Raw genomic sequence first — 68157 nt, forward strand, 5'->3', positions numbered from 1 at the left:
TAATGAGTGTCTGTTAAAGCAAACCTAAATGGGAACCAAAAGCCAGCCTCCTGTTTTCATGAAAACATGTTTTCTACCAAAATGCAATTATTGCTGGTAAATGGGCAACTTTCCACCTTCACAGAAACACTGCATGGAGCAGGCAGGAAAAGAAGGATGTGCTGCTCTTCCAGGTTTGCAAAGAGGCAGGATCACCAAGAGGGACAGGGGTGAGGCACATCAAATCCACCTCCTGCTCTGACCAATTGGAATTTGCTGGTAGTTACTGTAGAGAGAATTTAAGATTATAAACCAAAGGACAAGTTTCCATTTCTGCTCATCAGATTAGACAGACAAGCCCAGCAAAGAACAGGCGTTTATCAGCAGGACTGGGAGCGGCATTAACCAGCCTTGGCCTCTCATTCACCTGCTCTCTGCATCGCATCATCCTTCTCATCCCAAATGCTCGTTTCATAAAGCTGGGACAATCAATCAGAACATTTAAACTAAACTGTAAAGCCTTGCTTAGGCCTCTAGGTGGAAGGCTGAGAAAGCAAATCTGATTCTTAGGAAAGGGGTAGTTGTCCCAAAGAGCAAAACAAAAGTGCAATCACTTCTTTGCCCCCTTTACTTGATGTCATCTGTGAATCAGGTGTGTGGGCTTGGGAGGATGTTAAGACTGGCGAGTCTTAACTGAAACTGTCTGACAAACAGACCTCAGATCCCACATACTGAATATTGTGTCTCTTGAGTCTCCACTCCAGAAGCTGTTTTGCAATAAATGCATCATTTCTGCACACGGTTGTGTAAAAGCGGAAAGACAGGCTGGGGCCGGGCTGGGCTCTCCCACCGTGGCACAGCAGCAAGGATCAGGACTGGGGCTGGGGGTGGCAGTGGTCCAAGCCGCCGGCCATAGCATCCTGAGTGCAGTGCAGTGCCAGGGGAGCTCCCCCTGCCGCGGACACCACACGAATCCACATCTCCCCAGCAGCAGGCAGGGTCCAGCTCTGCTTCAGCCCCACACCAGCACGGCACGCCCGCGCCGGGGAAATCCCCAGCCGAAGGGAGCGAAAGCACGGTCTTGCCTCACTTTGCTGGGTTGTTCCCACAGCAGTGCGAGCGGAGGGAGAGGCCGGTCCTGTTTGCTCGGCTGCAGCGTGAGCGTTGCACAACTGCTGCGAGGGGTGCGAACGCGGCGCTCCCCTCCGGTACCGCACAGCTCAGCGCTCGTGTCCGCGCTCGTGGCCATGCCAGGCATTGGGAACGACCTTTCCCCTGCTTCGTGGGCCAGTTAACACCTTCTCCAGGTGTAGCCTGAGCAGGTAGGAACCACCTCCTGGCCCCTGCCCGCCACCACGCTGACACCTCCTGAGTCATGTCAGATGGGCCGCCGGCGCTGACATCACGGGAGCCGCGAGCGGAGCTGCGGCTGTTTGTCTCGCTGCCCCGCTGACACACATCCGTCCCGTGGGAGGGCCGGGGCGGCCGGCGCTGCCCCACATTGCGCAGGCCGGCGGGCAGCGGCACGGCCCCCGTGGCCACACGGCCCCGTGTCTGGGGTCCGCGCTGACCCCGCCGGCCCGGCCCGGAGAAGGAGGAAATGAATTTCCTGACAGGCAATGTGCGATCAGAGCCAGGACCTCTCATTCCTAACAAAAGCGTTGGGGAAACCCAGCCTGTGTCCCGAGAGATTCACGATGAGCCCACTCAGCAGAGAAGGTCCCAAAGTTGTCCAGGAATTAAACGCTGGGTTTGGGACTTCAGCGGGGCTGCCACGTCCTTCCCTGACTTCCTGGGTGCCCAGAGCAGACACTCCTGGTCTGCCTTCAGTTCCTTAGAACAAAAACCACTTCCCAGATGGATGTGACTTCTTAGGAGGTATTTGCTTAGCAGTAGGCGTAAACCTTCTGCTCTTCACATTGCTCTGGGTGGGATAAAATAGTCTTTGACTGTCTATTTAAATATCTTATGTTAATACCATGAAGTGTTTGTTCAACTTCTATTATTCTTTTAGTTCTGAAGTAGTGACTGCTCCCAGGCATGTCAGAGAACAGCAAATCCAGAGCTGCGGACACTGCATCCAAACTAAACTGGGGCTGAGATACTGGGATATTTCTGGATAAGGGGACCACTGACATTTTCTGGCAGAGACACCGCATCTGGGAAGAGCTTAGCAAAACAGTAAATGCTGCTGTCACAAGCACTTGCGCAATTGCTTGGTTTTCCTCAGCATTATTTATTACTTGAATTTGTTGCTTCTCTCTGCTCTTGACCTAGCTGCTGGAAACCTGAGGTTGCCTGGTGAGCCAGGGGTGCTGCTTCAGAACAGAGAGGGTGCTGGTGGAGTGTGGATGCTCTGGGTACTGCTGCTAGACATGATGCTGGGGCGAGGTGACCACAGAGGGGAGGAATCATCAGATATTGAATCCCTGATGCATCCTGGGCAGGGACAGTGGGACTGTTTCCCCCTGGCTTTGGCACAGGGATGTGGAGGAGCTGCTTTCCTAGGCTCAGCTGAGACCCTGCACAGCCCTGGAGACAGCCAAGGTGATGGTGAGGCTTCTGCTGCTTCTGTCACTTCAGCCCTCAACAATAACAGATTTATAGTCCAAAAGCCCCTCAAAGCCTGGCTCTTTTCCTTGACAAAAGCGCATGAGAAAAAAATTGTCAGGGTGTGCCCAATCCATCTGTCATTGAGGAAATAAGCTCGTCCTATAACTTAATGCCATCAATCACTAAGACCAAAGGTAGAGATCAAGGCTGCTTACTTGGAGGAGTACCTAAGGCCATGTCTAGTCAGGCACACAGTGACAGCCAAATAAATTTCCTTGGTATGGTCCCTTGAAAGCATGCGCTCTCCTCCAGAGCTCAGAAACCTGCCTGCTCGGCAAGGAGCCCTTGGGCTACTCAGAGAGTCGTTACTCTGCAGACTGCTTATGAGGATCTCCTTAAAAGCCATGGAATAAGTTCAAAATAGAATGTTTCAGAGAAAAATCCATCTACTTGTCTGCAGCTGTGTAGGAATCCCATACTCATGGGTGAAGGCAGCACTGGGAGGACCTCAAGCAGTGTGACAAGGACTGCAGGTATACAGGCTCCAAACGTGAGTTCTGCACATTCTTGATAAGCTTCTCCTCTAGTCCTCCCTTGCTACATGTTCCTTTTTGCTGAAAAGACCTAAGCTCCATTTCTCCTCTGGAATCACTACAGCACACAGCACCAGGGTCTGGAGGCCAGGAGATCTTGCCCAACATACGAGTGGGGGTAACCTTTCCCCAGTGCCTCCACTGGGCATGTGTCCAAACCAAGGCTTTGCTCAGCTGGTGGGCTTTCACTCCAGCAACCCACAATGGTGCTGCTATCAGAGACTTCTTTATCAAGGCCAGCCAGAGCAGCAGATGGTCTCTCAGGTAGCATCTCCATGAACCTGAGTGGCTGCACTGTAAAAGCAAACTACCATAAAGGGATGTTGCTCAGCTTTGCTTCCAGCATTACTGCTCAGCTTTCCTCATGAGGCATGGTGACCCTTTTCAAAAGAAAGGGCATAAATCATTATTTGCTTTTCCTTTAATTCCAGAATGTTCTGAGTCCTCTGTTATAAATCATACTGCTCACTGTAAAAGAAAATCCAGAGGCAGCTCTGCAAGCCTGTTGAGTCCCTGAGCTGCAGGTGATAGGAGAATTCAGTTCATCACCAGAAGCACATGTAGGCGAGTGCAGTGAGATGAGCCATCAGGTCACTCCACAGATGAGCAAGGCATTTAGGACACCAAAGCTGTCAGAAACACATAGATCCCAAGGCAGCCAGCCCCAGCCCTATCAGCTCCCAGAGAAGCTGAAGAATGAGCTCAGCTTGGAGCAGGTACCTTAGTAGGTACCTCATTGCTCAGTGTATGTCTATACAGGATTCTTAAGAAAATTAAATTGAATTAACTAAATCTAAAGTAGAACATTAAAATTCTGCATTAAATTCTCATCCAGAATTAAAGGGGCCTTAATTCAGTTTAATTTACTCCCAAATGCTACTAAATAAGGCCATTTAAATTGTCTTTAATTAACATAGTGGTCCCATATAGGCTTTTATAAATGAGGTTTAATTAGTCCTTTTTTAGAAGTGAGCTAGCTGCCTTGAGCTTCCATAGGTAAGCAGCCAGGTACAGGGCCACTTTGCTGACAGGGCTCCTGGTTGCAGCTGGATAGCAGGAGTTGCAAAGTGCTGGCATCTCTTCCCAAGGAACTGGCACGAAGCCAGCTTCTTCTCACCAGCAGATAATAGGATCCTTGAATATCACTTGTTTTGACTGTGTTAAATGTATGAGTGGGAGATGAAAGGCTCTGCCAGAGGACAAGCTCTTCCTTTAAAATGTGGGACATGGGGGTGGTAATCCCTAGAAAAATGTGACATCAGGATTCTACGAGACTTGTTCATGAACAAGGAACCAGGCTGGAGGAAAGCTTACACAGAGTCAGCAGAGAAGTGGATGGAGGTGGAGGACTGGGAGGGACTGAGCCCATCCATGGGATAGGGCTCCTGCTGTCATAGAGCACCTTGGGGTCCCTGCTGCCCCTGGATGCTTTAGTTCCTTTTTTGCATACTAGAATTCCCAACTCGGCAGGATGAGATGCTGCTGGATGCTCTTAATGACCATCCTGAGGGCATCTGGCCTTGCTTGCCCCTGTCCTCCCCTTGGTCTCACAGGCTCTTCCTTGGAACAGCCCAGTGCTCTCTTGTGCTATGATGGGGACTTCCACCTCTTTCCTGTGGCCACGGATGTGTCGCAGATGGACGGAGACGCGAGCCCTGCTTGGCAGCCCAGCAGTGCCAGCTGGCAGCCTGCCCCACCACAGAAAGGGGATGATGCAGCTGCCCGGCTGTGAGCACAGCAGAAGAAGCAGTCTCTTGCCTTGTACATGGTGGTCAAGGGCCTCAGTGTGTCTGTGATCCCAGCAAAGGCTTTGTTCTGTGAATCTTCATATCCTCAGAAGCTGCAGCCTCCACCATAGCCCTTGCAGTACCAAAAATAAGAAGTACTGTTTAAAGCAGTTTGCAAATGTGAAAAAGAAAAAGAAAATAGTCAAAATCACCCATGAGGAGCTTTGAGGTGTAACCAGCATGTGACTCCTCTGACTTTTCAGGTGGAGAAGCTAATAGCCTCCCTCTCTCCTGGCTTCTCTTTCACCAAATTAGAGCCATGCAGCTGCTGTCACTGCTTTGCATAAATCAGGAGATTCAGCTTTGTGCATCTTCCTTGGGGTATTTCTTATAAGAAGTACGTCTGTGGCCATACTTTCTGGTGCAATAGACTTCGGTCTGGAAGAAAAAGCACACAAACAGGGCTTAAATTCATGCCAACTGGAGTAGATTCCAAGGGAAAGAAGTGTTGGGAAAGCACCTACTTAAGAACTGAGTAAGGATTATCTCTGATCTGAACCTCGCTCTGTGTGTGTCTTACTGTTGAGCACACAGTGCGGTTTCAGACATGGCCAGAGACAAGGAAAAATGATTGTTTCGGGGTAACCACAAGGAAGATGAATGCAAATGCATTCCTGTAACTGGGAGAGTTCCTCACTCCTGAGTTGGGCTCCAGTACATGGCCTCAGGGAAGCAAATTTGCAACTACCTTCATCAAATTGTTTAGGCATGATTAATCAGAAGTCAGAGATGTGAAGTTTTTGCACGTTTCACAATGTAGATTTTAACCCCTGCAGTTCCATACAGTCTGCACGTATGGTTTAGCCCGTGGCAAGGGACAGGTACTAGTGGGTGACAGATGCTTTCTGACAGCGCTTATCTCCTCTGCACGCCCGGGTTGATAAGCCACCACTGGCTGAATCACAGCCACCTGCATCACTGGGATCCAAGTGTTGCAAGGAACAAGTGTCGGGGAACCCATCCCCTCGCAGTGCCCCGGCCCCGCCTCGCCGGCCCGACTCAGCACGGGAGCGCCGGGGCCGGGCCGGGGCCGGGCCGGGCTGGGCGGGCCGGGGCCGGGCTGGGCGGGCCGGGGCCGGACCGGGAAGCGGTCGCCGCTCCGCCCCTCGCTCTGCCCTTCCGCCCTGCGCGGCGCTCCGGTATAAATTGGCGGCCGCCGCCCGTCTTACTCTGGCCCCATGGATAGGCAGCGGCAAGCCGGCAGTGGCAGCAGCCCGGTGAGCACGGGGGGATCGGGGCGGACGGCTCCAGGGCGGGGGTTGGGCTGGGCTGGGCTGGGCCGGGCCGGGAGGGGAGCGGGGGCCGGGGTGCGGGGTCGCTGCTAACGCCGCTGTCGCCCCGCAGGTCCGGGCGGTGAGCGGAGGCCGCGAGTCCCCCGCCGGGAGCCATGAGCGCGGGCAGCGTCGCCCCGGGCTGGCCTGAGGCGCTGCCGGCCGCGGCCCGGCCTGCAGCGGGGATGAGCGCCAGCGAGAGCCCCGAGGGGCCCGGGGACGGGCCCGAGCTGCAGCTAAAGGTGGATTTCTTCCGCAAGCTGGGCTACTCCTCGGAGGAGATCCGCGTCGTGCTGCAGAAGCTGGGCCTGGGCGCCGACACCAACACTGTGCTGGGGGAGCTGGTGAAGCACGGCCCGGCCGAGCGGGACGGCCCCGAGGCTCCGCCCGAGCCCAGCGAGGCCCCGCTGGTCCCTCGGGGCGGCGCCGGCAATAAGTCCCCGGCGCCCGGCCCCGAAGAAACGGAGAGCGACAACCTGAAGCCCATCGTCATCGATGGCAGCAACGTGGCCATGAGGTGCGTCCGGGGTGGGCGTGGGGCTGTCGGTGTGTGACCTCTGGGTACGAGCTCTACCAGGCGCACAGAGCTCGGAGATTGGTCGCTCTCTCAAAGCAGCCGCTTCTGGGTGCTTGGAAGGGGGCTGGTAATACTTTCTAAGGTGCCTCTCTAACACGCACGGCTCTCACGAGGACGAGCACCACGTTTGCCGGTGCGGGCCGGTCTTGGCACTGCTCTGCTTGCCCAGAGCCGCCAGTCACGGGGCAGTGATGAGAGCAGCAGTGCTTCCTTTGAAACAGACGTTTCCTCCTTTGCGCTAGCGCTGAGGGGATAACTGAAGAGACGTTGTCCTCTTAACTAGTGGCTTTGTCTAAGTTTCCGTAGCAGGAAGTTGCTCAATAAATAATTACAGGGTTAATTAGAGAAGGCTTTGTAATATGGAGCTCCATTGGAGACCTGTCTCCAAATTGTGCCTCTTGTATTTTGGTGAATTTCTGTACAAGGTAGAGAACGATTAGATGTCAAAGGTGTCACCAAGGCAGGGCTGTGGCTCATCGGCAGCATCTCCTGCGTCCCAGTGTTGCTGGAGCAGGTACTGTTGGACACTGTGACCAGAGGCCCCAATATACATGAAGCATCCAGAGTCTCAGGGCTGGACATTTATTGGTGTGATGTCCCAAATTTTCGCCCTGGGTTTTGCTCCCACAATGGTGAGCGTTGCGTGCCCTCACCCCACCCCCAGCAGTATGTGTTCCCCACCTCTGCACAGTGGGGGTTCTGGGCTCTTGAAATGTAAGGCACCAGGTTCTGAATTGGGTTCTGAAAGCTTTTTTCTGTTACAGCTCAGAAGCTGCCTCCTTTGTTGCTTATGTTTGTGTATGCAGATTTTATAAAAAATAACCTCTGGTGCGGGTGGAGCTGCCGTGTGGGTTGCAGTAGGTTTGTCTGAGGTGAAAGTGCTGCATGGAGGTTTGTTTGCAGGTGTCGTTTTCTCCCAGCCCTGGCTGACAGTTCTGAGAAAAGATGGGGCAAGGGCTACTGTGCCCATGAGTCCCAGGGCAAATGAAGAATGGTGATGGCAGTGGAACAGGGCTGGAGAGTGAAAGCCGTGCCTGGTGTCCCTTAAGAGAACCTGTTGTAGTTCCTACCCTCTCCACAGCTCTGGGAGCACTATGGAAAATGGCCTATTGTGAGCCCAGGCTGATAAGTGACTTCGGCAGCAAAGTTTACCTTGGATAAGTGCTTGGGCTTTAACAGGCTTAAAACACAGCAGGATTGGCTGTGTTTGTTAATGAGGAGCTTCTTACCGGTGAAAGTTACCCAAAAATGCAGAGGGGAAATCACAGCAGCTGTGAGTCAGGGCAGGCCAGAGCACAGGGTCTGACATGAGAGAAGCAGTCTGGCTTTTTTAAGCAATTTGCTAGAAGGGGAATTCCATTCTGAAACTTCCTGTATTGATGGTGTGATGTTCCCTGCTGATTCATTTGCAGTGTGTACTGTGGCCTCCCTCAACAGCTCTTGACAAACTTATGCAAATCATAGTGGAAATTAGCTTTTACTTCCTTCTAAGGGAATTTTTCCTTGGCTGCTGCCAAATCAGATCAGCCCAATTAGCTGCCTTCTGGAGATTTGGAGTTGGTAGCAGGGACTCAAAAAAATAAAAAACAACCAACAACCCAAAACAAAAAATAATCCACCAAAAAGCATTTGTTTTTCACATTTATCTCTTTAAAAATTGCAGTAACCTGTGCCTGGCTATTTATAGCTAAATCCATCTGATATTGGAGAAAACTTTTAGAGCATCTTCTGATGGTGATTGTCAGTCTTCTGTAATTTAGGATTCTTACTGGAGTTATGTTAGGTGTCTCTTTAGGTGTTAGTTCTGTTGCCAAGTGTTTAGTTCTTCTAGAATAAGTACTTCTGTACAGCTCTTCAACTTTCTTTGTAGTTTCAAGAAAGCATGAGGCTGGGAGGGGAAGTGAAATTTCTCTGTAGTGGTGCTGCAACACTGCCTCTGCAGGAATGGCTCGGGTGAGGGGCCTACTGGGCTGCCAAGGGGTGGTGGGAGCCAAAATGTTGTTCAGGTGCAGATGGAAGGAGTGCCCAGGTGAGGAAGATCTTCCTGAATTCTGAGAGCAGTTCCTTTTGGTGTAGGGCATCTTCCCAGAATGCTGTCACAGAACACAGGCATTGGATCCCCAGAGTGACATATCAGGCTGGAATAGAAGTGTTGAAAGTTTGCCAGAACCACTATCAGCAGAAGAGCTGATTGTACTGTAAATAGTACTGCTTGTAAACCAGGAGGGGTAGATTCCTCCTAGATGGTCTGGAAACTTATTGATATAACCTAATGAATAATTAAGAAGCTTTTTGCATCAGTCCGTGGCTTCTGACAAGGTTGTCAAACTTTGTTCTCCAAGTGCCATGAGCTGTTCACTCATCCAGCACTGATCACAGGAGATGTTACCGTTTTGTCCAAATAGTGCATTTGTAGATGAGGTTTTGAGCCGTCATGGTATGAATTGTCTTTCCTTGAGGTGAGAGTGCATAAAATATCTTGTTTTCCTGAAGTGATCAGAACAACTTTGCAAGCAAGCCCCCTGTAAGGGTACAGTGCACCCTGGCAGGAAACAGCCACTGGCATTAGCTGTCAGAGTAGCACAAAGGGTTTCAGATCACATTGTACTCTGGGCTAAAAATAACCTTCAGAAGCCCAGGGTTGAAGCAGAGGCTGTTTCAGAGCTGCTGCAACAGTTCCAGCTGCTGTCTCCCTCCCTCCCTCCCTCCCAGTGAATATTTGGGTGTTTACTGGTATCCTGAAATGAACAGGGATGCTGGGCAGGTCTGAGTGAGGATTTTGTTACACAAGGTAAGCACCTGTGTTTGCTGCCTGTGCTCCTCAACACTTTACTGAGGCTTGTCCTAGTTGCTGGCTGGCTTTGCTTTATGCGTTGCCTGACTAGCCTGTACTGAATCATGAAGGAATTAAAGTCTTAATTTTCTCCTTTGCAGCCATGGGAATAAAGAAGTGTTCTCCTGCCGAGGTATCCTTCTGGCTGTCCAGTGGTTCTGGGACAGGGGACACAAGGATATTACAGTCTTTGTGCCATCATGGAGGAAGGAGCAGCCCCGACCAGATGTACTCATAACAGGTATGAAAATATGAAAACCAAAAGTAGCTTTTTGGGCTGACTGCTCTGTCACTTAATGAGCTTGCAGAGTTCTGGCTAAGTCAGTAATTAACTTCAGAATGGAAAGTCTGAGCAGCAGCAATGAGCTGATCTGACCAGGGAGAATTAGTCATTAACCTCTCCCCTAAGCCAGCTTTTGCCTAAATCAGTTGAAATAATTCAGAAAACAAGGAATGTAATACTACTCTGCTTCCTAACTTCTTGTCTTTTATTTCTTGAATTTTTTCCTCTTGCAGGGACTCACTTAGTGCTTTGTATTTAACTGAAACATATTTAGGCAGAATGATTCAAATTGAGGGGAGTTTGCTCTGAACTTGCAAAGAGATTTCTGAGTAACTCAGGACAGTGTGAGCAGGGTTGAGTACAGTCTGGGTTGTGGAGAAATGGAATGACTTCACGTGAATTTTTTTGTTCATTTATAATGTTACTCTGTGCGAAGGCCTTTGGGCCGTGCAGTTGTGCTCACAGTTGTGTTTGCTCTAGACCAGTACATTCTGCGTGACCTTGAGAAGAAGAAGATCCTGGTGTTCACGCCATCGCGGCGGGTCGGGGGCAAGCGTGTGGTGTGCTACGATGACCGGTTCATTGTGAAGCTGGCGCACGAATCTGACGGCATCGTCGTGTCCAATGACACCTACCGGGATCTGCAGAACGAGCGTCCCGAGTGGAAGAAATTCATTGAAGAGCGTCTGTTGATGTATTCCTTTGTTAATGACAAGTATGCTCGTGTCTTCCTGGGCTTTTAAGAAAGATCTGTGTGAGCATGCTGGTTTGTTCTAATGAAGCAATAGCAAATAATGCATGAAAAGAGAAAAATGCTAGTAAAGAAATAAAGAAAAGCTGTAGGATACAAAGGCAAAAGAAGTTGGTGGCATCCCAGTAGTTGCTCCTAGTTTAGAGCTAGGAGCTCCAAGGAGAGCTTCAGGGTGCAATTCCTTCACAGGACAATTATTAGCAGGCTCAGCAGCAGGTACTAATTCTGGTCAACAACCAAGCATTGAACCTCTTCTGTGCCTGAAGGGAAGCATTTTGTGCTGGTGTGGACTGGGTGGCAGGAGGGTTATCTCTGTGGGAAATGGGAGAGCATTGTAGGGCTCACATAACTTTTGATCTTCAGTGAAATAGGAGGCTTTGAGAAGAAACCAAACCTCAGGTCGAAGAAGTGAACTGCTTCTGACTGAGATTTGTTTTTCTTTAGGTTTATGCCTCCAGATGATCCCTTAGGGCGTCATGGCCCCAGCCTGGATAACTTCCTCAGGAAGAAACCTGTAATTCCAGAACACAAGAAACAGCAGTGCCCTTATGGTAAGATGTGCCTTCTTTATGTGAAGAACAAGGTGTCTGTGCAAGTGTCATTCATAATCTAGTCAAATCCAGCTGGTCGCTCCATGCTCTGGCTTTCCTTACAGGGAAAAAATGCACCTACGGAATTAAATGTAAGTTCTACCATCCTGAAAGGATCAACCAGCCCCAGCGCTCGTTAGCTGATGAACTCCGTGCCAACGCAAGGCTGTCTCCAACCAGAAGTACCAGTGCCAAGGAGGAGAAAAAGGGCAAAAGGGGTTCCCAGGCAGAGCTCTTGTGCTCTGTGCCCACAGAGAGCGACAAAAGCTCTTTGCAGAAGGTCTCTGCAGAGAGGAAGAGCTTGGCCCACAAAGCCAAGGCCAGTGACATTCCGCTTCAGGCCAAAGGCTGTGTGTCAGGCAGTGTCTCCCCTGACAGGTACCAGCAGCCTCACATGGACTCTCTGTCTTACATCTCTCAGGAGCATCTCGACTCAGGCATTGGGTCTCTGGAGAACCAGCTGTCTGACATGTGGCCTCACAGATGTACCAGTCATTGTGACCATTCCCATGCAGAGCAGGTGGCCGTCTGCACCTGTGGTAGGCAGAGACCTGTCTACCCACATTCTCCCAGCTTAGAGCAGAATGGTCTGATCTCTTACAAGCATGGCTCCCATAAATCTTCTTCCTCTGGTGCTAGCTTCTTGCAGTATGGCCCTGAGATGTCTCACTCAGGAGCACCCCACTCTGTCTCAGGCTATGGAGTACCTGTGCACCCAGGTACCGCGGGGCAGTATAGTCTGCCCAGTGAGTTCAGTGCTGCCCTGCCCCGCTCTCGGGAGTTCTGGTCCGAGCCGTACGCACTGCCTCAGGTGAGATCCCCCGGTGTGCGTGACCCCCGTGTGGTGCAGAGGGCCCCAGGGCCGGCGTACGGGGACTCAGGGCCCTGGGCTGGCTCGGAGCAGTTTGCTGAGGAGCGGGCCAGCGTGCACGTCAAGCTCTGCGGCATCTTCCACCCACACCTGGTTGATGCTGTGATGAGCCGCTTCCCCCGGCTGCTGGACCCCCAGAGGTTGGCAGCAGAGATCCTCACCTACAAGGCCCAGAACCCAGGTATGTGAGGCAGGTGCCAAGGGCAGCTGGGCATGGGGAGAGCTTGAAGGGCTGTTTTTGCCTCTGCAGCTGCCACAGATGCCTTCTGAGTGCTCCTTCTTATTCCTTTGGAAGTACTGGACTCTAGCTGGAGGTTGGATGCCAAATGTGTGCTCACAGCAAATTCTGCTCCAGCTATGACTGCAGGCCTGTGGGAGAGGTGAGAGCACCCCAGGGTCCCACCTTCCCCAGGGGCTGCTAAGCAGGGAGGGAGGCTACAGTTCTATAGCAGGACTGTTCCTTTGGGGTTCATGGGAGACTGGCACACCCCAAATTCCTGCAGTTGTCCGTAACTGTATGTGAGAGAAGTGGGTGCTGCCTTTGTAGTGGCCTAAGGCTAGTTTTTGAGAACTCACATGCCTTGCCAATACTGTTGTTAGGTCCTGGCTAAGCCTCTTCACTAAATCCCACCATTCAGATCTGCGGTGAATGTTGGGTTATTAATGTAATCTGAAACTGGGTTTATCTGACTGGTTTTACTGGTGCACTTCTTGAATGATGTTTTCCACACCCCTCCCACCTCATCTTATCTTCCTGAGGTGGGGTAATTCTGCCACATGGACCACAAGTGCTTAGTGAGCTGCTCAGCTCCCAGGAGCCAGGGGCAGAGTCCTTGCTCCGGAGGAGTAGCCAGCCACTGCTCCAGAGCTGCATGTGAGTTGTGTGTTGGGCATGTGCTGAACACTGCAGTGTCAGAGCAGGTGGGTGAGCACAGCATGCTGTGAGCACTGCTCTGGAACTGTCACCTTGCTGGTGCCTGTTCCAGGCTGGCTCTGTACAGCATTGGCAAGGATTTGTCACGTGCCTTTTGCCTTCAGAGAGCAATAGAACAGCTGCATCACATCTGGACTGCTGCCAGGGCCCTTCCTGAGGAGTCTTTAATATTTTGCTCTGTAAAGCTGTTGCTTCATCTTCTTCCTCACCAATATATTCCCCTGTCCCCTTTGGCTGTGCCCAACTAGAGCAGCATCCAGAATTGTAGAGTAAGACTTATTTGGCAAGGCTGTTCCTGTTCACTTCCTCTTACTCTGTAAGATGTTTTCTATTGTAGGTACTGTAAGAGACTTTAAATATGCAGAACAAATTGCTGTAGTAATTGGTTCTGGTCCTGGAGTTTTGCTGTGCTTAGGATGCAGAAATGTTCCTGACACTTGAAGGCCAGAAGCAGTTGATTTGTTGATACACATTGTATCTCTGTGTGTTGTTGTTTTCTAAATACAATACGCCCTTCTGTGGTTAAACCAAGGTTATTGAGTGGCAAATTAGGAAGGGGAGAGTGGAATGCAGCTGAAACCCTCCTGGGAACAGTGTTGTCTATTCCTGCTCTTCCTCTGATGTCCGCGGAATGACCTGCCCAGACTGGCACCATGTGCCACGAAACCACAGGGACACAGAAACCTGTATACCTGGTTAATAATGATACATTACAAATTAGTAATGTTTCATGTTAGTAAGCAAAATGCTTCTTAATTTTAAGTAACCTGATACTTTACATATTTGTAAATGACAGAAAAAATGTTTTTTAATGTTACTGTTCAGCACCTTGCTGCTTGCAGTTTTAATCAGTGCTGTTCTCACCTCAGCCATGTTACTTGGCAAGGTGGGTTTGGGTTTCTGGTGAAATGCTGGTATCTGCTGCCTCTCTTGCAATGAGAAGATTAACATTTTATACTCCCCAGCTGACACTTGCTGAACTTTCTGTATCACTGTGCAGTATAGTCATGTACTGAATAGCCATGTGACAGCCACGGCAAAGGAAGAACTGTGTTATACAAATAAAAACTGCTGAGTTGACATATTTGGTCTCTGGTGGCTTTGTGGAGGAACAGTCAACATTTTGGCTGGCATTTCAGGAAAGTCAGAGAAATTATCCTTCCTCCCCAGGGTTCCTCTGACAGGCTTTGGATCTCTGTGCACAGTCTGAGGGCTGGTTATTGACAGGCTGTTAATCAATGCAGCAAGACCAAAACATCCATGTGCTGTGACAGATAAGGGCATGTGCAGTGTTTGCTGTTTATTTGGCTTTACTGGGGTTGCTCACTGCCTGGGGCAGGTGCTGGCAGGGGAGGTGGGACGAGAAGCAGCACTGGCTCTCAGCACCACAGTGTGGGTGTCTCAGGTGCTAAGGCACAGCACACTCCTGGGAATTTTGGAATCAGTGTGGACTGTTTGGCTTTATGGGGCAATTCTGCAGTACAGCCTGGAAATAAATACATATTTTATTCAGTTACAGTACATCTGTGTCAGATATGTGGAATATGTGAATGGTAACATGTCCAGACTTCACTCTGAAGATTTGTTATGGACTGGGAGGGAAGTGCAGCAGGAATATCGGCGCTCACATTGCGGTGTAAGGATCTTCCCTTCCCACCTGCTCCACTGCAGCACAGCATGTTCTTATCTCACTGGTTAAATAACTTTATGGTCTGTATTGAAACTTGTGCTCTTCATTTACCACAGGGCAGTGACTCTAGTTAATCAGAAACCAGGGGGGCAGGTGCTCCAGAGACCAGCTGCATTTCAAAACAAACCTGCAACCTCACAATCTGAAAGGTCTTTACTGACTGTGGGAGAGGAAGCCTCTGAGGATGTTACTGCAGTGACAGAGCTCACATGGCTCTGTGCGTGTATGGTGGGGGGGATGGAGTGGTGTGTCAGGCATTTGAGCACACCTTTAACCAGGTGAGCAGTTTGCTGCTGTCCATAATGGGATCTGTAATAGAAAAATGCTGCAGGATTTTAAGGCTTGTGTTCCTGTATAAGACAATAGGTAACTTTACGGGATGTGTAGAGGGGGTAAATGTTTATTTTTGCACCTCTCAAAGCTGCACTGAGACACAAGTAAAGCAATCAGTGTAGAGGTTCATTATCACAACCAGGAGAGGAAGAGCTGGAGCTGACTGACTTGGGTTGTGATGTTTCTATTACAGTGACAGTCCTGGGGGCACAGGGAGTAGTTTGGGAGGGTCAGGCCCTAGCACAGATCTGGTCAGTTATTCCCCCAAACTGCTGTGTGTGCTGCTGGGGCAGCCAGCCAGCCCAGCCACACTCCTACTGCTGTTCTCCGAATTTTCTCCTTCATTCACACAAGGTTCTGTGTCCCCATTTCCAAGCTCAGTGTGGTGCCAGAGATTTGGGAAATGGGAATTTTTTCCCCTATACACTCCTCAGTGCCAGGAGTGGTGGGGCTGCCTGTCTGCACACCTTGGCAAGCCTGCTGGGACTGTTAAAGTGGGGGTTTGGGGATGCATGCTTTGGCTCAGCACTTCCTGGGGCTTGCTGTGACTGCTGGGTGTTTGCTTTGTGTTCCTGGGCAAGCCAAAATGGGTCAGATCTGTGTGTCAGCTCACTGGGCTGTTGGAGGGAAGGAGGTCACACAAGGGCCTGTTGAAGGTTTCCTGTGCTCAGGGGCTTCCCAGCCCTCATCCTGTCAGCTGTGTGCTACTGAAGCCTCGTGCTGAGCTTCAGGAGAGGCTGGCTCCTCCAAGCAGGGCCCATCTGCTCTCCAGGGCTTGCTTGCCTCTCCCTGGCAGCACTGCCCTGTGCTGCCCTTGCTCCCTGAACTTCCATTTGAACTCAGCTGGTTCCCTCCCACTGGGGGCTTCCAGGGTGTGGCTAACTCAGTTCTAGCATTTTAAGGCATTTTCAGAGGCAGAAAGCTGAAAGGTTCCTGTGCAGGCTGTGGGAAAGGAGATGGTGTGTGTGGGCACCATCACAGGGGCTGTGGTGATGTATGTGCTGTACATGGGAGCAGATTCAGCATCAACCCCCTGTGTTCCCCCAGTGCTGCTGGGCTGTTGCTCTTCCCCACAAAGAGGAACAGAGGTCCTGAGCATGGCAGCAACTCTGCACCCTGTATCCCAAACTGCTTCTGCAGCACACCCTCCCTTTAAGACAGGACTGCAGGAAGAGAGTAACTGCAAAGTAAATATTGCATACAAGAGAACGGAAAGGTGCTGGGGAGGAGCTGGGTGCTGCCCCAGGGCAGTGGGGGGGGAGGCTGATGCTGGGATGGTGATGGTGGTGCTACCTGTGCAGATGCTGTCAGCACTTGCCCTCCACCCACAGGCTTTTCAGTTCTGTCACCTTTCCTAAGGGCCCTGAATCCCCCCTGGAAGCTAAAGCCCTGTCTGGGGCAGCAGCCACCTGCTCAGCCCTCTTGACAAATCCACTGAGGCTCCTGGCCAGGACTGAGGAGCAATGTTGCACAAATGTGTTGGAGTAAATACAGCTTCAGGTTAAGCAATAGGTCAGGAGGCCTTGGATGGTGTGGTGGCTGGGGAGAGGTTTACATGGCCTGTGCATGGCCTGTGCAGTGACTCTTGCCTTGCTGCAGGTGCTGTGGTGAGGGGCTGCTCCAGCAGGGGGTAGAGCTGGTGGCTGCAGCTAATGCTGCTTGATGCCACCCTCGACCTCCTGCACCCTGGCCCCTGAGGGCTGGCTGGCAATTTCTAGCCCAAGGATTGCCACAGGAGAGGTGGCTACAGCAGGAACATGACCTTGTCACATCACTGTCTGGTACTCCCCTGGTCTCTCAGCATGGATGCTGCTGTGATTCCTGTGGGAGTGGGGGGAGCAGCTTGGGACTGGGGTTTCACTGCAGCAGGGCCCCCAGAGCAGCTCATTTGCAGGAGTTGGTTTACTTTGGTATTTCTGAGCAGCACGGGGCTGTCCCACCTCTACCACACTGGGGCCAGGTGGGTGCAGGGTGAGTCAGGCCGCTGCTATTTGGGTTGCATCAGCTCCCTGCGTGTGGGAGCTGCACGGGCACGTTGGGAGGACAGATCCCTGCCGATCCTGCCTGCTGCAGGTGGGTGCTGGTCCCTGCTCTGCTTCAGCAAGAGCTCATCCTGTCCCTGTCCCCAGAGAGCTGGGGCCTGGGGGCGACTGCCAGGCGCTGGTGCAGCTGTCCTGGCTCTGCCGGACAAAGACCAGGCAGACACAACCGATGGAAAGTGGCTGCCTGTATTGAACAGTGGGAGCCTGGGCCAGGATGCAGCCCCCCTGTGCTGGGCCAGGCCTGGGCACCAGGCAGCCCCTCAGCCCTGCAGTGCTGGTGCTCCCGTGGCTCAGCATCCCGGGCCCAGTTGTTCTGGCCAATGAGGGGCCATCAGCCATGCCTGGGGAGCCGGTTGCCCTTGACCGCTGTCTCAAGGAGCTGGCCCAGGGTTGCGACATGTGCGGGAGTAGCTGACTGAGAGGATGGATCTGGCCGATCAGGAAGTCAGTTGGGTGAGTTTTGCAATCGTCACCCCAGAGCAAGGTGACTGAAGCCAGCGCTGACCAGACTCCTTGTTCCTGGAACCTCCCACCAAGCAGCAGAGCCGGAGGATGCTCCTCGGTGGACTTCACCAGAGCCAGCCCCCATGGGGCAGAGTCAGCCCGGGGCCGGCCCTGGGCAGAGAGGGCTGTCACATGTCCTGGGGCAGGCCCAGGGCCAGTGGCTCGTCCTGACCTGCTTCCCAGCTGGTTCCTGCTCCTGGGAAATGGCTGCAGTTCTGCTGGATGGGGCCAGGCCCAGCCAGCACCAAGGGATGGAGGCACATACAGGGATACAGCTGGGCCTGTGTCCTGCAGGGCCTGGGCAGGGAGGAATGTGTGGATCCTTCCTGGTTTGCTGAGGCCCTGCTCACATCTTCACTTACATTTTCTGCCTGTCAGGCTGGATGAAACTACGTGGTTTCTGTGGTGCCTCCGTCCACTGGCGTCCTGGAACAGAACAAAAGGGAGGGGACACCAGTGGGAGCACCCAGCCAGGCTCCTGGTGGGAACTGATGCAGAGAACTGGGAGCCTTTCCCAGCACCCTCCTCCCAAGTACCTCCCCAGGCTGCCCAGTGCCACCCAGGGCCCAGGTGCATTGCCCATACTGCCCATTAGCAGAAGTCAGCACATTGCCCCATCCCCAGCTCTGGTTGCAGGTCCCCCCTCCCCAGCTACTGGTTCCCTGGGCCCCCTGCAATTCCTGGCCCCTACCTTCTGGGCTCTCTCCCTCACTCCCACTGGCACTTTGGTCCTCTGCTTCGCCGAGCAGCTCGGGGCTGTCACCCCTGTTCCACTGCCATGGCAGCTCCTGCAGCTGGAATAGGGTGTGAGGGTCTGGAGTGCCAGAAGGGACTGTGGGGGCTGGACCCCACAGGGGACTCACCCGTTGGTGCAGGCTTTGCTGTTCCCGCAGCAGCTCCAGGAACCGGCTGCTCCACAGAAGCTTCTCAGCCCCCAGCTCCGTGCAGAGGAAGCGCACGTCGGCCTCCAGTGCCTCCAGCCTCCGCAGCATGGCCTCGCTGGCATCACCATGCTGCTGCAGCCCCACCACTGCCCTGGCACCACAGCTCAGCTGCTGCCAGTCCCCCATGACACCTGCCAGCCCCAGGGACACCCCTGGGCCAGGGGCGTACCTGTCTGTCCAGGCTCCAGTGCAGAATCTGAGTCCCCATCCTCCTCCTCCTCACTCCCCTCTAGTCTCAGCTGCAGGGCTGTGCCGAGCTGGAAGCCAACACGGACAGTGGGGACTGACAGGTCCATGGGCAGCTGAGCCCAGAGGGCCCCCTGGCACCATCCCTGTCTGGGGAACCCCCCTCGTGCCACTCAGTGGGCCGTGTCACCGGGCTCGGCTGCGTCCTGGGGGTTGACGATCGCCGCGGGCCTCCCACGGGGGGAGTTACCTCCTCGGTGACCTGGAAAGCGCCATCCCAGCAGCTCTTGTAGCAGATCAGCAGGACCTGGGGAAGAGGACGGCTCACACCTGCCCTGTGGAATGCAGAGCCTGGAGCGATGTCCCCGTGTCCCCAGGGCTCCTGGTGGGCACAGCCACACAGTGCCTTGAGCCAAGGACCAGCCCCCCGGGACGAGGGTGCCAATGCCGCAGCCGAGCTGCCGGGTGCTGTGGTGACGCGCTCCCCCCCTCCAGCTGCCCCAGTGGCTACAAACCACAGCCCCCAGCACCAGCGGCACAGCGATCGCCCCCCCGAGCTCCCCTGCCCCGGCTCCGCCCGCCCGCCACGTTTGGAGCCGGCACAGGTGCGGGGAGGTCCCCGGGGAGATACCGACCCACGTCAGGCTCCAGAGCCCCCGCAGCCCCCGCAGCGCCGTCCCGCAGAGCGACAGCAGCCACCAGCAGCCGGCACGCAGGAGCCGCCTCCAGCACGGCCCGGGCGGTGCGCGCTGCCGGCCCATGGCTCCCTGCGGACCAGGAGACACAGCTGACGAGCCCCGGACTATGGGAGCCATGAGCCAGGAGAGCGAGAGGGGACCGGAGCGTTTGTGGGCCGGATCCCCCCACGCGGGACCCCCGCTGCCCCCTCCCCTCAGCCCCCTTACCCAGCCATGCACCGGGCGCGGCCCCTCCTGCCCCTCGGCGACCAGATGAACTCCTGCCTAATCCTCTTGGTGACGGGGCGGTGCAGGGATTAGCGTTTCTCTAACGCTCCACCTTTGGGGTCCATAAGGACAGTGGCTGCTCTTCTACTCTTTTCTTTGCTCAGGATTCATTTTTCACCAGCAAAGGACTCGGGATATATTTCTAACTGCTACTTTTAGCTTTAATTAGCATTCAGGTAAAGCCTGTGCAGTTCCCTCTAACTCCTGTGCCCAGGCACTGGCTGTCCTGGGGGTCTTTAGTCACTCAGGCTCTTTAGGAAGTAAAACCGAAGTGTTCCGAAATCAAATGGAAGTTTTAGGCACAACTGCTGGAGTCAGGACCCAGCAGGGAACAGCCTTTAACTGAGTCAAGTGTTTGCCATTTCTCTTTCTGCCCCGATGAGTGTGCTCCCCCCAGGCTGCTGCCATCAGACATCGACCTGGGCAGAACAGGCTGTCCCCTTCTTTGGTGACAAGCACAGCGGGAGGCACAAATGGCTGCATTGCCCCATTGTCCCTGCAGCACCCCAACGTGTCACAGGGAACGTGGAGCTGACCCTGACACACAACCTGCCTGCACATAGGGCTCCAAGCTACACCAGCCCTTTGCTGCTTCTCCAAAATGTTCTGCCTGAAGAAGTCTGGCAGCTTTCCTCGAGGTCAGAGGTGCAGCAGAGACTTCAGCCTCTGCAGTCCAGGTTCTCCAGCCATCCCTGCTTGGAGCAGCAGCAACAGCAGGAGAACTGTTTTTGTACTGAGGCCAGGGAATGAAAACCATCAGCTGAGAATTCCTTTTTCCAGAACTATGGAGGAGCAAGGCCTTGTAGTTTATGCTGTTTCCTAGATCTTCCACCCCGCTGTACTTAAACTCTGTAATTTAAAACACACAGAAGTAGGCCAGCTTCGTAGCTTGGCCTTTAAGCTGCTCTACTCCCCAACCCCCCCGTGGAGAAGCAGCCGCCAGTCCTCGAGCAGAGACACAGCTCCCTGTGGGATAAGCCAGCTCCCTCTGGGAACAAACAAGGAGCTGCCTTGATCCCCGGATCAGACACAGCCCAAAGGAGAATTCTGCTCCTGCGCACTCACCTTCGCTCAGGCCCTGCCCTGCACACAGTGGGGTGCTTGGAGAGAGCTGAGGAAGACCCCAGGGGGGAGCAGAGGTGCAGCAGAACACACGTTCTGCACGTTCCTCGGCTCTTCCAAGGGCTGTGCACACTCCAGGGGACTCAGTCCCATGGCCCCGTTCCCACATCTCCCTCCAGCAGCAGGGGTTACACAAACACATCCCAGCACAGAAAAAGAAGGCAACTCCCCATGCTGAGCGAAGCAAAGCTCAGTTCAACAGCAACACCAAGATTCTGACCTGGCTGCTGTGAGGAGCACCCAGCCCTCACCCCTTTGTCCTGCTCCAGGGAAAATCCAGCTGGCTCAGCCCTGATCTGCAAGCAATATGCCCTCACCAGCAGAACCATGGACATTCTAGTCCTGCCTTGCAGCAGGATCAGCCAAACACAGCTGGGGATTAGAGCCTGGCACTCCCTGCAGCACTTAGTTACAGCTACCCTGAGGAGAGAAAGCACCAAGTGAACCTCCCATGGGCCATGGGACAAGGAACAGCTCCAGTGCCAAAGGGGAAGAATTCCAGAGAAGTCCTCAGACTAGAAAAGCACCAGGAGTCAAAGTTTGGACTGAATAAACCATGAGAAGAGACAAACATTGAACTTTTATTGTTTATGTACAAATGACAGAGTTTGTATTAAAAAGAGAACCCACCCAAAGTCAGCGACAGCGAAGAGCTGGCTCTGAGCTCTGGCCCTTCCTGCACCTAATGCACTGAGGAATATCGGGAGATGGTGTTTAAAATGAAAGTAAGAGAAAAGGGTTAAACTACCTTCTTCTCTGCTTGAGTAAGAATCAAAAGAGCTGCTCCACAAAATGAAGAACCTTCCACTACACGGACTTAACAAAGAAACCCAAAGTCAACTTGTACACTTCAGCTTTAAAAAAAGCACAACAAAACCAACAAAACAAAACAAAAACAAAAGAAACAAACCTGCAAAGCTAAATATCAGCAACAAAAGTAATCTAAGTCTCACAACATGGATGGGACACACTGAATCCTACCCCAGTTCCAGTGGAAAACGAAATGCCTCTCTGTGGGTCTGCAGGTGACAGGGGGCAGCAGTATCAGCCGTTTCAGGAAGTTCCCGACCAAGGTGGAAGCACAGAACAGTCAGGAATTCAGAACTACTACAACTACTACACCACCTTCGTCTTCCTGCAACTCAGGCGATTTAAAAATGATGCAAAGTACATGGTCCAGGATTTCCTCCCCCCATCCAAGTCCCTTAGAGTGAGTCACTCCTGCTGCAGCTGCCATCCTGCTTCAGAGCTTCTCAGTGGGGAGTCACAGACCTAAATCGCAGGAGCATCAGCACTGATGGCTCTAGTAGTCCTGCAGAGAAAGGACAGCACAGGCACGTTAACACCTTCCCACCTCCGATTCTGCTCTCGGAGCTGGGGGTCTCAGTCCTCTCTCATCTCACACACCACTAGTTGCAGGCAAAACAGATCTTTTACTTGCAGATAAACATTGAAAAGGAGGGACCCTTCCAACCTTGAGTATCAACTCAAACCAGATTTGATGCTCCAAATCATGACAAGATAACAGGAAGCAAAGCAGCTTTTTCCATGAGAAGCATACAGGAGTTATCTGTGACCCGAGCTCAGAACAGCCCACCTGGCCTCAGCTGCTGTTACAGCCAGGAGACAATGCTGATCTCACACTGTGACACTCCTCAACCATGACAATAAGAACTTAAATGACAGCAGCAGGAGGGTTTTTTTAAGCTTGGGTGTCAGCCAGCCCCTCCGGTGAGCAATGAAAACACAGACAGAGCACGGATACTTACAGCTCTTGGCTTTTTGTTTAACTTGAGATCAATCCTGTGGTTGGAAAGACAAGAGAAACGTCCATGTCAATACCTGACCCAACACCGGAGCTGCTTCACAGGGCACAGCTACGACAGAGACTATGGTTAATCCATCCATTTCCAACTGGCTGAGCCAGGGCACTGTCCCAGGGTTACTGGGCACGAGAGCAGCAGAGGAGAGTGGAGTTATTATTTGCCAAAAAGCAGATTCCAGCCACTCCCAGACAGAGTTAATCAAGGGGCACAATCAATCACAGGGCACTTAGGTGAGCAAAGGGAACTAGGCATGCTCTATGTTAATTTAATCTGCCAGAGGTGTAACTATACCACGGGTAATTATCCAGACATATTGTGAGAGTTATTTACTTGGATAGAGAGAGGAGTTAGGATAACAGGGATTATATGAGCCAAAGGTATTGAGTTTAGTACATTTTTCCAGAAGGAAATATCCAAGTCTATACTAATCTCCTTAAGCAGCAAAGCCAAAAGAATCAGTTCTAAAACTAAGTTTTAAAGTTAAAAAGTTTTATCTATTTAAATATGAAACAGAAAGGTAAAGAAGAGTGAAGTTAATTTATAATTTGCTGAAGTTATTAAATAAAATGTTACCTCCATCACGCTTTTCTGTTTTTAAAAAAAACTTCCCAGCCTAACCTAATATACATACCTACAATTAAACAGATAAACTAGGGGTTAGCGAGGTCTCAAAAGGCACATCAGTGTCTACACACTAACAACACAGCACAAGTACTAATTCAAGTCAAACTTACTCAAAGTCATAATCAAACATGCCAGACGGGCTGAGGGGCAGCATTTGAAAGGAAGAAAGCAATAGAAATTAATATACTAATGAATTAAATCAATTAGTTGATTAGCCACCCTAGCGAGATTGCTTAAAAATAAAATTAAATAAATAATAAAGCCAGTGTTCAAACATCATCAAGTTCTTTAGATATCTTAACCAGGACTGGGCACAAAAAGCACTCCGGGTTGGCGATACAACGTCCCCCTCCCCACTGGATTTCTGGGAACAAGAGGTGTTAGCAGAGAGGTGGGTTTGGCTTACACAGGGGATTTTAGGAGCTGAAAGAGGGGCAGCTGCCAGACCCAGAGAGGGCAGAGCTCAGGGGCCGGAGAGGAACCCGAGGGCTTGGAAAACCAAAGTGAGGGGTCAGGAAGCAGGGGATTTGGGGAGGTGGCTGGGCTGCCAGGGCAAGGCAAAGCTGGTTCAGGCAGAGGTGACACAGAACTTGGTGCCCAGCCCCGCCCTGGGCTGTTCCCTGCACGCCCCCAGCGCTGCTGTCCCCGGCAATGGCAGCCCAGGGACATTTGGCCAGAGCTGAGCAGTTTGGTGACTGTCCCACCCCCTCATACAAGTGCCACGGTATGGCCTCCAGACACAGCTCTGTTCACAGTTGACACTGGCCAGGAAGGATTGATCATGGAATCCCATTCCAGGACTGCACTGCTAAGAGGAAACAGCACTGGGTTCCCTCAAACGCTTGTTAGCCGTGAAAACAGCGGAGCACACTGAAAATATCCACCCTGGCCTTCCTGTGGTGTGGGAGGGAGCAGGGGGACAGCACAGCCTCTGTAGCCCACACGTGAGGCCCTGTGTGCTCCTGAAGCCAAACGTCCCCGTGCTGACCCAGTTCCCCACACGGGAACCCCAGAGAGGCTGTGCTCCTGCAGGGGCCTTTCCCAGCACCTCACGGTTCTCCAGGAACAGGGCAGTGAAACCCAGAGTTGTGCTGGCAAACGGAAGAGCTTCTGAATAAAGAGAAAAGCCAGTATTTCTTTTTATTTTTCTCTTTTTCATGCCAGACACCTCAGGGGACAGACCCACAGGTCTGGCTGGAGCACCTGCGGGGCTGCGGGGCCTGGAACACCCTCGCTGCATGATCAGGTACTGGGTTGTTGCTGGGGTTTTTTAGCCTACATATACTTGAAAATTGTTTGGTCTTATCTGCCAAAATTTAGGGGATAGTCAGTAACAGCAATCACAATTTTAACAGAGCTTTTATTACAGACAAATTTAATTATCTTTTTATCTTTTTTAATTATCTATCTGGCCTTGCTAAGCATTACAAACAGTCAGTTCCTGCCTCACCGAGCCCCTCGGAGTGTCTTGACAGGGCCTGGGAACACAGGAGCTGCTACAGGTGAGCAGGGCAGGGCTCCTCTGTCCAACAGCCCGGCCTGGCAGCAGCCACCACAGCTGCAGAGGGACATGTGAAGGAACCCAGAGCCACAGAACCTGCTGGGGGGCAGCTTCCCCCCAGCTCCTGTCCCTAAAGTCCGGGTAATGGACCGGAGCAAAAGGATTTATGTCAGTTCCAGCACCTGCCCTGCACCCCACCATGTTGCTGGCCATGCTTTGTCCAGGGAAGCGCCTGGGAGAGTTATTTTATAATTTGTTTGAAATGGCAGTTTTCTTAAGCTGTACTTCAGTTTTACAGGTTGTTTCTCTGGACTTGTTCACGGATGTAGTTTCTTGTGTTATTCCTGAACTTCTTCCAAATATCTACAGGCAAAAAAAGAGATTTGAACTTCTTTGGATTCCCAGCTCATGAGGAACCAAAGGGACATCCAGTCCTTTCAGACATTTGCCCAATTCAGGCTGCTGTAGGAAGGAAATTCTGACCTAAGAATTAAAAGACATGCTAATGACTCAACACTTAGTAAAGGCAAAAAAAGGAGTTAAGCATTTTTCAAGCATTGTACCTACCTCGTGTCCCCACCCCAACTGTCCCCACCCCCGCCTTGTAAACTTTTACCACTTTAAACCCTTTCTCTAATTGCGTGGCACGTCCCTTAAAGAGGAAAGCCCATCCCTAGCCAGAGCTAACAGCTCAGAGCCAGCACAGATGCTCCGGAGTTTTAAAAGCTCCATTACTTCTATTAAATCCTTAGGCCTCAGCTTCAGCAATCCTTCCAGAGAGGTGCAGCTCTGCAGTGTCTCCTCTCCGTGGCTTTGCCCCTCATGGCCTGACTCACAGGCACTGTCACTGCGGCAGCCTGGGCTGAGGGCACAGGGACCAGCTCATTGCCCTTATTACCCCTTAGGGGCAGAGCTGGACAGGTAAATCCAATCAGAAAAGAGTTCAAGGAATCTGTTTCACATGAATTTCAGGTCAGTTTAATAACAAACACTCTGAGGTGAAGGTGACACAGCAACTCCTCTATGCCAGTACTGAGACTCAGCTGAGATGTGAGAGCTGGAAGGGGCTGCAGTGGAAATACAGATACTGGGAGTGTCCAAAACCCCAAAAACATTCCCATTTGCTTTCCACCCTCCTTCAAAGAAAGCACTAACATTCCTGTCCTACTGGGCTCTGCAGAAACCAAGCAGCAAGCTCAGGAGGTCAGGACCTGCTGGAAGGAATAAGCTTTATCCTGGGGACACGGGAGAGCTGAAGAAGCTGCCCAGAAGCACAGCTGTGCCACAGCTGGAGCGAGCACCCTGTGCTGCTTGTTTAACTTCCTCAGCACTTTCCCCTCCTCTTCCAAAACCAGGAAAACCACCCAAACAACTGACCCCAGCTGCCCATTATTCCAACATGTTACTGGTTCCCCTCAGACAATAAATTCAATCCAGCCCCAGCCAACTGTCCAGGTGTGGCAAGGAGGCTGCTGGTCCCACTGACCTGTGTCTGTTTTTGTTCTTTCGCTTTTTGTGGCTGCTGTGGTGGCTCCCAGAGGAAGTGGAGGAAGCAGCTTTCTGGGGCTTCACACCCTGCACGGAGCCATCTAGCTCTTCAGCATCCTCCTGGTTGGGCTCATTCTCCTGGTTGTGGAAGTCTGGAGAAGTGTCACTCTCTGTGCCACTGCCCGGCTCCCCTAGAGCAGGACAGACCCAGGTGAGCACCAGGGTGAACTCCCAGCTGCCCTGGCACAGCCCTGAGTGGGAGAAACAATCCCAGAACAGCAGCAGAGACACCTGAGCCCTGCAGCACCAGGAGGTGAATCACAGAACCTGGGAAACAATTCTGCAGGATGGACAGGAAGCTGCTCCTCAGCACTGAGGCTCTCTGGAACCACATCCTATTTGGTGCTCATCACAAAAATGTTTTTAAATATCCTGGAGGTGAGTGGTCCCTCCCCACATCTCCTGTGACTGACACATCTACAGCGACGCAGTGCTTCAGCTCGTCTGGCCTCTTCCTCCAAAGAGCACAAAACCAATTTTCAATCCCTTTTACACACAACAAACCCCTGCTGAGCGTGGAAGAAACTTGGCAAGTCAACAGTCAGGAGCAGCCTGAGGGCAGCAGACACAGGGCCTGGGAATGGGAGCCCAAGTCCAGCCCAGCTCTGTAAGGCTGAGACAGGGCTGAACGGTGGGGAGAGTGTAATTCTTCCCAAATTCCCAGAACAATGACAAAGAGACTTACGCTTCTCAATGAGCTGGTCCTGGACTCCAGCTAACGCACTGACAGCCTGAAAAACCAAACGGGATGTCAAGCCAGGCAGGGATTCACCTCCCAATGCTCAAAGCACAGAGCCCGGATCACACAGACACACAGTCCCTCTGAAGTGCCCGCGGCCCCACGTGGCACCGGGGGTCTGCAGCAAAGACAAAGCCAGGGGACGGCAGAGACGCCAGTGACAGGCGTCCTCCCACCCCCCAGGCACCCGCAAAAGGGGCTTTGGAAGAGGCTGCAGGGTGGGATGGGGATGCTCAGGTCAGGGAGCCAGTGCAGGTACGGCACTTCAAATGGGGAAGGTGTTCTGCAGCTGATCATGGCAGGACTGGGGCACCAAGGAACAGGAATGGGGATGGGAGGGGGAAGGAACAGGAACGGGGACAAGGAAAGGGATGGGAATGGAGAAAGGGATGGGGACAGGGATGAGGAGAGGGGTGGGAACAGGGACGGTTACGGGGACAGAGGCATCTGCTCATCCCACCAGCACCCATCCCGGCACTCACCGCTGCTGAGGTGACCGAGGACTTGCTGAAGAGCCTCTCGGCCTCCTTGAACTTGCGGTTCCTCCGGTCGTTTTTGCTGTTGGAGTTCCTGAAACAGAGACAGGCGCGATGGAGGGGCCGGGGGCGGGCGGGGGGGGGGGGGGGGGTGCGCTGGGCAGGTGGGCAGCGCCTCCGCCACTCACTTCTGGTTGGTGAGATACCGATCCCAGCCGCGGATGATGTTCCCGTACATCTGCGTGTCCTCCAGGTAGCTGCCCTCGAAGGCGTAGATCTGCCGCTCCAGGTTTGCCAGCGTCTCCTGCCGGGAACACCGCCGCGCATGGAGCAGGCCCGGCCGCGCCGCTCCGGCCCCGCCGCTTCCCCAGCCGGCCCGCCGTCACCTAGCCCACACCGACCCCCTCCCCGGCGCTCACCGCCAGCTCCTGTTTGCGTTTCACCAGCTCGGCGAGCTCCCGGCGGGTGTCCGGGATCTGCGGGGGCCCCCCGGCCTTGGCGTGGAGCGCGGCCATGGCGGCGCGGCCTGCGCGGGGCGGGGCGGGGCGATGCCGGCAGCGGCCACTGGGGGCAGCGGCGAGGCGGGAGGGGCGGGGGTGGCAGCACGGAGTAACGCACGAGCCGTAATACATTAGAGATTCTGGGACTCTGGGATGCCTTTTCCTGGTCTTAAAATCAAGAGTCATACACGGTTAGAAGGGGAAAAGGGATTTTACCTTGGGATTTATTTTAAGGATCCTTAGGTGCACACGTCCAGGTCAAATGCACCGAAACGCACCCCACCGAGTCTCCCCCAAAGATCGGGTATAACATTCTAGGTGTTACTAATTAGCAGATCTATCAAAGATTCCTCAAGGAGAGGCTCCAGTGAGCCCCCCTCCCCAAGGAACCTTCCCCTGGATGGTTCTATCTGAGTTTACAGAATGTGTTCTGGAGAGGACCTTGGGCTCTGGGGCACACTGATCCCTGGCTATGAAGCTTCTAAAATGTTGAGTCTCTCAGCTTGACAAACAAGTCCAAGAATGTAGGCAAAAAGCACTAGGAATACAGAAGTTGTAAAAAGGTATAACAGAGGTATAAAAGAAAAGGCAAAAAATCTTCATGGCATCATCTGGGGTCTTTAAGGTCCCTCCAAGCTAGACCTTTCTATGATCCTATTGACCCATGTCACTCTGATCCTCTGCAGTGACACTCAGGGGGCCGGTACAGCAATGATGTCACTTCACATTCCTGTGTGAACCCTATCAGGGGACACAGAATGAGCCACCTTGGCCACACTCAGGTGAGAAAGGCCCAGCCAAGGGGAATGATACAAACCTGCAGCCCTAACAGCCTCTCCAGTACACAAATCGTGCCGTTTTAAACTTATTTGGTTTCTTTAATACAGAAACAAGTACTGAAACTTCATCTCTTCCAAGGAAAAAAAAAAAAAAAGGACACGAGAAAAATAGTACAACTGAAAGTAATCAGGGCTAAATTTAAAAATTGTTTATTTAAAAACCCTTGGAGTAGATATAAAGGAGCTCCTCCTGCTCAAACTCCATCCTACCCGTCTGAAATCCCACAGCAATGCCCCATATTTACACCATCCACGTGTACAACAAGCACCATTTGTGTACAGTCCGTACACAGCAGGGACGAACAGGTGAGACCACAAACACCCAGGTGAATCAGTAAAGTGTGGGACATACACATTTAACATAAAGCAACATGGAGGAGACACCAAAGACTATGCAACTCCCAGTGAGTGGGACTGGTGCTTCTCTCTCTAAACACTCATTTCTTTACAGCGAGAAGACTGTGTTAAACAAGGGACTTGGGTAAGTTTTTATAAAAAGAGAACTTAAATAGTGCAAACTCTGGTTAAAACACGTCACCCAACCAAAGGTGTTTCTGTGTGACACAAACAAACCCTGGGGTGGGGTCAGAAATAATGGCTCCAGCATTCAACCCAGACACTCCACATCCACAACAGTTTCAGCATCGTGTGTGGGAACAGGAAACTGGGGGCCCTCAGCCCTCAGTTACAGTCTCATCACCTGAAATTCCAGGAACTGTTTAACTTCTGTTTCACATTCCTTTGTAATTTCCAGGCAGAATGCCACTGAAATGCCCATCCCTCAATCACCAAGAGGCAAATTAAATAGCCAAAACATACAAATACATGAGGGTCTTTGCCACGTTTCTGCCATTTCAGCAGTGATCTGGGTAAATTCTCCTGTCAGACCTCCCAACAGGCAGAGGAATTTGGCAAACTACTGAACAAGATGTGCATCAGGTACTCTTTAACTAACCTTTCAGTCTGTAGCATTTTCAAAGGGCTGTAACAAAACAAGTCATAAAAATAATTTTCCAGATGCTGTCTGTGTTTGACATGGTTTGCTGGAAGAGTCTGGCAACATCTGTGGAGAGTTTCCAGCACCAGAGCTTTCACGTCCAGGTGCTCTTCGGCTTGTTGGGGGAAAAATAAAATAAAAGTAAAGCTGTATTTCCTGATATGCAAAACTATAAAAGATGAATAATGAGCAAAGTCCCCCAAAACAAACTATGGGAACAGACCAGCAACAGAGAAAGGACTTTAAGGCAACAAGAGGCATCAGTGCTGCGATGCTCCGTGTTCACATCCCAGTCCTGTTCAATTGCAAGGAGTTTCTCTCCTCTGCCCCTCCCCAATGTCTTCCTCATCCGTTAACTGTCAGACTCTTCCTCCTTCTCCTCATCTTCATCATCGTCCTTTGCATTAGCCTCAGATTTATCTGAGGATTCATGGAGCAGGACATACTCTCTGCTGCTGAACCCAAACTTGAGTACGTCCTTCTCCTTCAGTTCATAGTAGCGCTGGGGCTCGATGCGCTGGTTGTTGAGGAAGGTGCCGTTCCCTGAGCCCAGGTCGATGATGTAGGGCCTCACCCTGCGGCCCACGGTGCCGTCAGCTCGGGTGTACTCCACCAGCCTGGAAAACAAAAACACTGGCTGAACCACCAGAGAGACAGGAAACGTGCTCCAAAAGCAGGTGAGACAGAAATTGTGCTCCGCGAGCAGGTCAGTTTGTGCAGTGAACACTCATCCATCCCGAGATCGGAACAGCCCAATGAAAGCAACAAGAAACTGTGTGAGACAGAGCAGGTTCTGAGAGAGGCCGCATCATTCCCTAAACCTCCGATGATGTAACATAGCAACTCCTGCACCGGGACAGATGTTCTCCACGAGAGTTGGGCTATTCTCCAATACCAACAGGAGCCCCCTCTGCATCAGAGCACAGCTGCCCTCACTGTGAGAGAGCAAACCAACAAACCTCTTCTTGAAATGCTTTTACTGTCAATCACACCTGGTAGGTTATTCCAACCTGGATTCACACCCCATTCTCTGTCTAACCCTGCTATATGATTTCTCTGTTTGTGGCTGAATTAGAGGAATTTCAGATATTTTTGGTCACTGCTGGGACAATCCACAGCAGTCACACATAAATTCCATTTCTATTTTACTGACAGTGAACTCGCATTTGGTTTGTGTGCTGTTTTCCTTCCGAAGCTCCCAAGCCACTCACCGGTACTGGAAGACGGCGTGCTGCTTGGAGCAGGAGGGGTGGTCGATGGGGATGTCGGCAATGCGGCGGTGCCGGCCCAGCAGGTACGCGCTCTGCCTGTGGATGTACATCACCGGCAGGAACTCGTCGTTCTTGAAGGGGTACAGGCGCCAGCGCGTCTTGGGGATGCGCGCCTCGGGGGGCTCGCTGTACTTGATCACCACCCCCCGGAACGTGTTGGTGTCCTCCAGCAGGGCCCCAGACAGCTCGAAGCTTGGCTTCTCCTTGTTCACAGCAGCTTTTTCTTTGGGTTTGCTCTCAGACTGCCGGAGCTCTGGGTTCTGGTCGCCGCTGCCCTCAGTGCCCTGTCGGTGCTCTCGCCTCCTCTCATTGTAGAACTCCCTCTCTGCCTGCTGCTCCCGCAGGTTCTGCATGTCCCGCTCGTGGCCGCGAGTTCCCAGCCTGTCACTGGGGTTCTTCTTTCTGTCTGAGTAGTCCCTGTGCCTGTCCCGGTCACCACTCCTGTCCCGCCGGTGCTCCTGCTCTGATGGGTGTCTCTGCTTCCGCTCCTCGTTCCCCCTGCGACAGTGATCATCTCGCTCCTGGAAAGGACAATCAGAATGAAAGAGCAGCAGATCTACCTTGGCCTTTCAGAAAATCCCAATCCTACACATGGAAAACACATACTGGGACAGGTGTGGGCAGATCTGACACAACATGGAACAGATTTCCATGCCAAACTACTTGGGTTCCCACAATTTACACCAAATAAAGCACAAGAAACAGGCAGTGTCACCTGCTCCAGGCAAAGGACCCAGCTCCCAGGGACGCCTGTACTGTGGCACAGGCTGGGCTCAAACAGGAGCTCCAGTCACTGAGGCGGCACAGCCTGAGCTGGGAGGCGGGAGTTCCTGACTTGCCCAGATCCTCCCTCTGCTCATGGGACACGATGCAGGGCCCAGTCTGAACGGACAAGTAAAGAGACGCCTTCTGTACCCGGCACGGCCGAGTCTCCGGGAACTGCGTCCGCTGCGGCGCCCGCAGGGCCCCTCTGTACTCACAGCACCATTTACCTGCTTCACCCTCACGGCGCCGTGGTGTGGGCTGTGGCTGCGGCTCCTCCTGCCTCGCGGGGAGCGGCTCCTCCGCCCGGACCGGCTCCTCCGCCGGGGCGACCTGGGGAACAAGGGGAAGGCGTGAGCGGCGGGGCCGGGCCGAGCGTGGGGCCAGAGCGGCCGGGCCTCCCTACCTGCTGCCGCGGCTGCCCGCGCGCGGCCCTGCCGGGCCCCGCCGCTCCTCGCCCGGCGGCGACAGGCTGCGCCGGGGGCTTCGCCGCTCGGCCTTCACGGCCGCCTCCCGCCGCCGCCGCTGCTCCCGCCGCCGCTCCCCCGCCGCCGCCTCCATGGCGCCCGTCCCGACGGGAAGTGCCGCCACTTCCGGCCCGCGAGCACTTCCGCCCCCAAGCGCTTCCGCGCGGGCGTTGCTGCGCCTGCGCGGGGCAGCGCGCGGTGGCGGCGGCGCGGTCGCCATGGTGACAGGGCCGCGGCCGCCATGGCGGCGCCGCCGGACTCGCTGCTGCGGTACTGCCCGCCCGCGCTGGTGTCCCGGCGGGGAGAGAGGGCCTCCGCGGGGGTGAGCGGGGACGGGGGGCACGCAGGGTGATACCGCGCTCCGCTGGGGGTGAGGGGGCCGGGGGCCGAGAGGACCGCGGTCCCCCGCCCGCTCCTACGGTGCTGTCCTCTCCTGTTCCCGCAGGGTCACCCCCTGAAGGGGACCCCGCCGCGAACCCCCGCGAGCATCCCCTCCACGCAGCAGCCGCAGGAGCTCTTGAACGCCATCCTGCCGCCGCGGTGAGCGGGACTGGGCCGGGGCCGGCAGCGCCCGGCGAGCGCCCGGTGACTCCGGTAACGACCGGTGCTTCTCTGGCAGGGAGTGGGAGGAGGCGCAGAAGCTTTGGGTGCAGGAGGTGTCCACCGCGCCCAGCACCCGCCGGGACGTCGTGCTGCTGCAGGAGCAGCTGGACCGACAGCTGCAGCAGCGGCAGGCGCGGGAGACGGGGCTGTGCCCCGTGCGCAGGGAGCTCTACACGCAGTGCTTCGGTGAGTGCCCGCGGTGCTCGTGCTCCTCACACAGCTGACATTCAAAGGACAGGCTGTCAGGAGATGCCTACACATGAACACCAGCTTAAAATCCTCTTAGTTATCCTCTTAGTTGCACTTAAACCAACAGTTTATTTAAAGTAACTTAAACCCGTGTGTATCTTACACGCTCTAATGACAGAGAGCTGGTCTCTGAAAGGCGAGGGATGGCCCCAGGTTGGAGAGCAGGATCCTCTGAAAGCTGCCCCATAACTGCAACAAGTCATTACACATTTTTAAGTGTTTGCTCTTACAGCTTTAGGGGATCAGCATCACTGGCATTACCTGAGGAGCTGTACCATCACTCGGCTTTTACCTGCTGCACTTAATGCTACAGCTGCAATTTAACAAAACAAATCAATTACTACTATTCTAGTAAATTCTTGGTTGTGTGGAATGGGTAAGAGGAGCAGCTCTGGCCCTGTGTGTGTCCAGCACTCCCAAAGAATAGGCTATTGTTCTTACTTGCAGACGAGCTGATCCGCCAGACCACGGTGAGCTGTGCAGAGCGGGGGCTGCTGCTGCTGCGGGTCCGGGACGAGCTGCAGCTGACCCTGTCTGCCTACCAGGCGCTGTACGAGAGCAGCGTAGCCTTCGGCGTGCGCAAGGCGCTGCAGGCCGAGCAGGGCAAGGCCCACATGGAGAAAAGGGTGAGTGGGGCTGTTCACCCCATGGTAGATGGGGTGAGCGTTCTGCATGTGCTACAAAACATGATAGCAAATTTTATATCCTTAAATCCATTGTTTCCATTTCCACGGGATGGCAGCAAAGACCATCAAAATATTCAGCTCACTGTCCTTGGGCTTAGCTGCACTTCTGAAGCTTGTTCTACAGCTTTAAAGACTGTACTACACACACCTTTGTCCTGTCTTAACTACAAATTGACTATTTGCCAACAAAACTTGAGACATCCGTACTGTTTTCAAAGATTGCAGAGCTGGAAGAGGAAAACAGGGAGCTGGAAAAACAAGTGAGCGAAGAGAAAGCAAAATGTGAGGCTATTGAAAGGCAAGAAAATGAACGGCGAGAAATAGAAGAGAAGAAACACAGCGAAGAGGTTCTGTTCCTCAAACGGACAAACCAGCAGCTGAAGGTCAGTAAAAATCCAGAATTCCAAATACTAGTGGTAAAATTCTCATTAAAACCATTAAAGCCCTAGTAACACAACACACCATTTAACATTAAATATTACCCAAGAACAACTGTGCGGGGACTGGATAATTATTTGTGCATGTGGCTTTGGGGAGAACAGAGCTTCTGCTCTGTACTTCATTTTTAAAAGGAAGAAAATCCCACATCTTTTGAGTAAGGAAAGAATGTCACCCTGAACAACATCAAATGTTTCTGGCTACAGCTAAAAATATTTCCCTTAGAGCAAGCTGCTTTTCCTGCAGATCCTACTTTCTAACCCACATTTTCAGGCTGTCTTGGAATGTTTTAGGACACAAAATCTTGGATCAGATGTATGTGTTGCCCCCAAATCCATTTCTTCCTTGAAGAACCTGTACTTCACCAGCTGTGTGTGCCACGACTGTGGGTTACTGTGGTGGCTGCTCCCATCAATCAATCCACTAACTGGCATCAAGTTGTCTCAGTAATCACAAAACTTGCTGTTCCCCGCTACTCTTGTCCCAGAGTCAGTTTGTGTTCCAAATGCTAGAGAGCCAAATACTTAATTTAGCTCACATAGTCCAGCCTGAAATCAGAGAATTCAGACCACTGTTTCAACAGCTTTTATTTAATTTCCCCCTCGATGCTTCACATTCTAAACCAAGTCTCTCATTGTACGGAGCCAAGGCCAGCTCTGTTCCCCCCAGAATGCAACAAGTGTGCATGCCAGGAACGACAAACTAATTTATAAAACATGTAGGAATGGACCGGCTGGGGAACAAATCTGGCCTGGCTCTCCTGGCAGCAGTGCAGCGTCCCTCAGCTCCTCACTGTGAACATCCAACAGAAAATGTAGCCCTTCATAGCACTGCAGGTTTATTTTTTATGTTAGGGAATCTAATTTGTCTCACTGTCTCATTTGTTTTTCAGACCCAACTTGAAAGCATTGTTGCAGCAAAGAATTAATTGTTCTGTTGTCCTCAAGGCAAGCTCAGAAGAGCTGTCAGAGCAAGAAGCTTGCAATTAGTGACAAAGATTTGTCTTCCTAAAACGATCTTGAGTTTTCACTTACCAGTAACAGCAGGCAGTGTAACTGTGTTCTTTCTCTCTTGAAGAGTTGAAATTCAAGAACTTCATTAATTACTGTTCCCTCTTTCAGTGCCATCTCAGCAGTCAGCTCTTTGAACAGTGAACTTGTCTGGGACTTGCCTGTTGGTAACGTGCTAATGACCTTCAAAGCAATAACTAATATTTTTAAATGCAAACTTCTGACATTATTAATTTGAAAATGTTGTAGAAGATATATAAAAGTGTCTACAAGAAATATAAGTCACATGCACCAAGAAAGAAATGGCGGCTCACTCTTGGACAGGTGTCTTGGGGGTATTTCCTTGAGTACCTGCAGGCTTGTGTCAACTGTACATCAAAATCCCTTGTTGGAACCATCAGCAGTAACTGAGCACAGGCAACACCAAAGCTCTGGGTGTGATCATTTCTAGTGAAATGAAGGGGCACGATGGCAGTCATAGATTCACTTCTCAATGGAAGCAAATGAAATCCCTGCTTGAGGTACCTGTGTAAGCAGCTGGTTACATAGCAAGTGAACATGGGAAAGAGAATTCCCTGTAGTCATGTGAAAAACCCCATAAAGCCAGTTTCCAGAAAAAAACCCACCCAAACCCCACCACTGAGCAACACTGGAATAGCTGCTTGGCTACTGCAGTGTTTGCTGGCCTGGGACGGTGATGTGGAAATACCATCAGCTCCAACTGCAAAAAGAACTTTCAGATGATGCAGAAACAAAGAGAGATGCTGCTCCTGGGGCCAGGACAGACCGGTCACACTGGGCTTTGAACAGGAACCACAAGTTTTATAGTAAAAAAAGCCACCGCATACTAGAGCTGTTTTATGTAAAATTTAATAGAATAAGCAGCTATTGCTTATGTTTGTATTTTTTGTGCTTTGATCTTTGTTCCTCCAAGCCAGTTTTTTTCTTGTTCTTATTCTTATTTTTCACGTTGTGAGTTTCATAATACCGGACTCCGACTTTCTTGGAGCGCTGCTGCCTCTCGGCTCGTCTCCTCTGCAAACACAAAACACATTAGCAAATCCCCAGCATCCAGAGTCTCAGTGTCTGCAACTCTCCAATGGTGTTCACTTCGCATTCCACATGCCTTAAGTAAAATAAATAATTTCAAACAAAATGTTACTAATATGACTCTATACAGAACCCACCCCCACCGGCTCTTCTGACAGTAAGCTCCACTTCAGCCTTTACAGAGGAAGCCAGAAAGATACAAGATGCAGTCTGGTGTGCAGAGTCAGGTAAGAGGGGTGTAACAGAAGTTGTGACAGAATATTCGTAAGAGAATCAGTTTTCATTCCCCTTCTATTCATGCCCAAAGTCTCAAAGCTCTTCAGTGATAACAGGCAATCCAAGGATAAAAAAGCCAGCTTATTTCCCTGCTCAGTTGTACTATAGGAAATCACACTTACTTCTTTGGATGTGAGTTTCTTACAAGGCTGTTTATCCAACTGGTCATCATCATCATCACCATCACCTTCCTCTTCTGCTTTCCTCTTTCTTTTCTTCTCTGTGCTGCCTGCAAACAGCAGAGATCACTGCTTGGTATACCACACTTGGTATCTTCCAGAACAATCATTTGTTTGAAGAACTGAGGTCACCATCTCAACTCCTCAAGCAACATATTCCCTTGGCTGCATTTAAGAGTTTCTACCCAAACAACATGAATGTTCCTCACGAGAGGATCATCAGCTATTACAGTGAAAACTGCTCTCAAGAAGCAGCCCCATTCAAGTCCAGGAAAATTCCACAGTCCTGTCTCCCACCCGATTGTGCCTTTACTCAAACTGACTACAGCAACTGAAGCTACAGCAAAACCTATAGCCTGAAGTATCTCTGCTTTTGTAACATCCCAAACCCCGTCCACTCCTTCCTGTGTAACACCCCAGGGAAGGGGAGCTGCTCTGGCTGCAGCCTGCCCAGAGCCCAGGCTGCTGGAACTCAACACTTGCCCTCACTGTATCTTCCCTCACTAAGAGGGATGTCTTCCATCACACAAGTGTTCTATAGGAAGGCTACACCAGCTCAGCAGCAGCCCTCAGGTCAGCTGAAGGGAGATTTCAGTAGTTTTAGGGGAAAAGAACTTGCACACGGGATCCAATGGATGCTTCTCCCCTTAACGCCCTTTTTTCTCTGGCTCATAGGATTTCCAAATGTAGATTAAGAACATCTACTAATCTTGTTTTACCTCTGTCTTCAATTTCTTTGGGTTCTTCAGCCTTCTGCATGGATTTTGCAAACACTTTGTCACTCAGTCCCTTAGGGATTCTACAGAAGATAAAACCAGTAATAAAAGATTGTTGTTACACAAACTGTGACCACCTCTGAGAAGCCATCGGACTCCAGCAGATCCCAGTCCCCCGTCAGCATCAAAGCCACAGTCTTTGCACGAAAATATTGCAGTACCCTTGTCACTGGAGTTGCTGTGCCCGTGCGCTATGTGAGAGAGAAAATGAAGCACTCAAACCTTGAAATCTCAGTCCTCACAAGGCTGGTGAGTGAGCTTTGCTAAAACTGGGCCAGCTGTATGGGCCAGGATTCTCTGCACATGCACAAAGACCCAGGCATATCCAGCCTTGGTATTACCCAACATCAAGGAGAGATCCAAGGACAGTATTGCTGCCCAGAGTACAAAGAAAATGGTAATTTTAATCCATAGTTTAAGAGGCAGCTTTCCAAAAGTGAGAACATTTTTAATTTGCTGGTAAATAGCACTTCTTGGAATAATCTTTCAAAAACAAACTGCTACTTGGCCAAATTTCCAGCCCTTATAGCTAAGCCAGATAAGCTGTGGCAACTTGTGTGTGGCAGCACAGGGGAACTTTGGCAAGTCAGGAATGGAGTCAAACTACAGCAGAGCCTCATCAATCCTTTTTTCCCCTGCAGTGTATTGGACAGATTCAGGTACCTTATTGCTGAGAATCTCTTGGCCTTGGCTTTATCCAGAAATTTTTTGTATTTTGCAATCTTGTCCTCCAAAGCCCTAAGAACTGCTTTAGAGCTCTCCTGGGCACCTGGTGCAGCCACCTGCAATTGCTCCTCTCCCGGATCCTGATGTTGCTCATTCTCCTCTTCCTCCTCCTCCTCCTCCTTCTCCTCTCCAGAGGAATCATTGTCTGTGTCATCAAAACCTGGCACATCCACAGGAACCAGGTCTTCTTCTGAGAACTGAGGTGCCACATTAATCCTGCCGAAGTTCTGCCGAACGTGGGACATGAGCTGCCTGATTTCGGTGTTTGTGTTGTTACCCTCTTCTGGTCCCACACCTGATGCCACTGACTCAGAGACTTTCTCCTCAGTACTATCTTGGCTGGATGTCACAGATGCTTCCAACACAGGAGGCTGCAAGGAAGAGCATCATGGATATATTATCCCCAAAGTCTGTCCTACCATCTTCAGGAACCATTTCCATTTTGTCTCTTCAGAAAAAGCCTAAGCTGACAACGTGATTACTGACATTTCTGGTAGTCAGTAATGGCTCAGACATCTCTGTAAAGAGCACCTGGTCTTCACCAAATTCAAGTGTCACTGAAGGACCAGGCTTGGGCAGAGCCCAGGACATGCACTGCCCAAGTCTCATGGCACTCTGGGAAAAGCAGCAGTGAATACCATTAGGAAAATCAAATATGTGGGAAGAGGAGGCACAAGCATCACATTCTCACCTGGGGACCTGGTTGACCTGGTTCTGCATTTGGTGGCTTCACAAAGAAAGGGATTCTGCCCCTCTGCCAGTCATTGAGAACCATCTTGCTCACAGTCTGCAAGTCAGGCTCACCGCCCTGAGAAAACACAGGAACAATTTATGTCTGTGTTTGCAGGGCACACAGCCCTCCCATGCCCTGTAAGCAATAGAAACATTCCCATGTCCCATGTTCAGAACAGGCCACACGCTCTTCCAGCCCGCAAATGCAGGAAGATGTTGCACCTTTAGCAGTTTTCCAGTCCTAGCAGCAAGTTTTTCAAGGAAGTCTTCTGTATCCGTCCAGGAATCAATTTTGTATGTCTTCTTGATGTATTCTGCTTTGGCTCTTTCCAGCACGGCACCAATATGGTCTTCAGGGCTCTTAATCTTTTCAACTTGAACCTGAAAAGGCATGGTAGAGGATCAACCCTTGGAAGTGTGCACTCATCCCTCTGAGACCATCACAGTGACAACAGGAAAGCTTTCCAGCATCCAGTGCAGACACATACCACTCCCTTCAGCACAATGTCTGTTTCCGAGTCTCCTGATGGATAAACCACCCCGGGGCAGTCAATGAGAAAAATCCGCCGCATCAAGGTGATGTACTGCCAGACCTGAAAGACATCAGCAGTTCCCCATCAGTGCCTTCCACACAGTCCTTGTTTAATTTTTGAAGACCAGAGTCAGAGAAACAGAGCCTGACCCAGTGTTGGGATCAGGAGAGCACAGACAGGGAACGAGGGCAACTGAGCGTTCCCATCACAGCACTGCAGTAGAGCAGAGTGGGAATTTGGGAACGCTGCCAGAGCCGTGCCTCAGAGCAGGGACTGTCCATTAGCCTCTCCTCAGTGTCACACAACCTGTGCAGGTCAGTGCAGGACTTGACATGGTCATTAGGCTGATTTCACATGAATTCTGCCTTCGACCACATTTGTATCTTTAACATAGGGATGTTCCTACCTTTGTTTCCCCTGCAATGGGCGCGACGCTGCAGACCTTCTTGGACCGCAGGGTATTGATCACTGAGCTCTTGCCAACATTGGGATAACCAATGAATCCCACACTGATCTGCTTCTTGTCAGAGTGTAACTGGTAAGAAATAACACATCCTTTTACACCTCGGAGTGAGGGAATTACCTCCTGAATTACCACTGCAGTCCTGAACCCCAAATGCTAACAAAGCAAAAGACCACACAGTAATCCCCCCAACTAACCACAGATCCCCAGAATTGTTCTGTACTTTGTACCTTTCCAAACTGCCTTAGGAGCTGTATGAAAGCACCTTTGCCAAATGGGTTTGTGAGGCTGGCATGGAAAGCGAGTGTTGGATACTCCTGGGAAAGGACAGCAACCCAGCGCTTCTGGAGAGGCAAAGAGGACTGGGTTAGAGACCCTGGGCTGGAGAGTGACACTATGTGCTCAGAGAGGACACAGCATCTGCACTGGGCTCACAACTGCAACTGGCCATGAACATTGCTAGGGAAGAACCTTTGAAGCACTTCCCCAACCCAACAGCCAAAAGCACTGAGTATTGTTTGTATAAAAGACAAACAATTTCCCAAAAACGCCTTCACTGCTAGCTAAAACTCATTATTTTAATGACATAAATCAAACCAGCTGGGGTGGATATGGATCCTAGGCAGACTAACATTCAGCATACTCTGGAGACAACAGCTGAACTGAACTCCAGACAGAGGAAGTAGGGAATTTGTGGCTGGTGTGTGTTGCTCAACTTGGCCAAACTTGGACAGATTTACATGGTAATTGTTACTTTTACTGCAGGCAAGCAGAGAACTCCCAGTGCCCCAGTTGCAGTACGCCCTTTCAGACCAGCATGGGGACTGGCATGGAGCTACAGCATAGCTACAACAGGAACAAAGAAGGTCCATGGAATAATAGGCAGGACTGTGCTTACAGTGGCCCAAGTAGGAACGAGATCACATTTGTTCAGGACAAAAATGAGATGTTTCCAGTGCTTCTCCTTTTTAAGGTAGGATTCCACATGAGGGGAGCGAGTGCCTATGGGATCCCGAGCATCAAGAACTTGAACAACAACATCTGATGAATCAATCACCTGAAAAATAAAAAATTCACACTGAAGTAAAGGATTTTGCAGAAAGCAAAATATCTGTACCTCCCAAATGAAAACTAGTAATATTTGAAACTACATCATTAATTTTAAAACCTTGTATCCTTCACAAACTGCTACTTCCCCACAGACTAGTGAAGTTCAGACTAACATCCACTGATGCTCCACTCTCTGTTCTCCTAAATCCCCTCCAAATTCAGCCTGGACAGCTGAATGACTTTTACCTGTTCTTATGCACCAGGGAAAGAAAACACCACACTCAAATGGGAAAACTAAATGGCTGCAGCACACAAACCCCCAGTGTTTGTCATCCATTCAGCAACAGCTCCTTTCTACCATTTCATAATGGATCAGGGTATAAAGGATGTTTTCTGGATCAATATGAAACACACAACCAAGCAGGAACCTGCTGTTAGTCCACTAAGTAACTACAGCAGGGAGCTGTCATTTTACAACTTGCTTCAAGCCAAGTGAATTTGTTTCACAGCTTTTTCCTGCAGTTTTGGCAGCCTCTTAGTGAAATCTGTTTTGCTCAATCATTCTGAGTGCTTTTAGATCCAAATGAAAAGGTTTTAAGCTACATTCAGAAATTCAAGCAAAAAGTCAGGCAATTTCACACCTAAGAGTCACTGAGAGCACACAAACTGCTCATACCACCCCAATTCACTCAGTCTCCAGCTCTCTGGCAGCCATGGCAGCTCATGGAGAATTGAGGGTCAGAGCTCTCCCAAGATGACCCTATCAACATGCCAGCTGTTTTTAGCCTAAAGAAACTTAAGGGAACATGACTCTTTTACTTGTGGTGAAGACCCAGGAAGCCAAGAGAAACTTACACCTTCACTCTGCCAGTCCTCTTCTAGATCATGGATTTTGAGAATGTTTGTTCCTGTAGGACAAGAGCTCAAGAACCAAGCTCAGCCAGGCAGAGATTTGGAAATGAAAATCTACTCTGAGTTTTTCTCATTGTTGCTGTACAGGATTTCAATGCTGTGCTGAAGCCCCTAACTGTGTAAAGGCTGACAGATGTGACTGCTGCAAATTCCAAGTGCCATTTACCTTGTAGAGCTCACCCCAGATTCTTTTGGACTGTCCTTTCTTAAAGATTTCCTCTTGTGCTTCATCCCTAGAAGACATCACCAGAAACATCAGCAACCACAGATACAGGGTCAGGGTCTTCTTCTCTTCTCTAAAGCCATTTACAGACAAAAGATGGGACAAAGCCCAAGTAATAGTTGGTATTTAGCCAAAATCCCATATTCAGCTTTCCTTACTCCTCACACAGTAACAGCATTCATGGAGGTACCAGATACTTCTTTAAAAACAAGGCTGGCTTTTCATACATGTAAACAATGAAACATTCTTCCTTTCCAGTCACCTTACACCGGTGTCCTCTGTCACCAGGTCTCGGTCTTTGCCCTGGTCATAAGACTCTGACGAGGCCTCAGCATTCTCCACCAGAGATTGCACGTCACTTGCAGACAGAGTTGGTCTTTTCCTTTGTGATTTGGGGCCAAACGTTGTTTCAAATGTTTCTGTGTCAAGAATGTGAACTCTGGAGGTCTGAGGGAAACATAGGTTGGTAAAAAAATAAACCCCAAGTACCATTTTTTCCATCTCTCGTGACACACAGTGAAGGAGCCCCGAGTTCAGCACAGCCCTGGCAGCCTGTAACAAGTGACAGGCACTTCCCTAACAAAGTTTGAGTTTTCCAGCTCAAGCTTTGAGAAACACAAGAGTGGATATTTAATAAGCAACAAAACATTCTGCACTTGCCAACAAACCATGCTTCAGTTCTTCCACCATAAATGGTGTCAAATGCAATTACAACAACTGTGATGAAAATTCAGCTGCTATCTTTGATCATTTCTTATTTTTCTAACAAGAGCACAAATCTCGCCAAATTCTCAGATTTTTGTCAGGGATAATTATAATCAAAATTGCAGTTTTAAAAGCTTGCAATGAAAGCTAGTTTTTCTTGGAACAGCAAACAATCTATCGCTGAAAGCAGCAATTTGTTTTTGCAATGCACATTTTAACACAACCTTTCCCCTAATTTAAATAGTGTTCTTATGACATGAACTTAGAAAGTTTCCATATGACAAAATAGCTACCAAGAGTCCAAAGTAATGGTTTAGACACCGTGAAAAAATATGGCAGCAACTAAAACTTGATGTACTAGAAATGAAGGCTGAATGAACAAGAATTTCTGATACATGATAAAACACACGTGTTTGAGTTCAAATTCATCGCATGAGGGTCTGCAGTGCAAAGCAGCCTCAAAAAAGGCCCAGGAGCTGTTAGAAGCATTAGAACATCAGCTGGCACACGAACCTAGCAGAAATTAGATCATAGTATGATAATATCATAACCTATCACAGAAGGCTTTGGGCTGGAAGGGCCCTTAAAGCCCATCTCGTTCCTCCCCTTGCCACAGGCAGCAACACCTTCCACTGTCCCAGGGTGCTTCAAGCCCCACCCAACCTGGCCTTGGACACTTCCAGGGATCCAGGGGCAGCCACAGCTGCTCTGGGCACCCTGTGCCAGGGCCTCCGACCCTCACAGGAAATAATTTTTGGGGTAATTTCCTATTGGAAAATGAGAATTTTTATTAAATAATGTATCTCTCTTCGCCATCACACTCGATGCCCAAAGTGACAGGCTTCCAGCACCCAATATTTCCCCAGACTGAGCAGAGACAGCACAACTGTTCACAGGTAAATCACTGTCCTGGCAGCCCTGTGCACACACCTGCACAGCGAGTGATACCCACGTGTGGTTTGATCCGGTCAAAGAACAGGGACATGGGCAGCTTCTTTTGCTTCATGATCACCCTGTAAGGATCTTTCATCACAGTCTCCATCTCCTCCTGGAACTTCTGTAGGGATGATTGCTTGATCACACGAGTATTTCCTGCATGTAAAAAACAAAGATTACACCTGGTCATTCCTGATCTTAACTGCTCCAAAGACCCTGGGGACATTAATAAAACATGAACTTTCCATCTAGGATCAAACATACCAGTGACAAACCCTGAGGGTTTTACTTGAGACCAAGCCCAAATAGCACAAATAGGCAGCCAATCCCTTTCTTTTCCACCATTTAAATGAAATTTTAGAAGTATCTCTAGGACACTTAACAGCCATACGCATGGGCAAACCCCAGGAAATGCCCACAGCAGCCAAAATAACCACTCTTAGGGGAGTGTGTGGAAAGCAAACCCCCAAAGCACAGGTACAGGTGAGGGCTGACAACAGCAGGGGTCCCTCACCTTCCCTTTCAGCACCTGTCCCACACAGCTCTCAGACCACCGCTCCAAAACTAACACCTTTCAACACACTAAGTTCAACAGCTTTTAAGCTTTCTGAGTCTGGACAAAACTCACCAAACCATTTGATATTTGGTTCCACTCTTGCAACTGTGCCCGGTGCCACTGTTGACTGATACTGCAGAGGTTTGATCACTTTGCCATGTTTGTTCCTAAGGGACAATTGCAGACATGTCAGTGCACAGGGGCAGCACTGACCCCTCCAGCACTTGTGTGTACCAGGCCAGAAGTAGAGCCACGAAATGCAGAGACCCTTCACCTACAGCCGGCTCTGCTGCGCGTTCCATGCAGGTGAGCTAATCCAACCCTGAGCAGCAGCGATGGCAGTCACAGCCCTTGCTCTCACTCCAGCCTGGCCAGACCCTCCCTGCAGCTGGTTGTGTCAGCCCAGGAAGGGCTCATGGGGCTGCAAAAGGCATCAAGTACCATTTTCTAGTAAATCCCACTGTGTTCTCTCATGGAGCCTTTTAACCAGTTCTGCCCACCAGCTCTGCAGGACTCATCAGTACAGGATTCACCAGATGAGACCTAGTTTAAATTCAGCAATATTTCAAAATCCCTCCTCCCAGTTTGCTCTCCAAACAGTGGGAAATTTGGCAAAAGAAACCAAAAGTGCTGATGTGAAACAGGACTCTCAGAACTGCCATGGCACAGACACGGTGGGCATTGCTCCCCTGCCAGCGATCCCTGAGTGCAGCACAGAGGGTGCTGCAGCAGGTCCCTCCTTGGGGCACAGGGGGACCCTCTGTGAAGACGCTGAGGGGAGCTGAGGTTCTTCAGGCATTTTGGGGGGAGGAGCTTTTGAGCTACGCTGCTGTGGGAAATTCGGGAATTCTGGGTGTTTTGGGTCTCATGACATTCCAGGCAGATGCATCGAGTGTTTCCCAGCTGTATTCCTGGTACATCGCTGGGCTGCTGAGAGCTCGGGATCAAGCTCCCCAGCTCACGGGCTTACAGAGCACACGATGCAGTGACACCGTGCCAGTAAAGAGGCATTCTGTCGCCTGTCCCTGGCGCGGCCCTGCCCGGCCAGTACCGGGAACGCGGCCAGGCCACGACCCACGGCGCTCACCTGCGCTCCTTCTGCCGGTACATGTTGAGGCGCCGGATGGTCGCTCGGTCTCGCATGTTGTTCCCTCCCTCGCCCCCGACGCGATCTGCGGACACAAGAGAATATCAGCCCAGGTCCGGTCCGGTCCGGCCCTGCCCGGCCCGGCCAGCGGCTCCGACCGTACCGGGGTTGGTGCTGGCGCGGGAGGGGTTGATGGAGCAGCGGCCCTTGTACCGCGGCTTCACCATCGTGGCGGTGCCGGTGGCGGGCCGGGCCCGGAGCGCTCGGGACGGGCCGGAGACACGCGCGCGGCACTTCCGGCGCGCGGCAGCGTTTGACGCACTTCCGGGAGCCGCCGCGCGGCGCCGCAGTCGCGGGCGGCGTCTCCGGGAAACCACGTGCGGGCCCGGTTGCCCCGGCAACGCGTGGGCTCGGCCCCCGCCCGGCCCCGGGAGTCCCGGGGTCCCCCCATGGCCCCCCGCGTTCCCCACATGCCCCCGTGTCCCCCATGTGCCCCTGTGCTCCGTGTCACACCCCCGGTGCCCGCCCCGGAGCGCTGCGGTCTGGCCGGGTCCGGCTCGGGGCCGCGGGGTGGTTGGAGGCCCCGGCGGGAGCGCTGGCACGGGAGCCCCCATTGTTTGGGAGTTGCTGTTTGATCACAGACGCATAATGGGAATAGCTCGGAAGAGCGACAGTAACGCTCCCTGCCACTCGCTGCTGTGTGGGGGCTGCTGATGGGCCACTGGGGCTCCTGGAGGGGCACTGGGGCTCCTGGAGGGCACTGGGGCTCCTGGAGGGCGCTGGGCTGATGGGGCCACTGCGGCTGCTCGTGGGACACTGGGGCGGCTGCTGGGGCACTGGGGCAGCCGGAGGGGCACTGGGGCTGCTAGAGGGCACTGCCGCAGCAGAGACTCAAGCACAAAGCAGTGCTGGTGGGTGTTTACAGGCGCACCGGGCTGCTCTTTCTGGGTTACTGGCAAAGAATTTTAAAAATTAGCAATAACAACACTGGTGTTTTATGTGCTTGTAAAGAATTGCATGGACAGTGCACTAACAAATCAAATCTGTGCAAGTTCTGTGTCCAAAGTCTAAGTCCACATTCATGTTACTGCCAGATTTTAATAGCAATTTGAAAGCTCCTCACCTAGGGGAAATGAACAAAGCTGAACTGAAACAGTGTTAATTGATACCAGAGCTTGGGCTAGGGCCAAGCTCAGCACCTTGGGGAATACTTCCCCAAAACACAGCTCTGGCCCATCCTTCCTAAACACTTACTAGCAGCAGAGTTTTCCCAGCCAGTGCAATGTCCTTCTGGTGCTGCTAATGCTCCTTTAAACCCAGAACAATAACAGAGCTGCTGGGATTTTGTTCTTTTAATGATTTTCAGCGTTGCGCTGTGAGGTGTAGAGTCCCTGCTGTACGGGGGAGCCATGATGAGTCAGGCCTTGGGACATGTTTTGTAAGACAGAGTCTGGAGTTGGAGGCTGTTTGGCTTAAGCCTACACGTTCTGGTTTTTCTCTTAATAGAATTATCTGTGCCTTGGGCATTGAAAAAGTACATATTGATGTGGGCATAAAAAATCAATTCCAAATTGTAGATAATTGTTTAAGCTATCAGACTGGAGGCTCATGTAGAAGAGTTTTCCCAAGACAAGTGTGTTTTCTATTACAGTCGATATCAATCTGTCAGAAGAGCCTTTTGATTTTCAAAATTTTAGACTAAATAGTTGAGTAATACTTGCTCTGCTCTCCCCCACTCTTTCTTCCTTTCCCTTAAGAAAACTCCCTCTTTATTGTTAGCAAGAGATCTTGGGGTGCAGCCAGAAAGTCACCATCTCTTTCTGTGAGAGAACAGACCGAGCCAGCTTTGGGCAGGAGGTTGTGGCAGGGAGAACTTGTCTTGGGGATGCCCCAGAGTTGGGTGCTGAATTCCCAAGAGGTTGGAAGCACTGTTGGGAGGGCTCAGGCCCTTTACCCAGCCATGCTCGCAGCATGCCTCACACGCCCATTGGGGTGGGCTACGAGCCTAGATTTTCTCTCACAAGAAAAGATCCTACTGATAATGTGTGGGACCTGCATTCAAACTGGCACCTTCCTGCTGCACTTCCCTCACTCTCACATATTCCCTAACCCAAATTCCATCACTGGGGCCAGCAGCTGGTGTTTAACTTGCAGCATCCCTGAGGCTGCGGCTGTTTACTGTGTATCTGATAACGTGCCAGTCAGATATTTTGCTCCACTCAAGTGATGTTTTGTTGCTCTATGACTCACAGCTTTTCCTTTGCTATTGATGCATCCCCCCCATTTCAATCTTTAGCTTTTTCTTGTTCTATTACCATTGGCTGCAGCAGGACACTGTCTGTGCCACAACCAGCCAGGACAACGGAGTCACAGATTGTTTGTCCGTCGCCTCTGCTACGTGGCTTCAGCTCCTCAGCACCACTGTCCCAACCAGAGCTGAAATGAAATAATTTTGAGTTTTATGTGGCCTCATCATTGTCAGATCCCAGTGAATGCGGTTACGTGATGCCATCGGAATGACTCATTCCCATAATTACATATGTTCTGAGGGGTTATTCCCATTGTGTTATTAAAAACTAGTGATGTTGGAGTTTTGGCAGGGACTATCTTCCTTGTATGATCTACAGATTTTGTCAATTAAATGAAGGAAAAGTAGATTTCCAAGAGTTCAGAACAAGACTGGACTTGCACTCTGAGCCCTTTCTCAGTGTGGTATTGAGCTCCTCTGTTTTATTTAACAGGATAAAGCAGCATCAGCCATCTCCCTCTATTGCAGCAGTTCCCTGCAGAGCACAAGGATGCAAGTGGATTTTGTAGCTCATCTTCAAAATCACAGCAGAAGACATTGTAGGCAGTTTATCAACACAGTAGCTTTCCCAGTTCCGTTCCTCAGGCACGGCTTCCCAGGGATTCAGCTGGCAGGAGCAGGAGGCAGGGCTCCTTGGCAAAAGGCTCCAGGTGTGACAGCTCTTGAATAGGAAAAACAAAGTGATCCTGGATTGTTGCCTTGGATCTGGAGTTCCCAAAACGGTGACTGAAAGCAACAGGGGAAGTCGGGAGGGAGGAGAAAACTAAAGTCAAGGTAAAAGGCAAAAAGGTGTAAGAGGACTTTGAGAGCCCAGGCTGAGCTGTGCCAGCGGGATGGAGCCCTCGGAGTGTGCAGCGGGCTCAGAGCTATGCAGGCTACAGAGCCCTCGGCTTCACTCTGGGAACATCTGCCAGCGCCGCGGATCCAGAATTCACCAGCACTCTGGAAGCTACAGCAGTTAAATATGAATGTTTTCTTGTGGTTTGATTTGAACAGTCATGAAAAGTAACTTCTGCCCTGTCAGGCTGGGCTCCTCTGTGGCACAGGACGGGCTGTGGCTGCTGAGGCCCTGTCAGTGCCTCTAAACTGGCGCTTTACCTCAGACTGTAAATCATAATATACCACCTACCTGGATGCCTCTTTTTTCCTGTTCTTCAAAAATCATGACATTCCAGCAAGCGGCTCCATCCAAGCTATGGTTTGGCATTCAGTTGGGTGTGATGTATTACCGTGTACTCAAATGCCATCAGGGTGGTTTATTTATGGTGACTGATTAAATACACTGGGATTTCTGTAATTTTAATAAAGTTTTTTTAAAACGCGATGCCTATAATCTCTCTCTGTGAAGTCTATTGACTTCATAAAATCTGTAAATATATATCTGAACTATCCCTTTTAGTGTTCTCAGACAACATAATCCAAACAATAGTTTTGGAGATAACCTGTTTCACTCTCCTACTCTGTTTCCTTTAATCAAAGCTAAGATTTCTCCTGAGTGAGAAATCATTTTAACATAAACATGGGCTAAGGAGTATATACATTGCCTCCACCTCTCTAGGTGTGGAAAATCACTGAATTACTGTGTGAGGAGTCTGTGTGCACACAGTTCATTGACTGTAGATGATGAAAAATACAGATTTATATTATCCAGAGAGGGTTAAGAATGTGATAGAACCAACCTGTGTTTGGTGACATTCATCTGCTTTAGCTTCCAAATCTCAGCAAATGAGAGAGCAATTAAACAGTTCCAAACCCACAACTGCAAGCTGTCCATTATTCCTGGTCCTTTGTTCCCCCATGGCATGGGATGGATTGCTCAAAAGCTGAGGAAACTGGCTAGAAACCATCCTGCAGATTCTGAGTTAATGGAATTCTGTCCAGTGAATTACACCAGATTGTTCGGCAGGGAAAATGAAGCTGTTTTCGGTGCAGTAGAGTTCCTGACAAAGGATCTCTCTGTCTGTCTGTCCATCCAGCAGCTGTTTCTCCCGTTCAGCACCAAGTTGATCAAAGCACAGGGTGGGAATATGTGCAGGAGTCGGAGCAGCGACATTCCCATCCATGATCCATGTCGGTTCCTTTGGCTGTCAGATGTAGGCAGAAGGTTCTCAGGACAGGTTCGCTCTGTCTGTGGACATTTTTGAATAGTTGGGGTTTGACTCCAGTTTTGGTGAATAAACAAATGAAGCTGGTTCAGCAAACCCATTTATTGATTTATTTGTTTAAAGACGTGTATTTTACAGTGATGCCGTGGAGAGAACACCACAACAGGGTTATTTAGTGTGTGGAAAGAGAGCGTTCACATGTGTGTGAATTGAGGTGACATCACCCAGCTAAGGACATCTCAGCTTGGACTGGGGAGCTCAGCATGCAGTTCACATTGGTCAAAGGAAAAATGTTCCTAAATTCATAACTGAACTAGCTCTCTGGGAGTGGGAATAAGCACAATTCTTGAGCTGATTCAAAAAAAGAAAAGAAATTGGATTTATTTTTTATATTTTTTCCCCTAATTGTTCTAAAACAATTTAATTTTAAAATCAACCCTACTGAAAAATCTTGGATAGTCTTAATATGCATCTTAAACTTCCTGTTACCTTTGTCCCTTTTTCTTCCCATTTTGCTATGAAAAAAGGAAGGAAGTAGGGGAAAGGCTACAACAGAAAGAAGTTTGTCAGTTTTTCTAATAATCCCTAGAGTTCTCTAAAATAGGTTCTGTTGATTTATTATATGCAGTTTAGTTTTGAAATAGTTGTGCTAATAGTGTCAGGAGTTACTGTAGAGAATCAAGTCATTACCAGTGCCTCATATAGAAAACTTTCCTAATGCACTCTCTTTTCCTTAATCCTCGCTGAGAATTAGATGGGGATATGGCAGCAGGAGGGAGGCAGAGCGAGTGAGCGAGCTGAGGTTCACCAATGGGTGACTGGTGGGTGCTGGTAAAAGTAGAAGGGAAAATGGTTCTGCTTACGTGCAATGCCATGGCACAAACAAAATACTTCTCTCACAGGCTAGAAAATAGGGTAGGATTGGATCGTTCACCTAAGCTTTCAGAAATCATACGAACATGATCCATAAACAACTGAAAGGATGACTTTTAAGAACCTCTTTCTCCCCCTGCTTGGTATGCTGGTCGTTTATCATCATGCTGAAATGGAATCCCCTTTCAAAGACATAACAGCTTCTTGTTTACTTAAACACAAAATGGACGATGGGCTGAAAGGTTTTTCTGCCAGCAGAGCAGTCACAGAGAGCTTGGTACAGCTCTGGAGCCGAAACAACTGTGCAGCCTCCACACCCTGCACTGAACCAAGCCAGCCCTGGAGTGGCTGGGTGAAAGGAGTTGGGGTGTCCTGTGCTGGAGCTGAGTCCACAGTGGGTGTCACGAGCTACAGGAGAGAACCAGGGCTGTGGATGTGGGCAGGAGACCCCTCAGAGGGACAGGGTGCTCTCTCGCAGGCTACCCTGCACACCCACTGGCTCACTCTGCCCTCCAAAACCACAGAGCAGAGGGTGGTATGGAAGTGAGTACAGCGAAGATTGGATTCACCAGGGTTAGTTTGGGGTGAGGCTTCCCCTGCCCATTGCCCTACTGGGGGAGTAGGAGCTCCAGCAGCATGTCCCTGATCCACCTTGGGCACATCTCTGTGAGCCACAGCACCATCCCTCGGGACCAGAGAGTTTTTGCTGAACTCTCGAGAAATTAAATGTATCTCTACATATTTATACAGAGAAAGCACATTTTAAAATACCAGGGCAGTGAGTGGGGAGACAGCCAAAGGAAGAACTCCCTGAGCAGAGCAGACAGTGTTCCCATGCATCCCATGCAGGACTCGCTAGGTCTGTCTTGCACAGTCCTTGTCCCAGTTCCTCTGCTCAGGTGTCAGCTCTCGCAGAGCAGGAGAATCCAGGGAATTCCAGCCAGTGGGATGCAGACAAGTAGTTTCTACCCAACTTAAAAATTTGTTTCTCTTCTGCAGGACCTGAGCTGTGCCTTCCCCCTCCCACCTGCCTCCCTCCTGCCATACTCCGGGGTGGTGTCCAGCAGCCGGACCAGCTGTCCCCAGCCTGAGACTGTCCCACAGCTGTGACAGTCTGAGCAGAGTCACAATGTTTCAGCAACCTGCAGTTTGTTGTAACCTCTCATTTTCTCAATCTGCTGTGTGTTAACTGGGTCCTTCAGTGGGGAATTCCTCGGGGCTCAGCGGGGTGCAGCTGGGGTCCCTCACGCAGGATGGCTGATTTGTGGCTGCAGTGCAGCTGGCAGCATTTTCTGGGATTTTCTTAAAGCTCTGGTGAGTTTCCCTTCCACAACTGAGTCTCTGTCCTGTGGGACACCAGCCTCCATAGGGGCCAAGGTAGAAACCACACACTCAGGAAGCTGGTTGTCATTTTGATTTTGTTGGGTTTTTTTTTAATTTGAAATAATTCTTTGAAGCAGATTCAGGGCAGATACCACTGACCTCTTACCACAAACTTTTAACATGTATTTGCAATGATAAAGTCATACAGCTTAAAACACAAAATAAGGGGTGGAGGAAGAGAAAGAGGCCACTGCTGTGTGTGTCTGGCTCCCAGGTCAGGGAGAGCGGCCATGTGGGTTCAGTCTCATCCCCTGGCTGAGTGGGGCTGTGCTGGGGCTGTGTGCTTGGGCTCCAGTTGAGGCCTTTGATCATGAAATCAATCCCATGTCTGGGTCCTTCACTGGTTCATGCTCCACTTCTCCTCCCCGCAGTGTCCCCACAGAGCCCTGGGGGAGCCTCCGTGTGTGCTCCCACTCCTCAGCAGCGTTCTTCCACAGTCCTGGGCAGGGTGTGTGTGCAGCCTCCTTAAGTATTGTGTGTGTGGCCTCTGTCGGTCTGTGGGTCAGTCTGGAATATGTGTCTGTCTCTGGACATGTGTACGTGGTGTAGCAGTGCTCTGTTCAATAAAGCTTTCATATACATAGCAGCAATGGAGTCTTGCCATCAGGTGACGCACAGGGCCAGCTACTGGGCAGGGCTAGCGGGCGTCGTGGGCACCATGGCCCCTCTCTGTTTGTTCTTCCTCTTCTTGGTGCCAGACTTAGTGTCTTTGGTGTCTTTCCGATTTCTATTCCCATTATCTTGCTTTCCTTGCTCTTCCTTTTTCTTCCTTTTCCCTGCAGTAAAGCAAAGGGGCAGTGTGAAGTGGAGCGAGGCATCAGGGAACAGATTGGCCATCTCCACCTCCCCCTGCCCCTCTGGCTAATTCCTGTGCATTTTGTTACTGCTCAGAACTGTTTCCCCTCAGAACACTCAACACAGCTGCAATCCTTGTCCATTCTGTAACAAGATAACCAGACCACCATCCTTCCTGAAGACACTCTAATTCCTGGGAAAAACAGACCTAAGCATTCTGGTAGAGAAGGCAACTCCCATCACGGCAGCACGCAGGCATGCACCCTTGGCTGCTCTCTGGCCAGGGAAGAAGCTAAAACAGCTGAAACCTGTGGCACACATGGCAAGCTGTGCCAAGGATCACCCCCTGGGGGCTGTGCCCCTTCCACCTGCAGTTCTTCCAGCTGCTGTCACATCTGTATCCCCTGCACTTCAGAGGGGTCGGGAGCTGCACAGCACATTTGTGACACTGGACAGTTGGCTGAGTACTTGTGCCTGACCTATATAGGGTGTGGGGAGGGATGGCGAGACACTCCACCTCTGCTCACCTTCGGGGCACTGGTTCTTCTGCACAGTGCATCGCCGCACCTCTGTGGTTGCAGGACACAGAGACACATCCCCAGAGGGAGCCTGCAGAATCCGCCGTGTTCGGTCTTCATTGCCCTTCTTGAAGCCACAGAGCTTCCTTTTCTTGGAGCAGGGCCCCCATGGCCCCCACTCACTCATTTCACATTGTGCTGCCAGGATAACAAGAGAGCCCAGCTGTAACTCCCATTCCTGGGTTGCCAACTCAGGCCATCCCAGAACCCACCATTGCATCTCTCCCCCACCTTAGGCTGCAAGGGAGTGTGTGTTTCCTCAGCAGCTTCCTAAGTCCCTGAGCACCCCCTTCCTTGCCAGAACACACCAACTCTGGGTCACAGTTCACAAACACCAGGGGCTGCTCCCCATCCAGGCTGGTTCCCGAGGGCTCTGCCCCATGAAGGGCTGTGCTGTCACCCCCTCAACACGGGTATGATGAGGGGTTCAGTTCATCACCTAAATCCCCCTGCAGCGCTACCCACGACCAGACACGCCGAGCGCAGGGCTGGACCCGAGGCTGCTTACCAGGACTGCTGCACTCCATGGTGCCGTTGGCAGCAGCGTAGCCTTCGGGGCATGTGACGTAACATCTCCCTTTGTGCAAATACAAACCTTCCTTACATTTTGTGCAAAAGTTTCGACTGAAACAGGACTCACAGTTCTCAATTTTGCATTCTGGGGAAAAAAAACCAAACACCAAAGCCATCATGTAGTCTGATGTGAACAAAAGACTCATGAAGCCAACCAGAGCCCAGTCCTGGCTCCCAGGGGTCTTGCAGCAGCCAGGGCATGTCTCTGAGCGTCCTACCAGGCCTGGCTGTACCACTCAGAAGTGAGTTTTCTTTGCACCATTTCCTGTGCAGGACAGCCCTGTGCTGCAGCTCTCACATCCAGCAGCAGCCACTGCCAGGACAGAATCAGGTAGGATGGGAAAGTTTTGGGCTGCTGTTCAGCTGAGCATCAGTCAGCCAAAGGGGACAGTGAAAAGGATACAGTCCTGGCTCCAGCTGCAGCTACAGGACAGGCTGCATGGAAAGGGAGTTAGATGGAAACCTGGCCATGAGGATGCTGTGCATGGACCTGCCAGGGGAGTGATCGCATGTTTCCATGTCCAGCTCTTTCTGGTGCTCTGGCTACAAGATGCAAGCCAAGGATTTCACTCAGAGCTGCCTGAGTCTGGCGAGCAGTAGAAAAGCAATAGAGGCACTAAATGCCTGAAAGGATCTCCCCCCTCCCAAAGGAAACCAGTGCCAGTCTGGCAGCCCATATAACAAAACTGCCCAGAGGTCCTGCAAGATCCCAGGTCCACAGCATGCCCATGCGGTGCTGAGCGGGGTTCTTGTCAGGCAGATGGCTGCCATGCTCAGCCCTGCCTCTCCCCTTCCATACAGCCACAGCACCTCCTGCACCTGAGCACAGGCACGTGCTGCCCTGCAGAGCACTGCCACCTGCCCACGCCCGTTCCCTCCCAGCCCCACACTCACTGATGCACTTGTTCATGTCCGTATTGCGAAGGCCAAAGTATCCCAGTGGGCAAGAAGGCAGGCAAATCCCAATTTGTCGGATATCGTTCCGCTCCAGAAGGATGAAGAGTTTGGGGGAACACCTCAGGCACCCATTGAACTCAGAGCACAGGTCACAACCTCTGGCACAGCCCTGACTCAGCTCAGTGCTGACTGGAAGAGCAGGAGAGAGGCAGTGGTTAGTGCCGGGCTCTGCAGGCACCAGCTGTGACCCCAAACCACTGGCACCACTGGCAGGAAGGGCAGGAACTGGGACAGAGCAAGGGCCAGGGTCCTGCAGCACTGACACACTCCCAGGACTGCTCCAGCCAGACACCATGGCCCCACTCCCTGATGCCCACAGGCGCCGGCGCTGTGCTGAGCACAAGCATGAGAGTCACGACAGTGGCCGTGCTGAGGAGCAGGACCCAGAAGCAGCCACCAGCTGTGCCCGGAGCCCCAGCACTGTCCACCCCAGCCCACTGCCTCCCAGCCCTGCCCATCAGCCCTGATGCCCACGGCGGGGAGACACTCATGACGGGCAAGTGCCATGGGGTCCTGCACCTCCTGCTGCCTCCCCACTCGGAGCTGGCGGTGCCTCCATGCCAAGGACCAGCAGGGACCAGAGTGCATGGTCCTGGAGCAAAACTGTTTGACTAATTCCATCCATGCTGCGTCCCAGGCTGGATCTCACTCTGACCCTGCCTATGTTAAACTCTCTCTAGCAGTGGGAGGTGTCACTGCCCCCAAAATAGAGATGTGTTCTCAGCTCCTGCGTTCAGTCCAAGAAAAATACTCAATCCCATGTCTTGAGAGTTTTCTGCTTTTAATTATCATATAAAATGCTGCTTGTTTTGAAACCAATCGCATTCTTTGCAGGCTAGAATGCAGGTTATTTTTATTAGTTTATTATGCAAGCCATGTCCTTGTTTATAGAAAAGTTGTGTATTTAAAAGATGTATTCTTTTAAATACCGTGTTTACTACACTTCAAGCGCGGAGCAGCACAGTGTTCACATGCCAGGACTAGAGGTAAGAGAGCTGCCTTGTCCCCCTGCCATGAGCCTGGCAGTCCCTGCAGCCTGCCCCAGCCCCATTGCCGGGCCTGTGGGTGTGGGGGCTGCTGCAGCCTTGGGAAGAGACACTCAAGGCAGGAGGGTCCTCAGCCCCCAGCTGCCAAGAGGGTTCACTGGTCTAGATTGGGACCCCCTTGGCACTGTGGGCCCTGGCCCCTCTACACAGGGGCCCCCAGCGATCCAGCCCCATCCCTCCTGCAGTGCTGGGCCCTGGTGCCAAGCTCAGCATCCATGGCAAAGGTATAAACTGGGCCCTTGCTGGAAATTGCCCTTTATAGCATTAGCCATGACGTCAGGTTTTCCTTGTTCTCCCAGGGCTCAGCAGTCCCAGTTTTAATATAAAATCAATTTTATATAATTTAATTTAAAACAGTTTTAATGTAAAACAGTTCTAACATGAACTTTCATAAAGGAGGACAAATGCCCATGGCTGCTCTTGTGCCAATTCTGCCTGGCTGCCCTGCACAAGCCCCACCAGGGACCCTCTGAGCTGGAGGCATAGCTGACGCCCCTGTGACCTCAGGGCACACTGCATCTCAGAGCTGTGGCACGTCAGGGGACATGGCAGTGCGTGTTGCCTGGGAGTGGGACTGGGGGAGCTCTGTGGGCTCTTGGGGCACCACAGGCCCTGCCCAGCTCCCTGTGTTATAAACACATTCACACCAGCATGACCCTCATGGCATCATGAGAGGAAGTAGAGAAGAAAAGCATTTCATACATACTTCGTCTTTGCCTCTTGCCCTTCACCACTTTGCTGCTGCCTGTTAGATCCATTGAGCTTAGAAAAACCACCACCACAAGCAGTCCAAGCTGCATAGTAACTCTCCAGCGCTGCAACCCCTCCGTCGTGGGGTGGTCGTGGGAGCGTGCTCCACAGCTGGGGTCTCTGCTGCCGCTAAATCGTCTCAGGTGGGATCAGAGCTGAGAGTCTGTGCACAGAGCCGGGTCTGGGACCATATCCACAAGCTACATAAGCACCAGCGAGCTTAGGTAGCAGGTAACATGGCTCTACCTTCATCCCTGTCAGGAGTGCAGGAGCTTGGCCCTAGTCCCATCAGGGGCTTGGCAGCGGGCGTTAGCTGCTTGCAGTTTCCAAGTACGCTGGCAGGAACTGCAAAAGAAGAGGAGAACAGGTTAACTTGACAGACAGCATCACTCCCACAATGGCTGGGGGCGAGCACGGGGGTTGTAGGGTGAGCTGAACGTGCTGGTAGACAGTGGCATCCGGAACGGTATGGGGAGAACTGTGCTCCAGCCTCATCCATAAGTCCCTGTTGCTAATAATCAGCACCCGTCGAAATGCTCAGCGCAGCTTTGCCATCTGCCAGTGCTGCAAAGAGTTATAGCTGGAACTTGTTTAAAATAGAGCCAGACCCCTGGGCCACCCTCCCCAAGCAGCAGATGGCTGCTGCGGGTGCCAGGCACACAAGATGTTTCCCATCAAGTGGGCACCTCTGGGGCTGGTAGTCAAGCCTAGCAGAGAGTGAGCCTGCAGTCCCCAGCCAGGGCTGGGACTGTCTGGGGACAGGGTGGGATCTTCTGCAAGCTACCCAAAATGCTGTGTTTCTGCTCTGAGGGAATTTCCAAACCTCCCATCTCCCATTCCCTGAAGCACAGGGCAGGGTCAGCACTGTGCCTGCACAGGGCCGAGTGCGGGAGCTGCTCTGCCCCAGGCTCACCGGCTCCTACGGTCCCCCAGCAGAGATAGCCCAGTGTGGGGCAGCGAGCACGGCTGTGTTGGGCAACGAGTGCGGCTGCGAGTGCCGCACTGCCCTCACCAGCCCATGGCGCAGAGAGTCCCAACACGCTTGGCGGGACAGAGCGATGGGATGGCAACACCAGCAGGACGGGCTGGGCAGCAAACCAAGGGCTCTGCGTGAACTTCTGGAGAGAGAAAGGAAGCCCAGTTGCCTGACGACCAGCCAGCACCCAGGACTCCACATGTACCATCCTTTCCTGAGAGTGCCCAAGCCTTTGCTTCAGCTGGCTGCTGACAGGGCATTTTCCCTATAGATTTCAAGTGGTTTTCCCTGTGCCTGGTGTGAAAGAAGGGTAAGTTCCATGCTGCACCAAGAGCTCTGGCACTGCCAAGCCGGGCCCCACTCTTCTCTACAGCTGGCAGAGCAAAGCCCTGCCGATGGCAGACATTGTGTGGAAATAAAGGCGACAACACTTGCTCTGTGAAGTCAAATGAAACAGAAAATTGTTTTAATCCCTTTATAATAACTGCGCAATCACCGATGCCCCAAACGACTGGTGGCGACAGTGCTGGAAGCGAGCCCGGCCTCAGCCTGGGATGGACTCGGTCCCCAGGGGGCCGGTCCCCTCCCTGGCCCACCCTGGGTGAGGGGACCTGCTGAGAGGCCATTGGCCCAAGCAACCCCCCTGCTCCAGCCCACCTAAGGGTGCTTATGGCTACACAGCAGAACACCTGGAGGGAGGGGGCTGCCCCAGCAGCAGGTGTGGGCCGGCAGCTGCTGCAGGGAGATGTGACCTTGTGGCAGCTCATGCCATGACACTGAGCTGTGCCCGTGTGAGCACCTCCCAGCAGCACTGGCTCACCTGTGCCGGCAGAGCTGGCGGCCATCGGGCGCTGTGGGGCCACAGCCACTGGTCCCCCCCGCCCTGGTGGTTCCGAACTTTTCATTGTGTCCCTGCTGCGACTGCCGGGGCAGGAGCCCAGCCCTCCCCATGTGCTTGTCGTTACAGCCCACGGCTCGTCCACAGGATTTTCAAATAAATAATTAGTCACTTGTGTAAACACCAACTTGTTCTGCACTTCCAAGCCTGTTTGCTGCAAGCTGCTTTATAAACACTGTCAAGTGCTCAAGCCGGGCTGCGAGAGTATTTACGGTGCAGGAAGCTGTGCAGAGCGGGGGTCTCCGCAGCTCTTCTGCACCTTGTGCAGGGACCTGGGCACAGTGCCGGGCTTCCCTGCGAGGTGGGGGCAGCGGGTCAGGAGGGTCCCTCCGGACAGGTGGTGTGGGATAGTCCGGCCATGCGTAGCACAGCCACAGGACCCTGGCGATGCGAGTGGGTGTGAGCAGGCACGTCAGTGCAGCACAACCCAAACTCTCCCCAAATGAGTGCCGAGTGCCAGCGGCTCCGGAGGGACCGTGGTGCCGCCCCTGCTCCCGCGGCCCCCGGTTTTTAATTACGGCGGCTTTGCTGGTGAAGCGCGTTCACAGGAAGCACACGCCGTGTTTACACAACACTCACAGTTTGGGCACAGTCCCCCAGCGTGGGGACAGCAGCAGGGATGGATGTCCGGAGGGAGCAAACACAGCCCCAGCGTGCCAAGAGCCAGCATGAAGCTTGTGCCACCACCACATACCCCATCTCCGAGGGCTTGGGCAGTCAGGGCAGGGAAGTGCCGTGGGAAACCTTGAGACCGCGGCACAAACCAAGCAAGCACACGCTTTTTCCTCCTTATTTCCTTGCTTTCTAGCCCAAAGAGAGCCTGGGCTTGGCCACAGCTGTTCTCTCAGCACAGAAAGGCCACTGGCATTCTAGATGCTGCAGAGTCAGTGTCTTGGCAGGTCACACACGATCCACAGGTCTCCAAATCCCCCCCACGAGCACCTGGGGGTCTGTGGTGAGCCGTCTGGCTGGACTGCCAGCTCTTCCCATCCTCACTGCAGGACACGAATTACGATTCTTTCTGTTACTGCAACCAAGCAGTTCTGTCATATCAGTCAAGCTCAGGTTGCTACAAACAATTTCTAGTCTAAACATCAGCAGGATTTATACCATTATCCCATCTACAGGAAGAATTTGGGGTAACCTGAATTGCTCTGAATTCATTTATGGGGAGACCTGGCCCCTGAATCTGAGATGGCACTAAGCCTTGTTTGCAATTCAATCAGGATAAATTGGTCCTTGGGAGCTCCAATACAAACCAGAAAATGTAAACCATCCAGATAATTTGCCATTAGTCCTCCTACACACAAGGTGAGAAAGACCAACATTATATCCCCAGGATATTTGAGACCTAATCCACAATAACTAAATTGCTGATATATTGCCTGTTGCTGGATGTACCAGGGATCTGAAATGTAAACGGGCTCTCCAAAGGTTTACTGAGCCTCGGAGAGAAGGACCAGATGCTGGAGGCAGGACAAACCTGGTTACAGCAGCACTAAGAATGAACTCCTGGGAACTGCCAGGTCACTGCCAACAGCCAGCTGGGCACCAGCTGTGAGGTGGGGAATCTGGGTTTCCAGGTCCTGAAGCTGGATAGAGAATTTGAATTTCCTCTTGGTAATCAGTGAGGGGTGTGCAGAAACTGGCTTCCTGCAGGAAGAGTCATGGTTTTGCAGGGTCTCACTCGGGTTAGTTTGATCCCATGTCTTCCAGCCCCACACCAGGGGACAGCACCCAGGAGAGACCACCCTGAGCCATCCCAGCCCCAGGGCAGAGTCTGGCTCTGCAAGGTTGTGGGTGGCAACAGCAGCTCTGCGCTGCCGGCTCATTCCCCAGTCTGCCTTTGTGGAGCTTTCAACAGGCCCCTCAAATACCAATGATGGCACTTGGGTATCCATTGTCCCTGTTCCACAGGCACACAGGGATGTGCCCACACTGCTGGTGCTCCCTGAGCCCGCTGTCTGCTCTGCCTGCACCCTACTGCCTGCGCTGGTGACCCCATGGCAGAGCTCCCTGCCTGTTCTGCCAGCCCCACCGTGGGAGAGAAGCAGCCAGGGCTGAGGGAGCAGGTTTGGGCCCTTGTTTTCTTTGGGAAAGTCCCTCTCTTCTGCTGTGTTCCCAAGGGCTGTTTTCCTGTCGGCAGGACTAATGCTCCAGGAGCAGCACTGTGAAACCCTCTTCAGTGGAAGGTCCCACCATGCTTGGCTTGGCCATCACAGCTGCCACAGGGTGTCTCACGTGCCTCCAGCAAACATCTCTGCACATGCACAGGCAGAGCCACTTTGTTCTGCTTAATCCTTGAAGCAATAAAAGAAGGCTGCATTAAGTCAAATTTCCGAACCAGAAGGTCTTCATTTGATATTAGATCCCAGTGCCAAGTTCTGCAAAATCCCCAACCCATAAACTTCACTGAAAAAATAAAATAATAAAGCTCAATCTGGCAGCAGAGCTATCCACAGCATTGTTGAGGTCTGACTTCTTCCACTAACTCCTGCACTGCATTCCCCGCATCTGCGGAGCTATGCTGTGACCCACTGATGGTGAATACGCTGAGGAGAGGCTGCTGCTCATGACCACCCCTCTGCCCTGGCCTGGCAGTGGGAGCTGCTCTGGGGGTCAGCAGCCCCTCAGCCCCTGCAGCTCCAGCCCCCAGCTCCAGCCGTGGCTCCACTCGGCACTAGCTCCTTGCCCGCCTTGCACAGTGCCTGGCACAGTAGCTGCTCCAAGTAACGCTGTGCTCCATAGTGCCACAGGCCTCCCTCCAGGAGTGCTTGTGCTTCAGTGCTGTAAAACATCAGGAAACGTTTTACAGGGGGATTTCCATGGCCCTCATGCCAGTGCAGAGGCAGCACGCTGCTCTGGAGGAGGAGGCAGAGCCCTGAAGCAGGGTGCAGGATCCATGCCTGCCGCTTCTCCACAGAACTAGAGCAGCATCTGGAATTGCACTGGAATCACCCTGGCAGGCACAGTTCTGTGCTGAGACCAGGATGCTGCCTGGGGATCTGACTGCAGTCCTGGGAGCAGCAAACCTGTGTCTCTTAGGTACAACTCAGGTGGCTTTGAGCCTCCCACAGATCAGTAACTCACCAGAACAGCAGAACCAAATTTCAGACCAGGAAACAGAACAGCCCAATTTGGGGTAGCACAGACCAGAGCACTGAAAATCTGGCTCTTCCCCCAAAAGGGCTGGCTCCCTAAAGGCCCTTTGCTGAGCTAGGAGATGCTCATGAGGGGGGGACACACACCATGTCAGCTATAGCCCTGGGTGTGGGGAGCAGGGGTGTCTGACGCAAACCAGGAAGCACAATCAGGGGTGCTGAGGCTCATCCTACAACAAGTGTGCACATTCAGCTCAATATGCAATTCCCCTCTTATTTCTATGTAAATGCATGCAAACAAGGGCTTACAGCTCCTTCCACCCCAGACCCTTCCTGCCAGTTTTGTAAACATATATTTCCAGGCTCACAGGAGCCTGGTGAACCATGAGCTGCTGTGCTGATCTGCAAAGGCAGACCCAAAGCCTGAAACCCAGGGCAAAGCCCGGAGCAGCACCTGGGGCTTTCTGCTTGGTCATGTGCACAGGAACCATCTGCCAAGTGGAGCTTCCTGAAGGGATTCCCGGTGCTGTGATTCTCCCACGGAGACATCGCTGCCTGGGAAATCTGAGCCTTGTAGAGCCAGGAGTAGCATCAACTCCAGCAGCAGAGGAAAACAAACTGGGAAAAACAACCCGCAGCCTCAGCTCTGGGCATGTGGCAGGATGGAGCACGCGGTCAGCAGGAGGGAGTGAGCAGGCAGTCAGGGTGTCCTCCAGACCAGCTGCTGCTGCCAGCCTGGACTGAGCCCATCCAAATTCTGCTGTTTTGTGGGATGACAGCACCCTGCACCACTAGAACAGGGGGACCAAGTTCAGAGCTCTGCAGGCCTGGCAGTGCTCAGGGTGGTTTGCAATGAAGGACATCCTGCAGCCAGCCCCTGCCACCCTGCTGCCCATGGGCATGTGGGGAAGCTGCAGTCCCAGAGGATTTTCCTGAAGGCAGGTTGGTGGTGGGTATGACAGGAAGCCTGTTGGTATTTGCTAGGCCTTAGGCAAAGACAGGCACTTTCATCCTTGGCAAGATGACAGGTCACCCTCACACCACACAGAGGAAGGGTCTCTGCTGCCAGTGCCACCTCTCTCAGCTGCATGGTCCCCTCTGTCCCACTCCGGGGCTGTCCCCATAGGCCAGGAGGGTTGACCCGGCCCTCGGCTCTGTTGCTCACCGCAGCCCCAGCCTCACGGTACGGGAAGAGCTCTGCCAGCTCACATCTAGCTCGGCTGATGGAAACGTGGGGTTTATGCTGGGCTCAGCTGCTGCCTGCACACGCTGGCACGGCCGGCTCGTTTTGGCTGTGCTCAGGGGATCACTGCCCCGTATCTCCAGAGCTGCTCCCCGCCGCGTCCCTCAGGGTGGTGCTGCTGCTCTCGCAGCGGCTGCGCCGGGGCCAGGGAGCTGATCCAGCTGAAACGAGCCTTTTTTCCAGGGTGGTTTCCAGGCATGTTGCAGCACTGGCATTCCCAGGCCTGCAGTGCTGCTGCCATCCTCCCACCCAGCCTTCACAATCTTGGCCCCACAGTGGGCTGAGAGGATGGAGTCAGGAGTTCATCCACTCCAGAGTCACCAATGGACTTCAGACAAAATCATTCCAAATGGAGAACCCTCCAGGTAGACGTTTCACTGCAAGTGCCCAGTCCCCACAGGATCTCAGCGCAGACCTGGCCATCCCAAACTGCATTGTAAGCACTGCCCCAAGTTCACAGACCTCCACGTGACAGGATTTTTTTGTGTGAGTACCTGCTGACCCCTGTGCAACAGAGTGGAGGCTCCATGTGTGCCTTGTCATGCAGCATTTTCTGCTGCCAGTATTACGCTATTTCAAAGCCTTTTACTGTAAGGTGCCTCTTTAAACCCAAACCACATCACCTGAACACTGTGATCCTCTATACCCAGGGCCGTTCAAGGGAACATACATGCCTGAGCCTATAAAATACTCCAGCAGCCCAGGGGTGACCAATCCCCAGTCATCCACACTCACATCTTGCAGCACCTAGCTCCATCAGCACAGAGAACCAAGGCTGAGGCATCACCTTCACCCACACCCTTGCTGGGGAGCTGCGTCCCAGCCCAGCTACGGGAGCCCTCACTGACCCATGGCAGCCAGCACTGGATCCAGCAGCACTTCCCCTGCACATCGGCACCAGCTGCTCACACCACGTCTAATTATTGCCGTAATCGCTATTAACTATTTCTCCACTGATCCCCCATTCAAAACGCCACAGAGCCTGTACTTACCCTACGCTCTCCAAGCGCCTGCTGTGCCCCCGTGGGTGCGTGGCGGGAGGCTGGGTTAGGTGTAGCCACAACAGTACCGAGACAGCAGCAGCTTAACTGTCCCGTCCTCCCATTGCCCCTGTCTCTGCGATCAGTGGGAGGGCAGTAGGGCACGGCCACCCGCTGCACCGTGGCCGAAGGGACCCTGCGGCTGGTCCAGAATTGGTTACGAGCTCCAGCAAGCTGATCAATGTGCCGACCAGCTCTCCATGTCCCCTTCCCCAAAACGGGACGGTAACACAGTGGCAGGGGACACGCGCAGCAGCCCAGCTTCCCTGCAAGCCCCACGCACCTCGGGGGAGGGGGGGGAGAAAGGGGATCCCACAGATCGTGCTGTGATTTCACACAGCTCTCATTGTCTGAACTCATTATCCACGTTGCACAAGGCAAACCCGCAGTCAGATGCTGACACGGCTCGCGTTCCTCATTAGCAGCCACATTGCAAAAGCTCCATCGACACAAACATGCATGCTGAAGCCCTTACCTCCAACTTGTCACTCCCTCATCATTGCAGAAAAGACTCTACGGGGTTCTCAGGTTTAAAATACTATAAGCCCAACTACAAAATTCCTCAGTTCCTCCAGAGAAAGTAACACACACGTTTCTGTCAAAAAAAATGAAAAATATATTCATGGCGAGTTCATGGAGAAGTCTGGTGCATTTGGGTATTTTGGTCACTCGTTTTTTAAAGCAGGTTTCTAACAGGGTCCCAGGTTTTGCACGGAGAAACAAACCCTTCTGCGATGTACAGGATCTCAGCTCGTAAAGATTGCTCAGGCTAGTTCCTACTCCATCAGCCCACGCTGCTCCCTGCGTATGCAAAGCAGAAAATATGTGATCATATCAGAGCAATTTGCACATTAATAAATCCTGGGCTCAATCTGTAGACTCCGTCCCCATCCACTGGGTAGGGGCTTTTTATTATTATTATTACCAGAGTATCCAGCTTTGTAAAGGCATCCAGTGCAAACTCCTGCATGAGGGAATTCCACCCCACTAGTACCACCTCCTAAGACAATATCCAGCCAAAATATTGTGACTGTTGCAAAACCCGGACTGGAGCTCCACAAAGGACCTTCCAGCCTCGCATCCAGAGCCAACAGGGTCTCAGTAAATTACTGCAGAGTGACACACCATCAAGTTGTCTTTGTAGTCTTTTTTATTTATGACAGTTAATTCCGAGTTATTACTAACATTTTAGTGGTAAGTGGCATATGAAGTCATCAGCTGTCACAGCTGCATCTGTTAATAAACATGTCAGATATTAAAAGCAGCTTATTATCCTCTGGAGGGGGGAAGGCATGAAGGCAAAGAGCGAAGAGCCTGGTTGTTTTTCCATTGCTGGCTGTGCAGCAGGAGGAAACACTCCTGCTCAGAAGAACAGCATGGCTGCAGTGGGACTGCCTGGGACACCTGCCCTCTGGCACATCTGAGCAGCCTGGGAGCTCTCCTCCCTCTGCTGTCAGCTCCCTTTCCCTCCTCCACCTGCACTCCAGGATGGACACGTGACAGACCCCACTTCATGCAGGTGAACAGGGGACATCAGTGCTCAGGCACCTTCCCTGAGCCCCATCATACCTGGTGGGATGAGCAGATCCTGCACCAGAGCTCAGGCAGCAGCTGGTGTTCCCAGGAGCCATGCTAGACCCATTGTCCCTGTACAAGCCATACAGAGGAGTTGGTGTCCACCAGCCTCCCGAGGGCCAGCAGTGCTGCGTGGCTGGCGGCAGCTGGTGCCCAGCCATGACTGACCCTCATCCCCAGTTCTCGCAGGGCTAAAGTGATGCTCAAGGCCATGGGGCTCTGCTGAGAGCCCTGGTGCCCTGGCAAGCTGTCCCGGGGCTATGTGACAAGCGGCCAGGTGGTCCCTTGGCATGGCATGCCCATGGACCCTGGTAGTCTCCTGGGGGAGATTCCCCAAGCTTGCAGGGCCCTGAGCTGGAAGCCATAGGGCACAGGGTCTTTCAAAGGATGTGATGAGCTGTATGGTGGCTCCTGAATCTCTCCAGGATCCCCTGCTGGGGCCAGGGCAGTTCCCCTTCAACACTCTGCTGCCCACGAGCCCCCACTGAAGATAGGTCCCTGAGCATCCCTGACAGCTTGCTGGCATGAGCCCTGGTGTGCTCACTGGGACTCGGTATGGACCCAACAGCCTTGAGGAAGAGGAGGGCAAGGCTATGGATACAGAACATAGCATCAAGCAGCCCCCCAGACACAGAGATTCAGAGAGCCTCATGAATTCTTCACACACCTGCCATGTTCTCTGCTGTACACAGCGCTTGTGTGGGGGCAGCTGTGAACACAAAGGTGCAAAATAACCCAAACACAGGCAAGAGGGAAAACTCACCCTTTCTGCAGCTTTTCCTTTGTGCTGTATGTGTTAGTGCTCATGTACATGGAAGTTTTATTCATCCTGAATTTTCCTTGGCAGCTCGTTAAATGTCCCTCGTTTCCTATTTGCAAATGATGTCACTGAGATCCTTGCTATCTCACAGGAGTGTTGTGAATGTGTTCTGTTTGTTGGCAGATGCTGAGCCGTCACTGCTGCAAGTCTCCATATCAAAGACCTTTTTCTATTTATATTTAGAGCTTTTTTACTTTCTATTCTAGGAAATTCTCAAGTACCGTCAAATGTTGTCAGGGACACCATCACTCCGTTGACTGTATGAGTAAAAAATCTGATGAACCCAAGATCTGTATTTCATGCACATTGAACAGCCAAACCTCCTTTCTGATACTGGAGTGCTGCAGCCTCAGTTGACAGCCGTAGATCAAGTTTCAGTCTGAAGCAAACGTTTCTAAGTGAGCAATAAACCCCGAAGTCACAGCTCTGTACTGGCAATGCTGACAGACCCAGACGCAGCAGCAGGGCTACAGCAGTAATTAGCCAACAGAGCAGTGGGTCTGGCTGAAGGCAAAGGGACATGCTCACAGCTCCCTGGTGCCAGAGGTGTCATTGCAGAGGATGGTAAATCACACTAAATCCTGCCTTAATGCCCTGCACAAAAAATCCACCATCAAGTCCTACATTTCTTCCCCCTCTGACAGGAGCTCATTTACAGGCTTGGTTTTCTTTAGCTAATGACTGTGGAGGCTGATCCTAAATTAATCCCAAACAGGTTGTTTCTCTCCTGTACAAAAGGACATGAAGTTCCGCATTTTAGCAGGATAAGATGCCAAGCCACTCCAGATTGAAAGCAGAGCTCTGACTCTCAGAGGGTTCCTTGACACCCACAGCAGATTCTCCGGGCTCCTCTGGTGGGGACATGGGCGCAGCAGCTCTGCACAAAGCTCACTCTGTCTCTGCACAGGAAGCGCCAATTCCCCCACATCCCCTAGCCCGCCCTTAAAGTACGTGGTTCTCCTCTACATTAAAAACCTGCCATATTTTGGTCCAATTTCATCCCTCTGTAGTTCCTGCCTTGCAAAACCCTCTGCCTCTCTCAATGAGGGAGGGAAGGCATATCCAGGGAAGGCCAACCCTGCCCAGGGGACTGCAGGGACAACTAGGAGCCATGTCCCTCGCCCCTGGTGCAGCTGAGGACATGGGGGCTGTGGGTGTACCCAGGTCTGCACCAAGCAGATCCAGCACTGAGCACCACAGCTTCTTTCAGACCCGCATTAACCCTACCAGTGCCTACAAATTTCCAGCTGGCACAGAGGGTGCATTACTCATCCCTGGTGCCTCATCAGCCTTTGATAATATCTCGGCATAAGCAAAAAGCAGAAAAGACACTCACAGAAAAAGCAGAAGGAAAGCGAGTACATCCTGAAGTGTCTGTGACACTCCCAGACTGGACATGAGGTCTTTTCTGGTCTGCTGCTCTGAGGGTTCTCTGCTGCAGGATGACTGATAGCCCAGGCAATTGTTTGTAATAACACCTGAACACCTGCAGCCCGAGTCCTAGGAACACAGTTCTGCCAGTGCCTGCTCACTGCATCAACACTTGCTCTGGATGCCAGACAACGACTGCATTGCTGGCAGGGGCTGC

The 68157-nt window shown here is 51.9% G+C and overlaps 6 protein-coding genes across 11 annotated transcripts; 2 read left to right on the forward strand and 4 right to left on the reverse strand.

The window, feature by feature from the left end:
* Positions 1–6041: 6041 nt before the first annotated feature.
* ZC3H12A (zinc finger CCCH-type containing 12A) lies at positions 6042–14045 on the forward strand. The gene is made up of 6 exons (XM_082296390.1): positions 6042–6129; positions 6257–6700; positions 9695–9834; positions 10357–10591; positions 11072–11178; positions 11283–14045. Exons 2-6 carry the CDS (start codon positions 6300–6302, stop codon positions 12275–12277), a joined length of 1878 nt encoding a protein of 625 aa, XP_082152516.1. The 5' UTR covers positions 6042–6129; positions 6257–6299; the 3' UTR covers positions 12278–14045.
* Positions 14046–21368: 7323 nt separating this feature from the next.
* MEAF6 (MYST/Esa1 associated factor 6) lies at positions 21369–28070 on the reverse strand. 6 transcript variants are annotated; one of them, XR_014227068.1, is made up of 9 exons: positions 27942–28070; positions 27711–27826; positions 27529–27616; positions 26993–27038; positions 26246–26438; positions 23369–23398; positions 23208–23265; positions 22578–22611; positions 21369–22120 (listed from the first exon to the last, which is right to left on the reverse strand). XR_014227068.1 is itself a non-coding variant. In XM_082296692.1 (8 exons), the coding sequence occupies exons 1-8, from the start codon at positions 28035–28037 to the stop codon at positions 22112–22114; spliced, it is 612 nt and encodes a 203-aa protein (XP_082152818.1). In that variant the 5' UTR covers positions 28038–28070; the 3' UTR covers positions 21369–22111. The 6 variants fall into 6 exon arrangements, 4 of the variants coding, with proteins under 4 accessions (XP_082152818.1, XP_082152819.1, XP_082152821.1 ...); XR_014227067.1 differs by lacking the exon at positions 23369–23398; XM_082296692.1 differs by lacking the exon at positions 23208–23265.
* A 931-nt stretch (positions 28071–29001) lies between these two features.
* On the reverse strand, positions 29002–32456 carry SNIP1 (Smad nuclear interacting protein 1). Its single transcript, XM_082296688.1, has 4 exons — positions 32298–32456; positions 32122–32224; positions 31070–31650; positions 29002–30475 (listed from the first exon to the last, which is right to left on the reverse strand). The coding sequence occupies exons 1-4, from the start codon at positions 32450–32452 to the stop codon at positions 30211–30213; spliced, it is 1104 nt and encodes a 367-aa protein (XP_082152814.1). The 5' UTR covers positions 32453–32456; the 3' UTR covers positions 29002–30210.
* Positions 32457–32599: 143 nt separating this feature from the next.
* On the forward strand, positions 32600–35563 carry DNALI1 (dynein axonemal light intermediate chain 1; the record flags this gene model as incomplete). Its single annotated transcript, XM_082296690.1, has 6 exons — positions 32600–32680; positions 32804–32898; positions 32978–33147; positions 33658–33836; positions 34115–34279; positions 35227–35563. 6 exons carry the CDS (start codon positions 32600–32602, stop codon positions 35260–35262), a joined length of 726 nt encoding a protein of 241 aa, XP_082152816.1. The 3' UTR covers positions 35263–35563.
* A 635-nt stretch (positions 35564–36198) lies between these two features.
* GNL2 (G protein nucleolar 2) lies at positions 36199–45843 on the reverse strand. Its single transcript, XM_082296687.1, has 16 exons — positions 45712–45843; positions 45549–45633; positions 44534–44628; positions 43922–44061; positions 42527–42711; positions 42208–42274; positions 40978–41136; positions 40310–40423; positions 40023–40151; positions 39572–39676; positions 39306–39464; positions 39043–39159; positions 38289–38722; positions 37569–37648; positions 36793–36899; positions 36199–36379 (listed from the first exon to the last, which is right to left on the reverse strand). Exons 1-16 carry the CDS (start codon positions 45773–45775, stop codon positions 36230–36232), a joined length of 2190 nt encoding a protein of 729 aa, XP_082152813.1. The 5' UTR covers positions 45776–45843; the 3' UTR covers positions 36199–36229.
* A 6998-nt stretch (positions 45844–52841) lies between these two features.
* Positions 52842–56966, reverse strand: RSPO1 (R-spondin 1; the record flags this gene model as incomplete). Its single annotated transcript, XM_082296689.1, has 5 exons — positions 52842–52993; positions 53540–53728; positions 54099–54248; positions 55058–55249; positions 56873–56966. The coding sequence occupies 5 exons, from the start codon at positions 56964–56966 to the stop codon at positions 52842–52844; spliced, it is 777 nt and encodes a 258-aa protein (XP_082152815.1).
* Between the last annotated feature and the right edge of the window lie 11191 nt (positions 56967–68157).

This window comes from Coloeus monedula (genome assembly GCF_965178545.1).
Source record: "Coloeus monedula genome assembly, chromosome: 24".
Taxonomy (NCBI): Eukaryota; Metazoa; Chordata; class Aves; order Passeriformes; family Corvidae; genus Coloeus; species Coloeus monedula.

Coding starts and splice junctions, on each gene's coding strand:
- ZC3H12A (XM_082296390.1), top strand. CDS start 6,300: ATGAGCGCGGGCAGCGTCGCCCCGGGCTGGCCTGAGGCGCTGCCGGCC. Junction 6,701..9,694: donor GGCAGCAACGTGGCCATGAG/GTGCGTCCGGGG, acceptor TCTCCTTTGCAG/CCATGGGAATAAAGAAGTGT. Junction 10,592..11,071: donor TATTCCTTTGTTAATGACAA/GTATGCTCGTGT, acceptor GTTTTTCTTTAG/GTTTATGCCTCCAGATGATC.
- MEAF6 (XM_082296692.1), bottom strand. CDS start 28,037: ATGGCCGCGCTCCACGCCAAGGCCGGGGGGCCCCCGCAGATCCCGGAC. Junction 27,827..27,941: donor AACGCAAACAGGAGCTGGCG/GTGAGCGCCGGG, acceptor TGTTCCCGGCAG/GAGACGCTGGCAAACCTGGA. Junction 26,439..26,992: donor GGACCAGCTCATTGAGAAGC/GTAAGTCTCTTT, acceptor GTCCTGCTCTAG/GGGAGCCGGGCAGTGGCACA.
- SNIP1 (XM_082296688.1), bottom strand. CDS start 32,452: ATGGAGGCGGCGGCGGGGGAGCGGCGGCGGGAGCAGCGGCGGCGGCGG. Junction 32,225..32,297: donor GCGGGCAGCCGCGGCAGCAG/GTAGGGAGGCCC, acceptor CTTGTTCCCCAG/GTCGCCCCGGCGGAGGAGCC. Junction 31,651..32,121: donor GCGCCGTGAGGGTGAAGCAG/GTAAATGGTGCT, acceptor TGTCCTTTCCAG/GAGCGAGATGATCACTGTCG.
- GNL2 (XM_082296687.1), bottom strand. CDS start 45,775: ATGGTGAAGCCGCGGTACAAGGGCCGCTGCTCCATCAACCCCTCCCGC. Junction 44,062..44,533: donor ACCAAATATCAAATGGTTTG/GTGAGTTTTGTC, acceptor TTTTACATGCAG/GAAATACTCGTGTGATCAAG. Junction 37,649..38,288: donor AAGAGATTCTCAGCAATAAG/GTACCTGAATCT, acceptor TATCTTCTGTAG/AATCCCTAAGGGACTGAGTG.